The sequence below is a fragment of the Cydia splendana genome, chromosome 5 (assembly GCF_910591565.1).
Source record: "Cydia splendana chromosome 5, ilCydSple1.2, whole genome shotgun sequence".
In the NCBI taxonomy this organism is placed as follows: domain Eukaryota; kingdom Metazoa; phylum Arthropoda; class Insecta; order Lepidoptera; family Tortricidae; genus Cydia; species Cydia splendana.
Window position 1 is genome coordinate 3,209,657 of NC_085964.1, and position 70,202 is coordinate 3,279,858.

Consider the following 70,202-nt stretch of genomic DNA (forward strand, 5'->3'; position numbering starts at 1 on the left):
CCTAATTTACCAGAAGTTCTGGATAAAGGGCATTAATGATATGATTTATGATTTTGTCTCTTGATGACATGTAATGTTATCGATGTTTCAATCCGGAGGTCGCGGGTTTTAACCCCGAATCGTACCAATGGGAGGAACTTATGTACGAAATATCAGTTGATATTTACAAGTCGCTTTTCAGTGAAGGAAAACATCGTGAGGAAACCGGGCTAGTCCCAATAAGGCCTAGTTGGAAGGTCAGATGGCAGTCGCTTCCGTAAAAACTAGTGCCTACGTCAATTCTTGGGATTAGTTGTCAAGCGGACCCCAGGCTCAGGAGGCAGGCAGGAAGAAGAGATGACATGTTATCGACAACCAATAGACCTCTCCGCCTGTCACGCCTTAATACTCGGTGCTGTATTCGCGCTCTTTATACCGGGAATAAAATCTGCTGCGCAACCATCATAGACAGGGCATGGATAGACCATTTTCACACGGACCGGTGGCCTCTGGCGACTTTTCTCTGAAAAGAATTTCTTCATACGGTCAAGGAGTTTGATTTTGTGCCACTTTCTGGTTACTGTGGTTATGAAGTATATTTTTAAACTAGCGACCCGACCCTTGTTGGATTGTTGGTTCAAAAGTACAACTAAACTGTACGAGTGTACATTCTAGTCAAGATTTAGACCATCTATTGTCATATTTCCGAGCAATGGCTTGAAAAATATATTACTATCTGTCAGCATTCATATATTCAGGTAGACTATAGTCTGTTTCTTTAGGTATTTAAATAAAAGTAAACAAAATCTACCCTCAAATGGCTCCTTAAGCCAGTTGAGGATAGATGAAAACATTACATAATCAAATAATGTAGGTTAAAGTCACAAAGTCAGGTCGTTCAGTAACAGATCCAGGCGCTTTTGTATTTGGTTGGTTAACCAATAAATGTTATAACTACCCGAAAATGTACAAATTGTTTGTTTACTTTCATTTAAATACCTAAAGATACAGAGTATGGGTGAAACTAGTTCTAGCAAAACCATATGCTAAACCGACCCTTTACTCAGCCATATGCGTAGTCGGCAAAGTGCATAAGACGCCTGGAGTTTAAATTAAGTTGTCTAACCAAGTGCTCCACCAACCAAAGTCATAATTGAGTAAGCTGCAATTTCATCACTTCCGGTTACAGACAACTCCAGAGTATTTTGAAGATTTTTTAACCTTAACTTTGTCATGACAGATACTGAGTGGCTCTCATTTTGGTGTGTTATTATTAGCCAAACTGTAACATTTTTGTGTACAATTTGTAATATTCCAATTAATATTTTCTGTTTTATTTTTGCTTTTTTAATTTAAGCCTGATGTTGACAGGAAGACAGGATTTATTTTGATTAGGGAACACGTTTCGGAAGTCGCGTGGGAAAAATCTTAGGAAGGAAATCGAAAAATATGGTCAAGATCGTAGGAAACCGTTGGGTAAAATAGCTCACGGCTTTTCCTTCGAGAGCCTTCTTCAAGAAAAGCCAAGGAAGCTTTTTCTAGCAGTGGACTTCTTTATTTTAGTAGATACTGATTATTTTAAAAATGCTTGTCTCGGGTATCTTAAGTGTCATTCTATGGAACTTGCTAAGCATGTAAACAAAAGTCACTAGTAAATTCATCATTCAGAGACAATTTCAATATGGCGATTTGTTTACATAGTTAACAAGTTCCATAATATGAAACTTTACATTCTACAGCCAGAATCAATAGTAGCGGATTGAACAAAAAGGCCACAACTATTTGCCCGCTCCAAATAATTTTGCAAATATACCTACTTATTTAGTATATTTGCATAAAAAAAATTAAGCCTATATACGTCCCACTGCTGGGTTCAGGCCTCCTCTCATGCGCGAGAGGGCTTGGGCTATAGTCCCCACGCTAGCCCGATGCGGGACTTCACATACACCTTTGAATTTCTTCGCAGATGTATGCAGGTTTCCTGGACATGGGAGAGAACAATCTCACACCTGAGGATGCCGAAGACCGGGCAAAGTGGAGAAGACAGCAGGAAAGCGGACCCTGGCGATAGGCCGGGAAAACGCTAGGTTGAAGAAGATGTATGCAGGTTTCCTCACGATGTTTTCCTTCACCGAATATAATTGTATAGTTCCCGTAAATTATTTAGAATGATATGTTTTTTCGATTGTCTGCATTATTTGTACAAAACTATGATTACTAAAATAACCAATTTTTTACAAAGTAAGTGTTATTCTAGTCTATTCTATACTATCCTATTTATAAAACAACATGTACCAAAAATCTTCCAACCGTCTGAATTACCTTGTACAAAACTATCTAAGCGGGCGAGGTGTTCAAAATGATCTTGACGCGACTTTATTGTTAAGCGAATAAGATCGTGTCAAGGTAATTTTGAACACCTCGCCCGCTTAGCAACATATGCTGCTGACTGTACTCCAGTAGCGTATTTCTTACAAAGTCTCACTTTGCCCTCCTATTTATCCATGAACGGGCCGCTTTTTGTCCCTCATAAAACAATTCGGCATAAAACATGATGGGCCACAAATCCCGCTGACTATGGACTATAACCATTACTTTATTTTACTATCAGTCATCGTCACAAAGTGCTTCGGTAAGACGTAAATAGGCCGCCTTTTTTGTAAAGATGAGGAGCGGTGTAATATTTAAAGTAAAAGCTACTAGCGATTCTGTCGTAGTTTGTAGTGATTTTTTCCAATAAAAATGGTCAAATTATGCACTATACTTTTATTTAAACTATATAGAACAATACACAGTACATTTTAGGATAATTAGCGAAAAGAAAAATAAATGAGTAAATTAACGTCCGTTCGGTATGACTCGCATTCGGATCTCTCCTTGGTGGGGTCCCTGCCCCGCGCGCCCTCACCCCGAGCGCTCGGTACTTGTCGGCAACAGATTCATTAAATCATTTCTTCGTTGCAACCATGGTGTTTCAGATGTTTTTAAATTGAGGACGTTACCTTTTTTCATGGACTAGGAATCCTCTAGACGGAGTTTAGAGCAATTATTTCATGAAAACGATGCAGCCAAAAATACGGGGGTGCGGGGGACGAGGTGAGCGAGGTCCCCTGCCGTGATTGGTCCGTTCAAAGACACGGACGTCACACAAAGACACTTTCGACTCGAAAATGGAGTAAAACTACCGTTTGCGTGGCAGAGGGGGTAGAGCTACTATGCTCAGTCTGGAAGATGTCTTGTCTGTGCCTTTTTTATTCAGTATAATATTAGGTTACGAACAAAAAACAACGATTGTTGTCACGGGATTTAAAAACACCTAAAAATGAAACATGTACCTACTTCAAACAAAAGTAAATTATAAACAACGTGAAACTGAGCTAAACTGGAACCAAATGTAAATAAAATATGGTCTAAATCGGTGCTAGTCGGAAGGGCGGCAAGAAATAAAATCGCATTTAGATCTAATAAAGGTTACATTTACTTGCATTGCTGTAGACTGCACAGCTGCAGGAAATCTTAATTATCTAGGAGATATCACCAATGCAGTCAGCAGTTTACGATACAAGTATTTATGATCATTTAGGTACTTCATCATTATTTAATTAATTTAACACCTAGATTAATTCTGAGATTATTTAATTTTACGTCACAACGTTTATATTCATTACTAGCTTTTGCCCGCGGCTTCACACGCGCAGGAGAGTTTTTTAAATTTTGTTTTTTTTTTTTTACGGACTGAACAGTGACTGACCTTAGTCTCACCTGCTGGAAAGTGATGACAAGGCCGAAGGTGTAGCTCACTATTTCAGTAAAAGCTTATTCACAGTATTCACTCTTGACTTGAAGACACCTGAATTGTATTTATATTTAATATAATCTAATGTACGTTTTGTACCTAACACCTTTTAATTTATATTTATATAATCCTTGGTACAATGCCTCAAGGGCCTATTTTAGATTTAAGCTAGCTATTAATTTAGTTTAGTAGTACCACTGTATATATATTGTATGTAAATAAATAATTTATATTTTTTATTTATGTAGTTGTAGCCTTTTGTACCTATAGCACCTCCTTATACACTACATTAGTGGTTCTCCCTTGGATTGCTAGAGGACGATAAACATTGGGACTCAACTTTAGAGGAAGCTGCGTTGTGCGATTCTCCCTTCAAGCTGCGTGAACTTTTCATAATAATGTTAGTTTTTTGTCAACTTACTGACCCGTTAAGTCTCTGGGAAAAATATAAGGACAGTTTTTCGGACGACATTAAACGGCAACTTGAGAGAGAATTGCAAAATGGTGCGGAGTTTTTACATGGATGAAGTGTATCAGTGTGTGTGGTTTGCTGATACCTAGCGGAGGTGTCACGGTTTACCTCGGGGTGGGTTTGCTGATACCTAGCGGAGGTGTCACGGTTTACCTCGGGGTGGGCTTGCTGATACCTAGCTACTGCTTCTCTGTGTACATCAGGGTTCATTTTTTGGTAATTGCTTACGGCAGCTTTGTGATCTGATGATTTGTTTTGCATATATTTATTTGCGGCAGCTTTTAGTTGTTTGTTCCGTGTAGTATTCGTGAACCTGGCACGGCGTTTTTTAGTAACTGTTTTGGTAGCGGTAAGAGATAATGATGAGTCTGATTCTAAATGGGGTGGTGGGGTGGTAATCTCTTCATTCCTTCTCGTGGTAATCTTCTTGGCAACCACAGAGAGGAGTGAAGAAGGGTGCTCTGATATTGTGGGTCTTACGAGTAATTCACTGCGAATATATACGTCAAAATGACCGCTAGACAAATCACTTGAAAATCTTAGTCGGCCCACCGGATTACTCACAGTACCAACTCTCATATATAGCTCATTGTTGCGGTAAACTTCGAAAACCCACGGAAACAGTTGTCCTGCCGCTACCAACTCGCAGAGACTACCGTAAGTAAACGGGCGCGAGACATAATAACAAACTCCTCCCAGTTGGCCACCACGTGACTAACGATTTGCTCGCGCACCTCCCTGGCCATCTCCTGCGTATCATACAGAAGATAGGAGATGGCGCGAAACAGACAGGCTCCATCTCCAATTATAGGTACTACGGTGTGAGCCAACATGGTCCCATCAATATCCAACAATTCAACAGCCATTGTAGGTATTAGTGAAATTTTCCCTGAGCTAATAGCTAAAAAAATTTACTTTAAGGGATTGCATTTTTCAAAAGCCTGGATCACGTGTGGCTGTAAATCAGCGTGTATGTTACAACCGTCTATGCTATCTTTTTAATTAGCGTTCCCCACCAGGGGCCATAGTTCACGTCGGCTACGTTATATTTTAATTTTGATCCCATTTTTGTAATTAGCGTCCCACAAAACCATGGAAATGATACCCATATTGATATTTTGAAATTTCAACACCATTGCACCCCCACCAGGGGGATGATTGTTCACTTCGGCTACGTTAATTTTAATTTTGATGCCATTTTTGTTATTAGCGTCTCAAAATACTATGAAAACGATACCCATATTGATATTTTGAGATATCAACCCTATTGGGGACTTTTCCCCCTCTTAGGGGTTCAATTTTCAAAAAACCTGAAACACGTCTTTACTCATTTATCTTTAGGAATACTCCTGTGAAATTTGGAATAAAATAGTCTAACTAATCTTGTTTCCCCATACAAACTTTGAACCCCCATTTCACTCCTTTAGGGGATGAATTTTGGAAAATCCTTTCTTAGTGGACCCCTAGACCTTATAAGGAATCTAGTTGCCAAATTTGGACTTTCTAGTCCCAGCGGTTTGGGCTGTGCGTTGATTTAAGTCAGTCAGTCAGTCAGTCAGTCAGTCAGTCAGGTCTTTCACGTTTATATATTTAGATAGATTAATAATTTTTTATCCCAATGGACGACCGGTCTGGCCTAGCGGGTAGTGACCCTGCCTATGAAGCCGATGGTCCCGGGTTCGAATCCTGGTAAGGGCATTTATTTGTATGATGATACAGATATTTGTTCCTGAGTCATGGTTGTTTTCTATGTATTTAAGTATTTATATATTAATATATATCGTTGTCTGAGTACCCACAACACAAGCTTTCTTGAGCTTACCGTGGGGCTTAGTCAATTTGTGTAAAAAAAAATGTCCGTAATATTTATTTATTTATTTATTTATTTAATGGATACAATTGGCTACAATTAGCCGATATTTTTTACAACTTGCTTCCCGCTTATGACTTACACCTCCACAGTATCAATGGAAAACTAAACAAAAAAATGAAAAAATAAACGTAAGCGTAACGGCGCCGTTACGTGGCCTTTGACTGTGACATTCATCATGGAAAGTTCAGCTTTGTGCCTTTGTGCCGTAATTAGTATTTACCAGAACTATTTACTTTGTAGCTTGTTCAATGTCCAACGGACTGGGGATAGACAGAAGGGGACATAGGACAATATCGTTGTGAAGTTGAGACAAGACACGGAATAGAGGTAGGAAAAGCTTTGCTATACTTTTATCCCGTAAGAAGGAAGCGTTTTTTTGTAAAGTATTATGTTGTAGATACTACTCTTAGCTTCTGCTCGGGACTTCGTCTACGTGGGATAATGATGATGATGACTGATAAATAACTGACCTCCAACCTTCCTTGAGCCTCAATCTATCTCCTTCTTAGAGAATTTCATCTAAATCGATTCAGCAGTTTAATCATGAAGAGGTAACAGACAGACAGAGTTACTTTCGCATTTCTAATATTAGCAGGGATTACATGTATCTTGAGTTTTAAAAAAACCGGCCAAGTCCGAGTCGGACTCGCGCACGAAGGGGTACCATTACGCAAAAAAAGGCAAAAAAATCACGTTTGTTGTATGGGACCCACTTAAGTATTTATTTTATTTTGTTTTTAGTATTTGTTGTTACAGCGGCAACAGAAACTATCACGGTTCATGAGTTACAGCCTTGTGACAGACAGACGGACAGCGGAGTCTTAGCAATAGGGTCCCGTTTTTACCCTTTGGGTACGAAACCATTAAAATGCTAATTCTTTCAAACCAAAACAATTAATATGCAAATAGATACAAAAAAAAATATCCACATTTCTTCATCCGTTGATTCAAAAACATTGAATAATCACACCCATGACCCACACAGGCCCTCAATAAATATCAACGCGACATTACACTTTCCGCTTAATAATTCCAAATAACTTCATTAAATGATTACTTTCGGTCCAATTACTCACGTCAGCTGAAACAGGCTAATAATAAGCTGACGTTAGGCCGTTCGCTAGATAATATTATCATAGCCTTCATGCTAATATTAACCCTTAGCATGGGAGTGGCAGCAGGAAAAACAGGTAAATTAATTTGGAGTTGTGAACTTTGTTTTGCAGTTGCCCCCGGAACATTTTTGAAACATAATTGTACCTACCAGTCCAAAAGGACCTTTAAAAGGTGTGTATGTTGTATGTAGGTAATCATACCTAATCGAGTTTGTTTAAATGACATTTAAGTCATCCTTATATAGATCAAAAACAGTTTGATTTTAAGCCATCCAATCTTGGAGCATTTAATAACTGGAGTCGCCTTTAAGAGCTTACCCCTCTGCCGAAAAACTTGCACAACTGTGCAAACTTTTGTATGGACTGACATGGCTATTTGCACGTTACGCAGAAATCATGTAGAAATAGCAATACATTTGACGTCCCCTCCCCCGCAAAAATCGGCAGACTGTTTCGTACAGAAAATGACAGCGATGTCGTCTCCAGTTATTAAATGCTCTAAGCATCCAATGTAAAGTTTTTCCGCCGCCAAAAAGCTGCGGATATAAAATCAAAGGTATGCTCGTATTTTAAAACGAAAGACATAGATAATATCTAACTTAAATGCGTCTAATTTCGTGTTAGGTATTTCGGAAAGTTGTTTTAAGCTCTAGCCATCCACGCTCCACAGAGACCTATGAAAAGGTCTCCCGTTCCATTCTAATTTGAATCTTTATTTTGACCAATCAAAATACCATTTGTATTGGCATGTTTTGATGTCTGGGCAGCTAGAAGCTACAATCTGAGCGTAACTTAGATTGTACTCGTAATAGCGGCGGTAGGTTTGTTTAATTTTTCTGCTCCACTCGAGAACCTTTCCGCCCCAACGGCCATCGGTTCTACGGGCAATAGCCTATAGCTCTGCCTATATCTCTGGGTATAGCGCCTGGATAATGCTAATAGCAATCATTCAATTCGCACATTGCTTACTTCAATTATTAGGCAATTCATGAACTCTTTCAATTCTACCCCCCTTTGCACTCTGCAGGGGTGATTTCCGACATAAAAACTATCCTATGTCCTTCCCCGGGACTCAAACTATATCTATAAGTACCAAATTTCAACTAAATCGGTTCAGCGGCTTAAGCGTGAAGAGGTAACAGACAGACAGACACACTTTCGCCTTTATAATATTAGTATGGATTCGCATAGGAATCGACCCAATCCATTTATTTGTCATCGGTATACCATTGATGTTTTCAGCGACATTGCGGGCCTACTGCCAAACGAGCGACTTAGTTTTGACTCCCCAAGCCCTCGATTAGGCGAGGTACGTCACCACTCATTAATTAGTAGTGATTAGATGCAGGGTTAACTTGTATGCCAGACATTTGTAGGGATAAACGGGCTTTAGTTTCAAACTGCACGTCTATTTAGTTAATAAGTTAAGTCAATCCTAATTGGAAAGGTGCCTTTCAAGAAGTGAGTTGGTTAAAGTTCACGTCACTCGTATTTAACTAAACATATATCTTATTAAATTCCTTAAAATGTATTTGAGCAGGTACTTATTAATGCGATAGAGTTAGTTAACTTAGTGACGTATGTACATTCGATCCATCTATCTATTAAACCGATTCAGTGACTACAGTTGTCAAAACTAACCTTAAAAAAACTACGCAAAATGGATGGTATATTTAAGTAGTTTATGCTGGCTACAGAAATAATGTCAGTAACTTAATATAGCGTTTACTTAACTTTGTAGCTGACTAAAGACTTGCAAACAAGAATCTCCTTATTCATGAACCCACTACAAGCCTCAATTATTTAATTTATGTTTAATTTTTTTCTTACAAATACATAATTGAGTCAAAATGACAGATTAAATATGACAGACGGTTATTAGCTTTTAAAAGATTATTAGATAGACTATATACCAGAATAATTTATCATTTCTTATTGTATCTACCCAGCGTCCGATAAATGTCGCTATTTATGCGCTCCATAATTTAACCGCAGTTCTACATCGCGCTATCGAAATTTTTCAAGTCAGTTGCATAAATATAACATCCAACCAACGCCCTTTCGGCCTTCGGTCCCAGGCGGATGTTGCGTCTCGGGATAACCTCCCCATAAGTACTTTACGACATTGTTGTTCAAAAGGGATTACTTTGACAGGAAACCCATGTCAGCACGGGCCAAGGCCAGGGCACATGTCGCTCGGACATAACCGTAACATGGTTAATGGCGAGTGAGATGCAACGATGTAGAAAACGTTTGGCTAATCTGAGGGTATTGGCGGCAGGCGGAGGGTTGAGGGTGGACGAGAAAACTAAAGAAAGAAGATCTTACCTGATTACTAAGAATTAAAAAAAGGATTTCTAATTGATACTATGTACAAAATAAGCAAAATGTAAGCAAAATGTTTATTATGTAAAACATAAACGTAGCATAAACTACTAAAACCTAATACATTGCGTAGCGAATTAATTTACTATTTTAATTCAACAAAAATTTCGCTTAACGTAAGAAAACTATAAGATCGTTATTGTAAAAAAGGAAAGTACAGTCGCCATCAGATATATCAGAACGGCCAAGGCGCTCACAAATATATGAACACGCCTCTATTGTCAAGGCGTTAGGGCGCGTGTTCAGATATTATGAACACCTTGGCCGCTCCGATATATCTGATGGCGACTGTACGAAAGTATTTGTCTTACATGATAACAGTGATATCATTGCCTTAAATTTTAATAATAGAAAACCTTGTATGTTCAATTTTCGCTCTTTTTTTCAACTGTTTCATGTTTAAATAAATAATTATATACATGAAGAGGAGTATGTATAAAATCGACCTTAAGTATCAAAAACTAATAAAAATATTTAATCTACAAAAGCTGAAATAACATAATATCAACATTAAAATAGTTATTAACGATACAAGTGCGGAAAAGAGGAAATTCGAAACGAGTGGCGATAAATTAAAACACGACCGAAGGGAGTGTTTTAAATCGACACGAGTTGCGAATTACTTATTCGTACGTGTAACGTACAACGTTTTACATACATATGGCTCTTTAAACATTTGATATGCGCACGGAAAGTAGGACCATATGATATGTACAGTCGCCATCAGATATATCGGAGCGGCCAAGGTGTTCACAATATCTGAACACGCGCTCTAACGCCCTGACAATAGAGGCGTGTTCCGATATTTGTGAGCACCTTGGCCGCTCCGATACATCTGATGGCGACTGTACTGTAAACAATATTACTTATTACAGACTTCTTAAAGATCCTTAGCGTTGTTAGCAAAAAAAATCTTTAAAACCATTTTAATACTAAAACTAAGAGATATTAGAGGTGGGCACAAACACGTGTCCAAAACATATAAAAACACAAAACACAACATGTCCAACTTTTTTGCAAAAACAACAAACTTTTCAACAAGACGACCCACCCGTTCACTTAGACACGGAAGGCGTTAAATTTTCCGCTCTCAATCAATACCTTCCGGTATCGGTATTGAAAACACGCCTCCCTAAATAAGGGTTGGCCCTCGGGACGCACCATAAACTGGACCTACACGGTCTCTTAGGACGTAATACGTCATTCCTGGACGGCCGAAATTCTGGCAACGTCGGCGCGTGTAAGCCTCGCAAGATGTTGCTTTTTAGTGAAACGTGAAAGGGATTTTTAAGGCTTGTTTAGTTTAGGTAAGTAATTTTTAGGGTCCCATACCCAAAGGGTAAAAATGGGACCCTATAACTAAGACTCCACTGTCCGTCTGTCTGTCACCAGGCTGTATCGCATGAACCGTAATAAGTGCCATATAAACAGTTCATCACAGATGATGTGCTTCTATTGCCGCCATAACAACAAATATTACCTAACTACTTACTAAAAATAAAAAGCTAAATTTGTATGGAACTCTATCTATCCAAAAAATATGAAATAAATCACAAAGTCTTTATTTTCATTGAAAACTGTGCCAAGCGACCATAACTGTTTTTTTTAAGATTTATTGAGTAAGTATTAAGGAAATTGATTGTCTACATGAGTAAATATGTATGTACCTAAGTAGTAGCAGCCATTGTAATTGCTTTAGTTACAAACACAGAGTATAAATGAGCTTGTTTACCGCAAAAAGCAAACCGATGCATAACACTGTCATAACAAGCTACTAATTTAACTCGCAAACTAGTGTTTTAGTCCCTGAGGGCACAACTTTGTCATATGTGGCACAGAAGCCTGTAAAATACATATTGTTTTATATGTACAATAAAAACATGTTTCTACGTTATATTATTGTTTATAATGAACACCGTTGGTGATATCCAGAATTAGAAAGTGTCAATGAGTTTCGGGCGGGTGGCGGCTCGCAGTGGCAATCTTATCATCACTACATCTTATAAAACAACGTCCCCCGCCGCGTCTGTCTGTTTGTGTGTATGTATGTTCGCGATAAACTCAAAAAGTACTAAACGGTTTTCACCTATCAATAGTGTGATTCTTGAGGAAGGTTTAGGTGTATAATTTGTTAAGGTTTTGTGTAACCCGTGCGAAGCCGGGGCGGGTCACTTGTCAAATGATAAGATTGCCACTGCGATTTTGAATAATTATAATACTTTCTGAATCTAAATCATATTTTTATATAAATACATCCGAACCTATATTTTGTAATTCTGGAAACTCTTTTTAATTGTGGATACTAGTTACAGTCCTACATTACAGTGCGTCTCGTATATGTTCCTTTTAGTTTTTTTTTTTGGGTCTCCATTGAACAAAGTGTGAATTATGATGCTTTTGTATTTTGTGAAGTGCCATCTTGACTCAATTTTTACTTCTTTTGTTAATAATTACGGAAGGGTAAGACTACAATAGGTAATATTGTGAAGCTTTTTTTTTGTGAAGCTACCTGAGAATGGAGTACCTACATAGACATAATCTGGACGCATAGTTTGATACGTTATTATTGATGCTGATTGTACAATACAATCAATGCTGAGTTGATAATAAATATTTAGTACTTTTAATTTTATTCTTAAATAACCTAACAAATACAAAAAACATCATAACGTTAAAGGGCCCAGTCCGCCGGGCGGTATCGGTCTGTCAGTTGTTCGGCCTGTCAAAATTTTGTTCTAACTGACAGGCCGATACCGTCCGGCGGACTGTTAATCAGTGGGCCCCTTTAGTATCATTTGTTTAATTTGAAATAGGTAGTAAGTTCTAACGGTACCTAGCTGTATTAGTTTGAATCTCTATAGTCTTGCAAACAAACTTGAACGTGTGAGGTTGATTGTGTATTCATCGCCGTTATAAAAGCTACAATTTTAAAACGTTAGCATAATTTTTTAAAAACTAAAACGAACCAGCTATAAAAGCTTTTAATGTGCATTTTTAAAATGGCCGCATAAGTTATAACGCAGCATTGGGATTAGACTGCGACAGAATGTGTGTCAGCCTTTCTGCAAGATTACTTTCTGCAGTATATGGAGCTGGGAAGCCCTAGCGTGCTACATGGATAGAAAGTAGGTACAAGCCATTTTAATTTACAGCTAATCAGACCTGAATATAGCAGAGAATAGATAATTCATAGAGATTCATAGAAAATCCGTTGAATAAAAGCAATACAAAATCAGAAATTATAGTTAAGTCTGATATTCGAAAAGCTCTTTCTAAACGATTCCTAGATTTGACGTCATTTCTACGTTGTGTTGTCGCCTTCGTAATACATAATATATATTGATATTATTGATATGCAAGAAAATGACTGTGAAATTAAAATGTAGGTACCTATAGAATCAAATGATACTAATCATATTTATTATTTAGCAACTTAATAAGAGTTGTTACTTTGAAACTTTGTATTTTTTTATAGTCTATTTTTATAGTTTATTTTTATTTGCCTAGTTTAAATATAATGATAGATTGCTAATTTCGTTTCTAACGAGATTATGTTATTCCCTAGTTTCACTGAAAAAACCGGCGTTTGACAGTGAAAGTGACATATTATTGCGAGCTGAGATTATTTTATGACGTAAATATGAATAATATTATAGGTATTTAAATGAAAAAACACTTGACACAATTTCAATTCAATTAAACTAGGTACAATTCAAAATCTTCAGCCATTAGGTGACACTATTTGAATTTGTTTTGTTAGTGTTTGTAAAGAATACATTTCCTCAGCCCGGCTACTGTCGGCAGTTGTTTGTCTCGACTACGTAACTAATACTGAATGGCTTTGTTCAGAAGCTTTTAAACTAATACCTTCTATCTGCTTTATAATCAGATTATGTTGTAAAATTAAATGTAAAGTTTCTGAGCGGAAAACTACCTAAACAATTATCAAACTGCCTAACTATCTTCATAGCCTATGGGCGCTTGAGACAATTTTTTTTTATGATATAGGAGGCAGTGTTGTCACATCTACCAATTTTTAGGTAGATCTACCTATTTTACCTGCGTCCTACCTATCTACCACCTTCGACGTCAAATCTACCTATTTTTATCAAAATATTACGGTATAAGCAATTTTCCTCCATGCGTGTAACAAAACGTTACTTACGCGGCCAATTTGAAAAATGTAGGCGCGAATGGAATCGTCGCATAGAAAATTTGAATTTCGTGCCTTTCTACTGACAAGATTTGCTTGATTTGCTTGTTCATAAATATTTTTAATACATTTTTAATAATTGTACTCTGACAAGCTAGCGTTTCAGTAGAAAAATGGGGCAAATTTAAAAATATAAGCAAGAAGGATCGATATTTCATACAAATTTTGAATTTCGCGCCTTTTTTTCTGACTAAAGCTAAGTAGGTAGATCTACCTATTTTTCATTTTAAATTCTACCTATTTCTACCAATTTTTGCATCGTGTTCTACCACTTAGACAAAATTGTATGTGACAACACTGATAGGAGGCAAACTTGCAGATGAATAGCCATCATCATCATTGGCCTTTGAGTCTAATACAGACTATACAAGCAGTGTCAGGTAGGGTGACAACATTTTTCGTGGCTGTGTAAGCCAATACGGGAGCGGCAAACACGACCACAGGCCTGGCAGGTGTAATGTGCCCGTGGCGAACAGGTGTTGGGCTAATGACGCTAAACCAGGAGATTGAAGATCTGGTGTCCGAGCCGAACATCGTTGGAGAAACGAAAGCCGCCAGACTCCGATGGCTCGGGCACGTAGTCCGGATGGGGGAAGAAAAACAGCCATTTATTTACATACTAAATTAAAAACTTATATAGAGATACTACAATACATACAAAATACTTAACTAAATTAATAATAATAACTAGTTTAAATCTATAATAGGCCCTTGAGGCATTGTACCAAGAATGCTGGCGGCATTTCCTCGTTGTATCGCAATGCGTTACGTTACGTTACGTTACGTTATGCGAGGAAGACGCCAGCTCTTCGTTCAAATTTTAGTTAGGTACCTACCTAAGTATATTATTTATTTTATTGATAATGTAACTAAACCACTTTCACTCTACTTTGTCGATATAATTTAAGAGTAAAAGTGTAAAAAGGTGCCTTTAGAACGTTTTGTTGTCAGTCATTTTGCAATCGGTCTCTTCAAATGAATCCTTTTTTGGGACAATACAAGACCTTTTTAAAAGAATTTTGTTCAACAATACAGATTTACACTCGAATCGTACCTGTCCTTCACAAAGGCCCTGGTGACAAATTGACACAGGACGTAATTGGGATATAAAAAGTCCTTTTTAGGGTTCCGTACCCAAAGGGTAAAACGGGACCCTATTACTAAGACTTCGCTGTCCGTCCGTCCGTCTGTCTGTCACCAGGCTGTATCTCACGAACCGTGATAGCTAGACAGTTGAAATTTTCACAGATGATGTATTTCTGTTGCCGCTATAACAACAAATACTAAAAATAGAATAAAATAAAGATTTAAGTGGGGCTCCCATACAGCAAACGTGATTTTTGACCAAAGTTAAGCAACGTCGGGCGTGGTCAGTACTTGGATGGGTGACCGTTTTCTTTTTGCATTTTTTTTTTATGCGTTATGGTACGGAACCCTTCGTGCGCGAGTCCGACTCTCACTTGCCCGGTTTTTTTACGTACTTATTTCAATGTGATGTACAGTCAGGTGCAAAGATAGTTGATCCCTCCTGTATACAAATTTCTATGCAGGCAGGTCAGTTATCTCTGGGCTATAACCGCGAAAAACGAAGTTCGCAAATTGCGGGCATCTTTCTGTGTCACTCTATTACGCCTTCATTGGAGTAAAAGAGAAAGATCCCCGCAATTTGCGAATATCGGTTTTCGCGGTAGCCCCTCTGCAGCTTACTGTATATGTGACGTTCCACGGGAAAAGGTACCTTATGGCGGCTGGCGCTAACGTCGCATGGTACCGCAATAATATTGGAGCGGCGTTAAGAATAGCGTAAGCGCCAACCGCCATAAGGTACCTTTACCCGTGGGACGTCACATATAAGTACCGATTCTATTTTCTTACAAAGTATTAAGCCAATTTTCAGTAAATACCTATTCTATGCCGATTGACTAAATTGCATGTAGTTTTTTAATATCTAAGGAGCAATGAAATCACTAAACCTTAGTGCAAATTCGCTCAATCGTTTTTAAAACAGGTTATTAATGTAATTTGAATATTTCCAGTTAATAGAAACTCATTTATTGTATAATAAGTGTTATAAAATGAATATAGAACTAAAATTAACTACAACTAAAAACTAAAGCTAAAAATTTAAAAATACCTATCAAAATTTTGCACCCTTGGTAAGGTGCCCATCACGCAGGCAGCGCTCCCGCGCTGGATTGCTGTGGCCAATTTATGCGCGAGAAAGCTGCCTGCGCGAGGGTCACCTGTGGCCTGCCTTAGGCGTTTGCTGAGCAGTTGGTTTTATCTATTTAATTATAACCAAATTTAATGTCGTACCCAAAGTCAAATCTAAAATAAATTAGATTATAAAATCGACGTTACGAAACGGATATTCTTCACGATATGACATCACGTTCATTTCCAATAACCGACGCCATGGCCCGTTCTTAAGGTGCAATCACAAGTTTTACAACCCAACGGACGGAGCGATGGAACGAATTTCATCTAACGTTCTTCCTGGAGGCCAATTCGAACTTCCATTTTTATGTCTTTTTTGATGTGTCATGTCTTTTTGTGTCTCGCTCGCGTTAATACAGGTACGGACAAGTGCGAGCGAAATGTACGCGCAAGTGATACAGTTACATAATTTAGATACTTATTAAAATGTGCGTTTGAATTGGCCTTCAGGATGCCTTCTGGAGACACTTTCATTTATTTTTTTATTTTATTTTAAACTTTATTTCACATAAAAAAGTGTACAACAGGCGGATTTAATGCCACTATAGGCATTCTCTACCAGTCAACCATCGGGCAAAACAGAAAAGCGTCAAGTTGGGTTCATTCACGACGTAGAACTGCGTTTTTGCTACCATTACAAAGAAAACGGTTACAATGTTTCATGAGTATTAACTTACTAGGTACCCAGAGAGTACCAGCTAAAAGTCTAGGGCCACTTTCACCATTCACTAACCCGGGATCAACCGGTTAAACCTGGAGTTACCATGATTACCAGTACAATTTGACACTGGGTTAGCGGTTTAACGGGTTAACCCCGGGTTAGTAGGATGGTGCAAGTGGCTCTAAGCGATTCCAAGGGTTGGTAGCGCTGGACGATAAACTCGATAAAGCAGTCCCTCCGGCGACGAAAAATGACGTCATCAAACTTGTAAATCCCGCTTATGAGAGTAATCTGCGTTAATGTCACGGTTGGGTCGGAGTTTGATCGGTGCGTTCGATATTCAAAGTCACGGTTGACGGTTTTAAATTAGGCCATTTTTAACCTTTTTACCTAACGCAAAATCAAGATAAAGATAGTTTATTATTCAAGTAGGCATATTACAATGCGCTTATGAACGTCAAATAAAGCTACACCGGCTCCAACCGTACACCTCTGCCTCGAGAAGATTTAAGTTCCCCCTCAATTGGAGGAGGGTATCCCAATATGGGACCGGTAACAAACTCGGCGGGACACATCTTTTCAAATTACATCTTATAATTAACATGCTTATAAATAAATAAAAAAAAATACAAGGGCTTGAGTTGGTTCTTCAGGTGGAAAGTGTGATACTAATTATGGACTTTTGGTTACGTAATGAACGCTTTTTAAATATAGTTGAAAATTAAAGATGTTGGGACATCTTTTATGTCATGGCGATTACTTTAAGACCAGTATAGAAGGAGGATGAGTTTTTCGGAACGTATGTACGAAATATCATTTGATATTTACCACTAGCTTTTCGGTGAAGGAAAACATCGTGAGGGAACCTGCATACATCTGCGAAGAAATTCAAAGGTGTATGTGAAGTCCCCAATCCGCATTGGGCTAGCGTGGGGACTATGGCCCAAGCCCTCTCGCGCATGAGAGGAAGCCTGTGCCCAGCAGTGGGACGTATATAGGCTGATTATTATTATTATAGAAGGAAAAGTGGTTGACAGCGAACACAAAAAATAACTTCCAGCGACCAAAATAAAAGAAAAAGTAAACATCGTGCCGTCAAAAACAAGGCACAGGAGAGAGATTAATAACAAGAACGTAACTTTTAAATACGTGAAGATGATGAGTTAATAATTTTCGTTTGCAAAATTGTATTGGTTGAATAAGAATAATGAAATTAATCGGGACTTGGGACTACCGGTAGTACTACTATAGGGTATTCGCCTACTATCAGTTTATTTTTTAGAACTGTCAAACCGATTTGCTAATATGTGACTTTACACAGTGACGTCACAGTCAACTCAGCTACTTTTTATATTTCTATCTGATTTATTAAATAGATATTTTGTTTAAAAATATCTGCTATCTACGTTTTTCTAAAAATTATCTGCTGCTTTATTGCATGCATGGTGTGAAATAATTCATTTTAAATACAGTCAAATACCCTATTTAACTAACAGAACTCGTCTCGTAAGATAATGAAGACAATTCATCTAAGAACATCTCATATCTCATACTAAAAATCCGTCTAGAACCATTTCAGTTCCTTCAGTCGAGTAAAAAGATAGAAAGACGGACCGCTCCGCGTTGTAGAGATAGCCGGCAACTTAGGCACTTTATTACTTACAGATGGTATTCTGTGCACAGTTTCGGACTAAAGCATTTTAAGGAGTCGGGGAGGTATTCCGTGCATTCGCGCGGCGTACTCAAAGGGCTCTGCTTGAGGTAGTCTAAGCTAGGGGCACTATAGTTTTAAGTGATTACGGGATAAGTCTTTAAGAAAACTGTACGGTTTTGACGCTATGTAATGACTCATAATCTTACATGAATGTAGTGATTAGTTCCATTTCATAACTTTGACGATAAAGAGGAAAACCCACCTCACCCCGTAGTGCCTCGTATTTGGGGTGAGAGGGGTTTTCATACAAAGGTGATTTTGGAAGATTGTTGGATCGATTTTTTTTTTATTATGCGTATTACTATAGCTCCATTTTAAATTGGAATACATTATTTTTGTAGCAGTAGCCTTAAAATCCCTTCTCACCCCCCTCTCGAACCTTCTCTCCCCATTCATAACCCACGTCTCCCCGCGAAACCTACTCACCCCGTTTTACGGTATTTATTTGATACTTTATTTGGCAAGTTACTGCATGTATGTTAAACACCGTACGCCACTGGCGCCCTTAGTTCTGAACCCCTAGTGTGAATGTCATTCGTAGCATGACGTGACGTACAAGTTTATGTTGAGTCTCATTTTGTACGGGATTTTGAACAGCGCCCAAGCGGGATGTTTTGGAAACTCAAAATCCGCAACAAACAAACGTCACGTCACGCTGTCGAATGAAATTTACACTAGGGTTAGTTATTTACACTTTTACATACTAAATTTATGGTTACTACGAACATTAATTACACAAGGCTTATGCAAGATAATATCCTGCCGACCGCGTGGGCACTAAGGAATCCACGCTTAATGAGTGCCCGCGGAAACGCCTGGCTAAGCGGATAGACTCAGGCATTAAGTCAAATTGAATGCTGATTGAATATTGAGCGGGAAGGGTTAGGATTTAACGGGCTGTACAATTAAGAAGGTCTTAAAGGAAGGTACCGTGATTTTATAATAAATTTCTTCAGTTATGGTTATGAAATTAATTATTCTTCTCCTTTCTCGTTCCCTCATTGCTGAGGATAGCGACCAGATGTGATGTCTTCCTGTTGTGCGGCCATAAGCCATGTGGACTGCCGCCAGCAGACCTCTTCACCGCGTTTGACCAACTCACGTGCCCCACCCAGAGCACGTTTGCTATTCATTCGGCCTAAAATCATAATAGGTACGTTTCAATATTATTATATTAGGTAACTGTTCTAATTAAACTTTGTTTCCCTCCATTGAACTCCGAGACCTGAGTTATTCTGGGCGCCAATGAACTGAGTTTTTCGGACCTTCTATTTTTTTTAAATTCTATTTACATTTTCAATTATGCTTTTTTCCTCTCTTTGTGTACGCATGTGTGTGTGTGTGTGTGTGTGTGCGTAAGTGCTAGCATTATTTTAATTTAGAATAATTTGTAAATACCTGTGAGTTCTTGTAATTGGCTTAACGTGTTAATCTCAATTCAATTCAATTCAATTCTTTATTGATAAAAATATAATTTTACATGTCCAAAAAAAAAAAAAATGTGTAAAAATATAATCTCCATGTCCTATTGTAAGCTTAAAGCTGTTGTTTCAATAATACGACAATTGCAACATCTACGATTCACCAGGATTGGATAACATTTAGACATCCGTCATCAAATGATTAAACACAATACGAAGTGCTATATCGGATATACGAGTATATATTGGCTTTGATACAATGTTTAGTCCGAAATCTATGTTAGGCTAGTGTTCAGTGAATAAGATAATTTACTTAGGTAATTGTGTTATCAGCGTCCATTAAGTATATTTGATCTTGGTGCAAGCTTAGAGTAGACAAAAGTGACAAAACAATTAAATAGTAGCCCATTGCGGGTTTGTGGCATACAATCACAATTAAAATTTTTGAATTATGAAAAATTTTGTCTAAAACCTAAGTTTAATGTATTAACGCCGACTGTATTTTATCTTAGTTACCTACAGACAATTTTAAAGATCCCAAATTTCAAGAGATGTTTTTTAATACTTAGTCTTCTCTTCTATTTTCTGTTTCAAACATCAGACCGGCCCAAGAAACAGTACCTACGGTACAGTTGGGTAATGTTGTATTTTGACTCGAATGACAATGTTTTAAATATTGGTTGAAAATCCATAAAATGTAATGTCATGCGGACGGTTTCCACTCCACTACTCGACGATTAGCGTCTATTTTGCGCAGCGAAAAATAAAAGCTTCAGTTTAATCTCTGAAGTAAAATTATGTATGGGTACTAAAGTCTTCCAGTAAAAAATCGTACCATACCCAAATCGTCAAAACCAAAAAACTCAAAAAATTCAAAAGTTAGCTCCACATTAATCCATTACAATGTTGGCATTTTGCATTAACCCTTTGAACGTTAAATGCGTCAGTTGAGGCGCGCGGCTACAGACCAACGGCCCGATTCGAACTTTAAGATACGTCAATTAATAGATCTAGAAACGATATGGATTAGATATGTTAGTGTCAAATGTGACGTTTCTTCAAACAAAAACGTCCTTTTTTGACACTGACACATCTAATCCCATAACGTTTCTAGATCTATTAATCGACCTATCTTAAAGTTCGAATCGGGCAGCAATATTCGGTTCACGTTGACGCACCGCGCCCGAGCGGCGTGGCGTTGAAAGGGTTCAAACCAAACACTGACCTAAAACCATCTTAAAAGTCACAGATACTTTAAAATATTACGAAACCGATGAACTTTATAGCCAGCATTCCACAATAGATAGCATTCATAAGTTGACACATCGACTATTTGGTTAAGTCACAATAAAGTAGGGTCAGATAAGATAAGAAACGCCGTTACGTCCGTTTGGCACAGAATCATGATTCTAATGCGTTTCCTAATGTTTGATGAATAAGTTTTCGTGATGGCCTGGATGATAAAGTAGGCGATTTCAATTCAACGTTGAGGTTGTATAAGTCGTAAAAGTGGAGTTTAAAATGTAATTTTAGTCACATTGTTAGTAGATTTATTACTTTAAGCGAAATAGATGTTTATTTAAGCAATTTAATTAAATGTTTGTTAGGTAAGTGTGACTTTACATAGGTAATATGATAGATTTAATACGCAGATCAGGTTTATATGGATACTATGTGTAGAACGCGGGTCGTGAAGGGGTTAGTCCAGTACACTCCCAATATTGCCCCCCACCAAACAGCTACATAAATATTAATGTCATCAATCACAATACGTTGCCATAAAAACTTTTCTCTCCATCTTCCCAAAAATTCTTTCCTATTTCTTCCCAAACACTCTCAAAAGGATGTAAATTACAAACTTGCCCAACCAGGTGTATCAAACAACAGAGCTTTTCGCAAAAAGCTTTCATTAGGTCATGGAGCTACTAAGAGCGACCTTGGCCCTTATTTAACAAGCCCTGAGTTCCCATTGCATACACGTGTTCGGGCTAATAAGACTTTATAAATGGGTAAAAAACTTTCCACCTCAGCCGCTCGAACAAGAGTACAGTGAGCAAAATTATGTTGGTCACTGAGTGAGACAAAGCTTTTCAGAGTGCGGAGTGGAGACCAATTGGAATGGGTAAATCGGTATGGGCGTTTGGATGAATGTGTGTATAGGTGAATGGATGTTTGGGTCAAGCCAACCGAAAAAGGTTCGCCACAGGTGAATGGGTGTTCGGGTGGATGGGTATTTGTGTAATGTTTGTCACCTGCGGGCTCAGCACGGTACCATTTTTATCGACTATCACTATGCGCGTACCTTTCGCACTTACAGACTTGTTAGAACGTGACAGGCATGGTGACAAGGGATAAAAACGCGACCGTGCTAAGCCGCCTGGTCTAGTATTTGTCGTAGTCTAGTATCTATCTGAGCCTGGTAGAAAGGGAAAGCGCAGGCGGGGTGGTACACGTGCCAATGATCTCACAAAAGAGGATACCGGGAGAGAGAGTGAGTTTTAGAGCTAAAATTAACATGTAAGCTCTTAAGGTACCCACCGTTCGCATTTAGACTACATTTGTACACATATTAACTCACATTTATAGACGGGTCTATCGCGAATTTATTTTATTACCTTTATTTACCGACATTTCGACACAGATTAGGTTTTCGAGGGTGAGTTAATTCAAAACGCGAAAGTTTTAAATATTACATTAGTACAGTAATGCTACTTGCATATAATATTGCAGCGTGCCATTACTGCCGACTACATTGGTGCCGCAAATGTCAAAATCAATTATGCTTCCCGGATTTGTGCGCCAGTCGGCAGTAATATCGCGTATACAATACTACATTCGGAAATGGTGTAGTCAGAATCCGAAGAGTACCTTTATTTACACTGGTTTGCCTGAGTCGCCTCACTTGCATTTTGTAAGCATTGGGAGTGTAAACCCTGTAAATAGGATAGGGGTGAGTATTAACGGGGGTTACAGCCTGTAGTAAAAGTAGGTTATGCGTTTGACCTATTAATAAGAACGCCATCGTTGGTAATAGATACGGCCTTTGTGAAATGATTTTAAATTATGTTTACCTTTATAAGTTACAACTTTTGATATTTGAACTTAAACAATGAAGTCGATTTTTTTAAGGTTAGTTTTATTCATTCATTTAGAAAAAAAGATCTTTCTTTTCTCGAAGTCGGGTAAAAAGCATAACAGATTTCTCGTAAACATTTCCATATTAATGACTAAACAAACTCCGAGAGTAATACAAATGTACAAACAACTCATAAACACCAAGTCCCGAATTTTCGCAAAATGCACGACGGAACCCTTTCATAAAGAGCTCCCAATAAAGTTGCTAATTTATTACAACGCCTTGGGGAGAAAAATACAAGTTTGTTGCATAATTTGTGCCTTACAATGCATGAGTTAGGTTACGGTTTACGGAGGCTTTTTGCTTAGGTCGGGAGAAAGTTTTTTAAAAGACTTCAAAGAGACGGAAAAGAGTTCATCAAAAAACCGTATATATTTTAAAGGATCTGCCTTCAACACTGTAATCTATATAATTTATGGAACAAATCATTTTTTTTTATATTTAGATTTGTGTTTTTTTAAGTATTAACACTGCTATAATATAAATTTTATAATGAAACACACTGTCCGCTATATATAATGATAGAAATAACTATATTAGACGTGATTAACTGACCTAGATTTCATATACTATGGGCGGAGGCTGGGCCATAGTCTAATAAAACATGGTCTTCCATTCCCAGAGTGACACGGCGCTACGTCACTACAACATGGCCGCTATATATAGCGCTATCGCATATTATCATATAGCGCTGTCGCATGATGACGTAAGCCCGTGTCAGTTAGGTGACCTAGAAAAGACGGGAATGGAGTACCAGGCGGAGTATATTATTATACCATGGGCTGGGCCAACCGCCGTCTTCAGCTTACGCAGTTAAGGTTGACTCACGCTAGATCGGCCCGGAGTTTCCGGCGCTGCGTTTTCTATAGAAAGCATCACGTGATCACTAATTCATCATCATCTCAGCCATAAGACGTCCACTGCTGAACATAGGCCTCCCCCTTTGGGGGGTGTATGCCATAATCGCCACGCTTGGCAGGCGGGTTGGCGATCGCAGTCGAGTACACCGAATTTGAGGGACGCTGCTGCCCGTCCACCGGTGGTCTTGGACGTTGTTTAAGGACATACCCGGGTCCTGGACGTAGTTTCCGGGGATCACTAATTAGCCGCCATAGAAAATGACGTGTCGGACTCGGGCCATTCTAGCGTGAGACATCTTTTAACCTCAAGGGCCTTGAGTCAAGGCTACCCGTCATTGGACGGCTTTGTCACTTTGTTTTACCACAGAATAAATAATAGTACTAGGTACAGAAGACTCACTCTCTAACAAAACGCGTCTGTTACGATCAGCACAGATATGGCCGCTAGGTGGCGACAGCGCCACGCGCGGCTTATGGCAAACACCAAAATTGGGGCCGAACGGATGTACTTTTAGCTATCTGTAGCAAAGCGACGAAATCGCGGAGTGAGCCACGCCTGGTTTTACCCAAATCGAAATATTTAATAAAAAAACCGGCCAACTGCGAGTCGGACTCGCGTTTCTAGGGTTCCGTACATAAGTCCGACTCACGCATGACTGCACATTTCTGATAGGTTTTCCTGCCATCTATAGGTAAAGAACTATTATGTGTATTTTTTTCAAAATATTAGACCTAGTAGTTTCGGAGATAAAGGAGGGGAATGGTCATTTTTTGGCTATTTTCTTAAATAACTTCAAACCTATGTATTCTAAAATTATTAAAAAAAAAATGTCCATATTTGGGTCACTAATATAGATATGTGTACCAAATTTCAACTTAATTGGTCCAGTAGTTTCCGAGAAAATAGGCTGTGATAGACGGACAGACAGACAGACGTACGAGTGATCCTATAAGGGTTCCGTTTTTTCCTTTTGAGATACGGAACCCTAATAACTCGAGTTTCTTAAGTTGCAAAACATCTAACCTCGAATATTTCAATTTCGCTAACTGCAGCTACTATAAAACGTTTACAAGTGCCCCAGCGACTTGCACCGCTCTTTTATCGCTTTATACCATGCAGCTAGCTCGAAAACGCGACGCACATTCACCGTTGACGGTGCTTTTATTCAGAAACTTTCTTAATTAAGCATTATATGTATTTAAAATTCTGTTTTATAATGTTGAGTGTTGGCTGGAGTAAATGAAATCTTTACATTTCTGTGAAGTATTACGAGTCGCATTTTATATCTTGCCAAGGAGGCGTCTAAGAACTCCCTTGCTAGTTTGTACAGGCAGTATCAAAAGTAGTGTATCAGACTACCCGTCAAAAGGCTTAATAGCCTAATATCTAATTATATATATTATCTACCAATGTCTAATAACTTAACAAAAAGAAATATCAGCCATATTCGAACTTTAAGATACGGCAAATAATAGATATGGAAACGATATAGATTGGATATGTCAGTGTCAAACAAGTGTCAAAAGTGACGTTTTTGTTTGTAGAAACCTGACTTTTGACACTTGTTTGACACTGACATATCCAATGCATATCGTTTCCATATCTATTATTTGACGTATCTTAAAGTTCGAATATGGCTGTATGTCTCTATATGTAGAAGAATTAGACTGTGACATAAATAAAATATAGATAAAATAAAAAGCCTTTATTTCTAGTCATTGGAGAGAAATGTAAGAAGGTTCATCGATTACATAATCTTATCTAGTTTTTTATTTTTTAGTATTACATTGCATTATAAGTCAGAGTCGCTATGTCAAAATTATAATTAAGTACAAGGTGTATGTCAAGAAAAGCTTACATTTTATTTAGGTATTTACACTGATACAGTTAGTCGGACCAGAACCCCTCATCGGGTTCTGATGAGTTGGTAGTTGGAGGGTCGAATGGAGATTAAGTGAAACGAGACATTACCGAAGATGTGTTATATTCTCGGTATCCAAGTATAGAGAGAGAGCAAGTAAATCTAAACATAACATATTTATAGGCTATTATTGCTTACTTGCTATTTATACAATTACGTGCGTCGCATATTTATGTTGCAGACAGTAACGTATAGTTACTGTTAATATGTTAACTTAGGCATATAGTACACCTCCCTGGAAAGTTACTCTTCACCCCCACAAAGGAAGAAAAAAAATGTGACACACGCAGTTGCATTTACATTTTTTTTTCCTAATTATAATTGAATATAATAATTACTAGTTATTACTTAGTTTCAAAATACATCTTAGTGTTATTTTTATGAGTTATATAAACTTGTTTATTTTTTAATATGTTAACATTTGGTGACATATCTTCAATGACCTTGTAAGGTCCATTATAAATAGAGTCTAATTTATCGCCTACTTGGTTTTTTAAAAGTATTAAGTCTCCTGGTTTATATTGTACAGAATTCATTTTCTTATCATACATTAATTTTCTATTGACTTTACTAGACATTAAATTATTTCTAGCTTCTGACTGAGCTCTTTGTAACCTATACTTAAATTCTTTAGGATAACTATCATAATTATAGAGAGGGTCGACAGAAGAAATTAAATTATTCGGTAAACGACAGTGTTTGCCGAAAACTAATTCGAATGGCGTATATTGCGTCTCGGTATGTACGGTGGTATTATACGAAAAACACCAATAGCTTAACCAGGTACTCCAGTCTGTGCGGTTATTACTACATTGTATCCTAAGGTAAGCTCCTAGGTTCTTGTGCGTGTTCTCGAGTGCTCCTATAGTTTCGTGGTGATAAGCAGTCGAGTGTAGCTTATTTATACCTAATAATCTACAAATATCGCTAAAAACACTGGACATAAATTCGGTACCTTGATCCGTTATAACGTCGCTTGGTACGCCATATCTTAAAATAAAATTATTTACAAATGCTTTACTTACAGACTCAGAGTCTTTCCTCTCTAAAGGATATGCTTCGACGAACTTAGTCAGTTCACACTGAATTGTTAATACGTACTTATAGTTAAAATTGTCTATTTCTAAAGGTCCTAGAATGTCTAAAGAAACTCTTTCGAAGGATGAACTTGGCGTTGTAGTTATCACCATTGGCTCCTTAGTGTATTTATTAGTGTGTTTGTTGTGTTGACAATGTGCACATTTCTTTACGTATTCGTATACATCGTGGCTCATTCTTGGCCAGAAGTAATGACGTTTAATATTATTGAGCATTCTATTAACCCCCGCGTGGCCACTGGTGGGTAATAGATGGAAATCGTTTAAAATAACTCTTATTTCCTCTTTATCGTATACTTTCGTGACACCTTTCGTTACTAGGATCCTAGGAATATCACATTTGTAGCTAGCTAAAAATTCGTTTATTTCTTGCGCATTTTGTTTATTTTTTATTATTATAACTTCATTTATGCGTTGCTTCTTGCAAAATTCTTCTAATTCCCTCGCTAACACGCCTACGGTAGATAACGATCGGGATGTTAGATATATGCATGATTCGCTTGGTACGTACTCAAAATTTCCTTTACTACTCATTATTTTATTTTGACATGTCTTACTTGATTTGTAATCGGAACTTAATATGAGTTCAATACAATTTTTTGGTGCTTTGATGATTTCCACAACTCTAGGTTGATCAAGCCTATCGTTTGCGGGTACATCTGTCGCTAAGTCACCTTTATCGCAAGTTTGTTGCGCGCGCAGTTTCCGTGTTTGAGCTCTGGTCATGACTGATACAACGTGTGTTCTAATATTTTTTAAATCTTCACTATTCATCGGTAAACGACTCAATGCGTCTGCAGCTGCATTGTTTCGCCCCGGAATGTACTCAATATCAAAATTGAATTCTTCTAAATACAACCTAAATTTGGTTAATCTACTCGAGGGATCAGTCATTCCAAAAAGATAAATCAATGGTTTATGGTCGGTGACAATTTTAAACCTTTTCCCAAAGAGATAGGGTCTAAAATGTCTTGTCGACCAAACTATGGCAAGTAATTCCAAATCTATGATTGGGTATCGCGTCTCGGCTGGCTTAAGATTTCGACTTGCGTACGCGACTACTTTTCCGTTGGAATTTGATAGTACTGCACCTAATCCTATTTTTGATGCATCTGTATGTAACGTAAAAATGTTATTTTCTGAAAAATCTGGATAGTCTAAAACTTGTGGACTCGTAAGAATATTTTTTAATTTTAAAAATGCTGCTTCACACTCTGTAGACCAGTTAAAAACTGCGTTTTTCTTGGAAAGCTGGTTTAAAGGATAAGCTATGTTCGCGAAATTTGGAATAAACCGTCTATAGTAATTGGCAAATGCTACGAATCTTTTGACCTCGTCTGTATTCGTTGGTCTTGGGTATTTGGTTAATGCATCTACTTTCGCTGGGTCGGGCTCTACTCCCTTTGAAGTTATTTTGTGCCCTAAATACATGTGACGTTCCACGGGAAAAGGTACCTTATGAGGGTTTCTAGTTTCGGAGATATTAAATGTTTTGTAAAGAGGTGAAAAAATGCTCAATTTTTTTTTATTGTGTGATCTGAAACCTTAATGCCTAACGTTTGTTTACCTGTTTTTATTTTTGTTATAAGTTAGTTATAAGCCTAGTAATGTCGTCTCAGAGTTTAGTAGAAAAGGTACCTTATGGAAAAAAGATTGAAAATTCCCAAAAAAACTAGTCAATACGGGAAAAGAAGTTTGGTAGGGAACTGTATTAGCATTCTGCAAAACTAATTTGATAATTTCAGTTCTGGTTGGGGCGCCTCGCAAATATTATAACCGTACATAGACCGACATCACAAATCCAAGTAGACTGCTATTATACCAAAGTTACTCTCGTCAAGTCTTTCTTAACTAGAATAATCTTCATTTGGTTTGGTCGCATGCAGTAAATCAGCCATTGGTTTGCTGAAAAATGCCAATACCCGACGCATTACCTTATGGAATATCTGAGGTCATTGAACCTCAATGCCGCTTATCTTCAATAGCAACCGAAATATATTATTGATAAGAAATAGACGATTTATACCATCTTAACCCCAAAATATTATTAGTTTATCCTAACTGTTCCATCATCATCATGCCTCATCATGTAACTTGACCACAAGGTACCTTTTCATTACATACAAATTATTGGTCTTTTTTAAGATTATTATGACGAAGAACTAATTAAATTGGGGGCAGTTTAATGTAAATTAATATTTTCTATTCATAAAAGATAAACTATAATATGATTGATATTTTGTAGTGATGTATTATTATTAGATTTATTTCCATAAGGTACCTTTTCGTAAATGTATGGAGCAAATACTGTTATTATTATGTAAGTTTAAAGTGGCATAAGGGGTTAAATATAGTATTTAGTTGGGGTTTTAGGATTTATTTCATTTGAATGACAGAATTTCTTTCATATGTGCTCAGAAAAATTGATTGTGTGTCACATTAAAAGTAAAAATATTCAATTTTGTGATTTTATATGAAAAAGTCAGAAAATACATTTTCACCTCTAAATCGGTATTGTTTTTTGCTTAAACTGTCTGTCAGTGTCGTTTTCTAATAGATAAAATTTAAATCTTGAGAGCTCATTGCAATCAATCGTGAAAATGAAATAAAACTTTATTTTCAAGAGATTGGTTAGTATACACATAAATCAGTCGATATCAAAAGTTTCTATTTGCATTACAGAACAAGTCGCAATATTTTTTTAATCTCAGATATATAAGGCATTATTATTTGTAGTCAACTATGTAACTTACTTCAGGAACATAGTTTTTTAGGCGGCTAAACTTAAAACTTCTCTATCGTAAAGTTGCTCATTTCACAACATTATTTTCAAAAAATCATATCTCTGTAACTACGCAACCTAGAAGGTTGATCTTTTGTGTTATCGATAGCTTATTTATTGTAGATTACTGGGGTATGCATAACTCCATACCCGCCATAAGGTACCTTTGACCGTGGGACGTCACACATTATCTCTTTACGTAAAAATTCGCATTTTAATGGATTTAGTTTAAGATTCGCGCTCCTCAAACGTTCTAAAACTTGAGTGAGGTTATGGTTATGTGACGTTATGGATTTACCTATGACAATGCAATCGTCTAAGTATATGAAACATTGTTTGTAATTTAATCCGGACATGGCTATGGTCATAAGTCTTGAGAAAACACTACCGCTTGTTCGGAGTCCCATGGGACATCTCTTCATTGAATACATCTTATCGGTAGTAAACGCGGTGTATTTCCGGGATTCCTTGTCTAAAGCTAGTTGGTAATAACCTTGGGAAAGATCGAGCTTTGAAAAATATATGCTACCTGCTAGGGAATCTAATATTTCTGTTATGTTGGGCAATGGGAATTTATCATCCTGTATTCTATTATTTAGTTGCCTGTAGTCGACAACCAATCTCCATTTCTTTTCTCCTAACTTATCACTCTTTTTAGGAACAAGCAAAACTGGGCTGGACCACTCGGAAGTAGTCTCTTCTATTATGTCGTTATCTAGCATATCTTGGATCTGCGTTTGAAGTTCTTTGCGTAAGGCATGTGGTATCCTGTAAGGTTTTACGTATACTGGGCTTGTATTTTCTTTTAAGTTAATTTTGTGCTCCAGCAAGTTTGTTGTGGTAAGCTTGTCGCCTGGCAGATGAAAAACATCTGCGTATTTTGCACAAATTTGTTCTATACTTAATTGTTCCTCTTTGTTTAAATAAGTGTGTAAATTTAAGAGATCTAATAAGGTTTTTACTCTATTGACGCTAATTTTCCCTGTGTCAAAATTGCAAATATCAAAATTACATAATCGGTTTACCTTTAACTTTGATAAATCTAAAGTAACTGGCTTATCAGTCGTATTCAATATCCGTACGGGTATTTGACCTTTGTCTGGTCTTGAAATGACACCTGCTACAAAAACGCCTGCTTGCATTTCCTGGGCTAGTACTACACAGTCGTCTACCAGTTGTGACGTAATGTGAGTCATAACTTCGCATCGCGGAGGTATATTATGGACATACGTATTATTTAAATGTACTTGCATAGGTATCAGAACGGACTGACCTCGGTCCTCTAAAATTAATGCATTGCGTTTATAACTTATATCTGCATCGTAACGTTTGAAAAATTCTTCCCCTAAAATTGCTTGGGCTGCGCATTGCATATTCTTAAAAACATGAAACTTTTCTTCGCAAATGAAACCGTTAAAGTCTAAGTCTAAATATATATATCCTTCTGAAGTTAAATCTCCGCATACTCCCTTAATAGTAATGCTATGTCCTTGTATTTGTCTAAAAAGATCGGGTTTGTTTTGTAAATATTCGTACCTAATAGCACACAGGCCTGCTCCGCTGTCGGCCAAGAGTTTTAATTTATATGTTTTACCTATACTACAAGTTACTGTGCTATAATTATCTTTATTATAACTAAATATTGCGCTATTCATATTAGTCACGAAAAAACTGCCTGTTAGGTTTTACATTATCGTGTGACGGTTGCATGTGCTGCGCACGCGTATTCGGGCGAGTGGGCGCGCGCGCAGGTCGGTGGACTGTAGCTGCACGGTCAGCGAAATTGTCCGGTCGTTTAATAGAAGACATCAAACAATTTTGGGAGGTAGAGGAAATTACAGAAGAAGGAGACTTATCTCAAGAGGATCAGGAATGCATCAAACATTATCAAGAAAACACGAAGAGGAGACCCGACGGAAGGTATGAAGTACGCATTCCAATGAAACCTCAATTTCAAGAAGAACTTGGAGAGTCAAGATCCAGAGCAATCGCCCAGTTCAAAAACATGGAAAGGAAGTTACAAAAACAAGAAAAGTTAACAGAAGCTTATAAACAATTTATGGATGAATATAGTGACCTAGGGCACATGAAACCAGCAAACACAAGTTCGGAATTAGAGTCATACTTGCCACATCATATTGTGGAACGTGCTGAGTCAGCAACTACAAAATACAGGGTCGTGTTCAATGCATCAGTCAAAACATCTACAGGGCGATCTTTAAATGACTTGATGTATACAGGCCCCAATTTACAGCAAGACTTGCAAGTACTTTTGTTAAAGTGGAGACAATACAGATACGTATTTACGGCGGATATTGAGAAAATGTACCGTCAGATACTCGTGAATGAGATTGACCAACATTTACAGAAAATAATTTGGCGAGATAGTCCTGAAAAACCATTACAAACATTTCAACTAACAACACTAACATACGGAACAAAATCAGCACCATTTATAGCGATGATGACGTTAAAAAGACTAGCAGCCGACGAACGAGAACATTTTCCGGAAGCAGCGAAAGTAGTCGAGGAAGCATTTTACATGGATGACCTGTTACATGGCGCACATTCATTAGAACAAGGGAAAAAGTTAGTCTCTGATTTAAACAATCTTTTAAAAACCGGAGGTTTCAATTTACGAAAGTGGTCGTCAAACAACAAGGAAATCTTAGAGTACATAAACAGAGAACAGGGTAGAGAAGAAATGGTATTCAACTTCAAGGCAGACAACATTACAAATACATTGGGTTTATGCTGGAGCCCGACCGAAGATAACTTCACATTCAAATGTAAAATGCCCGAACTTAAAGAGACACTAACAAAAAGAACACTTTTATCCGAAATTTCCAAACTGTACGATCCACTCGGTTGGATCGCCCCATTCATAGTAAAACTCAAAATATTATTTCAAAAGGCATGGAAAGAACAGACTCAATGGGATGACTTGGTTTCTGACGAACTCCTCTCAGAATGGTCAAGGACGATAAGGGATATCGAACAACTCAACGAATGCAAAATAACACGGTGGTTAGGGTGTAAAGAGAACGACGTCATTGAACTCCATGGATTCTGTGACTCATCCATAGAAGCATACGCTTGCGTAGTATATGCGAGAATACCGCAACAATCCAGAGTAATACTGGTGGCAGCAAAAACAAAACTTGTGCCCCATAAGAAAACATTAACATTAGCCCGGCTCGAGCTTAGTGGTGCACATTTGCTAACAAGACTGATGAAAAAGATTAAACATTCCTTGAACAAACATGAAATGATAACATTTGGCTGGACTGACTCAAAAATAGTCCTTGGGTGGTTACAAGGCGACTCGAACCGCTGGAAGCCATTTGTGGCTAACAGAGTAACACAAATAAAAGAAGTAATGCCTGCAGACCAGTGGAGGTATGTTAAGTCATCAGATAATCCAGCAGATGCAGCTAGCAGGGGTCTCACAGCATCGCAATTAAAAAACCATACTTTGTGGTGGCAAGCTCCATCCTGGCTCTTAACATTTCAACCTACTTTCGATAACTTAGAACATCCACAGTACACAACTAACGAAGAAGAGAAAAAAACCCGCTCAAACAACATAACCCAAACAAACATTAACAACAGTACCCTCCTCTGTCTGACGCAATCGGATAACCAAGACAACATTATAAACAACTTATTACATAAATATAGCTCAATTGCAAAAGTAATAAGAATCGTCGCATGGATTTTCAGGGTATTGACACCGACTCGTGCCACTTTACCTACATATCTCACGTTACCGGAGTTGCAGAAAGCTAAATTGACAATAATAAAACATGTGCAAACAGAAGAAATGGGAACGGACATAGAGTACTTACGTAAACATGACAGAGTGGAAACAAAAAGTAATCTTTTGAAACTAAACCCTTATATTGATGAAAACAACATTCTACGGGCAAAAGGAAGACTTAACGAAGCTAACATTCCCTACGAGATGAAATTTCCGAAAATCATCCCAAAACATGCACGATTGACAACATTGCTAATAGAACAAGCACATCTCCTAACATTCCATGGTGGTGCCCGACTCACTATGGCTAAGCTTAAAGAACAATATTGGGTGATGGGAGGAATGAACACGGTGAAGAAACAACTTGGAAAATGTGTCAGGTGCAAGAAAATTGAAGGAAAGAAACAGCAACAAATAATGAGTGCGTTACCTGCCGCTAGAGTGAATGAAGCCAAGCCATTTTATCACACAGGTGTAGACTACACAGGATATGTGGATATCAAGGCGAGCAAAGGTCGTGGCATAAAAACATTAAAGGGATACATTGCGATTTTCGTGTGTATGGTTACAAAGGCTGTTCATCTGGAACTGGTGACTGAGTTAACGAGCTCAGCATTCTTAGCTGCTTTACGAAGAATGGCGGCCAGAAAAGGAACTCCTCGTCACATGTATTCTGACAACGGAACCAATTTTGTGGGCTCGAACAACATTCTACAAGAACAATGGCAAGACTTACGGAACATTTTTAACAACAGCTTTCTTTCGGAAATTACGGAAATGGAGATTGAATGGCATTTCAATGCCCCGTCGTGGCCCAGCGCAGGTGGCCTCTGGGAGAGGGCAGTGCGAAGTCTTAAACACCACTTAAAGAGAGTAATAGGAGAACAGAAACTTACGTACGAAGAATATTCTACGATTTTAGCGCAACTGGAGGCCTGTTTGAATTCAAGGCCGTTATGCCCACTAACTGAAGATATCGAGGACCTTGACTTTCTCACTCCAGCACACTTTTTAACAGGCCGAGCAGGGCTCACGGTAATAGAAACAGAAGAGGACGCTAGAACGAGATGGCACCTAACACAAAAAATTGTTAAAGACATTTGGAAAAAATGGAAATTCGAATATTTAAGTCAACTGTCCGCCAGACCGAAGTGGAACACACCTCAGAAGAATCTTGAAATAGATGACATGGTAGTAATACACGACGACAACCTACCCGCGGGAAAGTGGGCCCTCGGAAGAGTTGTAAACACTCACGCCGGACCAGACGGGTACGTTAGAGTTGTTACTCTGAAAACAAAGAATGGACTCCTAAAGCGCCCAGTAATAAAACTATCTCTCTTACCAATACCAAAGGACACCGAACAGCAAGATAAACAAGAATCCCAGCCTAAACAACAAACGAACAAACAGAAACCTAACAAAAAGCTCGGATGTGCAACTACAATATTTATGACATTAATGTACCTCATGTCATTATTAACATTGGGAAGCTGCGTTCAAGTAACTCACGTAAATAAAACTCAAGGTCTATACTTCGATAACATTGGAAACATGCTACTCGTGAAAGATGAATGGAAGCTAGTAGCGTACCAGGACCTCAATCCATATTGGGAAGGAATCACGGCCTATAAAAAGTATAACACTCAACTAGAAAACATTTGTAAACAAGTTAAAACATTAACACACTGTGATATCGTTATATTGCAACTACGTCACTCTTATGACGAATTACAGCACTACAACCGCATTTTATCGAGTCAACAGTTGAAACCAGAGACCCGGAGACGGCGTGGCCTAGTTAACGGAGTTGGAAATCTCGCAAATACCCTGTTTGGAGTTCTGGATGATAGATTTGCAGAGCAATATCAAAAAGACATTGGACTAATTAAAAACAACGAGAAGCACCTCGTCAACCTTTGGAAAAACCAGACATCAGTAATGGAGGCCGAATACAACATGTTATTAAGAAACAAAGATACCATACAAAAACAACCTAAATTGATACACGCTCATTTAATTAGCTTAGATCAAGGGACTTCCGCATTGCAAAAAGAAGTAAGCGCCGCAGAGTGCATGGCGCAATTCAACATGATAGCGATGGCCGCTAATAACCTACTAAATCACTTAACAGTTATTCAGGATGATTTACTAGACACTCTTACAAACATATATAACGGAAAAATGAACATTCACATCATCGACCCTAAACAATTTCAACGAGAACTGAACATAATATCCGGACAACTAGTAAGCGACTTATCGTTACCTATTGATAACATTCAAACCAATTTGCAAGACATCTATCACCTATTAAACATTAAAGCCAAGATGACTGACCAATACATGATTATAGAGATCCGTATTCCACTTGTGAGCCGAGTTAGTTATGACTTATACAACATTATACCCATACAACACAGTACAGGAAGAAACATGATATCGATTATCCCTATAGAAAAATACATAGCTATCAATTTACGAAAGGATGCCTATTTGCCTCTAACGGAGAAGGAAATAGAGCAATGCATTACTCGAGACGTGACAACAACTATGTGCTACCTAAAAACCCCAGTTTTCAAAATGAATTCCGACAAAGACCTCTGCATTAAAAATGAAAATTATCAATGCAAAATAAACACAGCTGCTTGTCAAAACAAATGGATAAGCCTATCGAAAGTGAATCAGTACCTATACTTCTGTTGTGACGCGTGTCATTTGCGCACGCTATGCAAGAGTCAAGTTACGTCTCAGACGGTATCCCAGACGAACATTATTAACGTAGACGAGGATTGCGTTGTGAAAACTGATAACTTTACTATTCACACGCATCAAAATATGCAAAGCCAAGTTAATGTGAAACTAAACATACTAACACCGGAAATAGACCCTATAAACCACATTATAAATATAACATTATCTGACTACGAAAATAGCACTAGCGATAGCTCATACAATGAGGAAGAATTAAAGGACTTAGGAAACAAAATAAACACTATGAAACAGAATCAACCCCTTCTGGACAACTACTCCTCGAATGACATACATCACTATACCGCTATATACTGCCTATGGGGTGTAGTGATCATCGGGATAATTATTTATGCGAGTCGAAAGATGCGCTGCCAGTGGAAGGTCAAAGTAGCACCACCATCGATAATTACGGAACCACAAGGAGCAGCTGATCCAGTACGTGTCGCCGGGCAGGGCCAGGCGCAGGAGCCGTCCCCCGCTCCGCGCACGCGCAGCCCTCGCGGACGCCGCGGGCTGACGCGTCATTGCAGCGTCAGTGATAGTGATAAGTGCAGTGCAAATGTGAAAAAAGTGGAAAAGTGCGATAAACTAGAAAACATTGAATTAAAACAAGTGGACAGAAGTTGCTCGCCAGTGTTCCGACAAACATCGTTTAGAAATTAACTACATAGATTTAGAAACATTGTTGATCATCCTTGTACCACTTAAATATCTAACAATTCTATTAATATTATTATTTATTGTTTAGTATTGTTTGGTCGTAGGCGTGTTAGCGAAATACCTGTGTTATGGTTATTATTGGAATAATACCGTGTCCCGAATGTATTTTTATTTCCTGTGTTAAAATCTCTGCCCTTATTCCTATTGTAACACGCAGAGTGGGTATTCCGGTTCCCGTAATTATTACGAGAATGTCCCCGTCCATAATGTAGGACCTGATCCTGTTGTGGTGATGAGCTGTGCTCGTCAATGGCCGTCCTGATTGCTTCGGGCAATGACGCAAATTGCCTAGATGATATTATTGTGCTTAATTTTGGGTCTGCTAGACCGTCTGCAAACCGTTTAATGGCTGATTTCTCGTTCAGCGGACGAAGTATATCGTACCTGCTATCGTTACCGTCGGCCTGAGATATGGTCAGGTTGACGAAAAGATCCTCGATCTCGGCTCCGAATGCCTCTATAGTTCTCCTACCTTGCCTAGCTCTGTATAGTTGAGCCTGAATCGATTCGGACGATTTTTTAGGTAGTAAAAATGTGCGCATATCCGTGACAAGTAATTCTACGCTACTATATGACGTCTTTAATCTGAGCTTAGCGCTAGATGAAAGTCTTGTTTTTAGGACGAAGTCTATTAAAACCTGTTGAGTTTCGCTATTAATAATGGAACTGTACATTAGAATACCGTCTATTAATTGTTTAGTGGTATCCTCCTGCCCCGTCATGACGGGCAACAAGGCGATGGCCGTCTTGACATCAAAACTGGGCTTAGCCATTTTTCCGTCTGTTTGAGATTCTGTATCAAAATAATTTAATGCTATCTTTATCCTACTGTAAGTGTCGGCAATGTCGTTTATATGCTTATTAGCTAACTCTAATTCTGAAATTTTATATTTTTCCGTTTGCTTCTGTAACTGAGACACAATATCCGCCGCGCGATTATATAATTCGTTTGATTCGTCTAGTTTCTTTCTACCTATTTCTTTCCGTCGCCTCTCTGGACCTAACTTTACAATATCTTCTCTTAATTTATTTAACCTTTCACGAATGGACACTAACTCAGATAGCATAATAAATTTGCGGCTACGGTTAATAACATACAACGGCTAAAATTAGGATACCTAACATTTCCTATATATCGCGACGAAACAATTAAAACATAATGATAAAGTTATATCTAACTTACATTAGTAGCGGGCAATGTACCCCCGTAAGTAGGTTATGTCGACGCTGCATTCCGCGCTGGCTGGGCGGTCGCGTGACGCTGCTGGCGAGCTGGCACCTCCATGTGGCACTCGCTGACGCTGCATGTGGCTGCCTCTGCTCCGACGACGATGACGGGCCGGGCTAACCCTGGACTCCCTCGAGCATGGGCCGGGATAACCCTGGACACCTCTTGATATGGGCCGGGATAACCCTGGACACCTCTTGAATTGCGAGCCGGGATAACCCTGGACAACGCTCTTCTTTCTTCTTTCTTCGTTTTTTCTTAATTTGAGTGTTTCCCCTTGGTCATCTTTTTCTTTCTTCTCTTTCGTTTTCAAAATGTGTGGGAGGGTTCTGTTTTAATAGGAAGGTTCTTTCTTGAAAATGCGCAGGAAGTTTCTTTCTTGAAAAATAGGTTCTTCAACTTGAATCTTCATTAGGGTGATCTTCTTGTCTTGACTTCTATCCTCATTTTTCTATGCGATGCGCTGTGGTGGACTTCGCTTTCCTGGTCCTCTTCTGGTATGGGTCGCCATCTGATGAGTTGGTAGTTGGAGGGTCGAATGGAGATTAAGTGAAACGAGACATTACCGAAGATGTGTTATATTCTCGGTATCCAAGTATAGAGAGAGAGCAAGTAAATCTAAACATAACATATTTATAGGCTATTATTGCTTACTTGCTATTTATACAATTACGTGCGTCGCATATTTATGTTGCAGACAGTAACGTATAGTTACTGTTAATATGTTAACTTAGGCATATAGTACAGGGTGAAGGCCTCCTTCAAGGACTTCCAGGTTTCCCTATTTAATGCAGTATGTTTCCAATTTATACCGGCTATTTTCTTAATGTCATCCGCCCAGCGGCTATTTGGTTTGCCTTTACGGCGTTTTCCTGTGGGCCGTTCCAGGTAGTAGCTGTTAAGGTCCATCGAGAGTCTGAAAGCCTGGCAACGTGTCCGGCCCATCTCCATTTTTGAGTTTTGGCATGCTTTAGACTGTGACATATAACTTTCAAAATCGTTCACACGGCTTTCTCGCATAGACGCCGTATGAATAATTTTGAACGTTGCCATAGAAATTTTGCTGTTGCCGTACCTATACGGTATTCGATAAAACCCCGTATACGGTATACTATACGGGAAAAATGTACGTCGCGTGAACCTGGCCTTATTGGCCTTGGATTGGCCTTGGCCTTGGATTAAGTTTTAGTATAAATTTGAAAAATTGAAATGTGAAGTTGGGGACGAATGTCGAAGATGGTCATATTTAGCTCTTTTTATTGTGAATTCAATAGATATCTCTTTCTTGGTAATATTATCATTTAAAAATTTTACTTGACCGTATGGCGTATTTTGGCACCAACGGCCAAAGTAGATACTTTTGCCAACTCTTCAATTGGTTATTTCATAGAATGTCCAGTTGCACCCTAAATTACAAATATATACCAAGTATCTGAATTGAAGTTACTAATATCAACTAAAACACGTTTTTCTACTACAAATAACCGGGAAACTACTCTGTTTTTCTTTCCCACACGTAATGCAATCCCTTCCCTATGTTAATACAATAAACTAATTTGCTGAGTAGCTGTCTTCTTATTCATTTATACCTATTTAGGGTCGCAGGTGCTGCGTTCTCAGTCATAAACACTCTAGTTTCCCTTCACAATGTTTTTTCTTGGTTACCCAGTTTATATAGAACCCTATAAAGTATAGAAGTACGTATAAATGAAGGATCATTTTAGATGTTATTGTATAGAAAATAAGACCAGTAAAGTTAGAGCTTAGTTTGAATATGGTATGACGAATATTGGGGGTTAAGTTATGGTGGTCGTTTTTAAGAAAAATAACCTTTTTAGGTGGCTTCACTCAGGTTCATTTTAGGAATTTTTTGGGGTTCCATTATTTTTATATTGGATTCATAATGAAATATGAAGTATAGACGGGTTGGATTAGGTTTGGCTATAATTATATTTTACTCAAATAATGTTATACATGACAGTCATAGGTATGTATTTTAAATTATACACACAGTCCAATAACTCTTATGTATACCTACATTATATATTTTTTGGAATAATGATGGATATTTTGTCATAATATTATGCTGTGTTCCTAAGAAGAAGTAAATGTAACTGATTTTCATACATTTCTTTATGGTTTTACTCTAAATATTCTTCTTTTCAGGTACCTAACTTAGTTTAAACTACAGGAAAACAGCAAACCACACTATGGCATAAGGTATAATGTTAATAGTAACTACATACCTATGTACTTGTATTCTCGCCCAAGGCAGTCAGTTTTTCCACTTTTTCTTTATTTATATGCATACTTAAAGACTTGTTAAACATAATTTTCGTTCAAAGTATTTATTTTATTTTATTTCCTTATTTTTTATATTTTTTATCTATCCTGGTTAGAAATAAGGGAAGGGGGCGTATTTTAGTACAACACCTAATTAAAGCCCCGCATGCCACTTGTAAAATTTTTAAGGTAAGTACTTAATTAATAGCAACCCCAAATTTATTTCTTTATGTGACGTACTTTACGAGGTAATTATACCTTAACTGCTTCGCACTGAAATAACAAAGTAGTCATTTTTAAATTCTCTTTATCCCATATTCAATAATTAACCCCTTTCCGCATTCCATTGAATTGATGTACAATTCTTAATGATACCTTCCAGCCCAACGCTTTAATTCCACACTGACCAAAAATGAACCTCAAAAAGAAAAAAAAACGAACTAAAATATATATTTTCTGCACCTTATCCCAAGGTAATACGAGTAAGACTCAAAAGATGTTGATTTCGTTGGTCCTACAAAATCACAGCAGTTAAGACCTTACGTAAGTAGAGTGGAGTTACCAAGCCCTATAATTACTTGGCAGTGGCAGTCGCAAAGAGGCAATGGGTATAAAAAGGCAGTAAGTATTCGCTATCGGCAGCGACGAGTAAATAAGTAAGACTGTTAACAAAACTTCCGTGAGACACAGACTTAAAATACGTGAGTGGCCCGTTCTTAATATATATTTCGTAAGACTGTTAGTCGGTAAACAAATTTTTATTTATTTATTACCTCGTCATTGTCGTAAATGGGGTACACCGTACACGGTTCTATAGAGTCTCGAACTTTCAGGCGAATTCGAACGTACACCGACATCAAAATGACATCCAAGTGATGTTATTTAGTTATCGTGCATTTCGCTCGTAGTTTTCCGTACATGAATAGGCGCGAGCGAGAGGCACTATAATTAATAAGTTTTTGGCAAAAATTTCATTTTTGGTACAAGCTTTTATCGCTGACTGTACTTTTCTTACGACAGACAACTAATACTCATCGAGACAATTCTAAAAACCCCTAACACAATTAGGTTTCGTTGTTTCATCCCAGAGTTCCTATGGCCACCTCCTGTCTCCATCATCAGATCAGGTCGGCAGTACCATATTATTGTATTGTCATCAGAACTACATACAGCTGCCAATTTTCATGATGCTACGATCCTTGGAAGATGGTTAAATTAGTTACCTTAGATTCCTTTACATCGACCTAATAAAAGCTTGTTAAGGCCACCTCCTGTCTCCATCATCAGATCAGCTCGATGGTACCATAATATTGCATTGTCATCCGATTTATACATGCATGCAAAATTTACATACATAAATAAAATTACATACAGGTCGACCTAATAAAAGCTTGTTAAAAATATCATTCTGATGCCTCTTTGGAAGGTGCCTACGAAGCCGAGCCAAAACGTAGACGCAGAAACAACTCCGACAGTTTAATTAAATGTAACGGACAGTACACTAAACGGATGCTGCCCCATGCTTGTGTCAGTCATGACACGCGTGTAGAGGCAGCGTTCGCCGTTTACCTATCTTTATGTTTAACTTGTCTGTTGTTGGGCACCAAGTACTATTTATCGACTAATAAAATGTAGCACTGCGTGAAATTTATAATTCGTGATGTATGTTAGTACTCAAAATAGGCAATGAAATTTTCCAATTAGTATTATCGTTGGGAGATTTAATTTGGCGAATAATTGGAATTGTTGAACAGTTTGTTTGTTGTAAACAGGATTTTGATTGATAAAAAAATTGTTTTTTTTTTCCATGTTGAAATATTAATTTTCGTAAATTAATTAAAACTATGTTTGATAACATATTTGTCGCGGACGATTTTTTTTGCGTTAAAACTATTTTTAAGAAAGCCAATGTATTGTACCTACCTAAACAAAATATTCTGAATGCGGGTACCTACCTACATAAAGATACATATATGAATAATAATACATATTCAAGTAAAGCCTTATAAGGATAAACCTAATTGCATGCCAAAAACGTTAAACATAATATGCTCAAGCATTTTCCTTCCACTTTGAGAATAATTAATATGTCAAATTTTAATATCAACTTGATAAAGTGAACTCATGCGGCCCATAATTCAATTAGAATTCTTTTGATGCTTTTTCTCCTTACGTGGAACGAATTCAAAATAGCCTCGACGAATTGGACGCTTCCAAAACAGAGCAGGAATAAACTGTTGTTCTTATTGCTTAAAGAAGTTAGCGAATTTGATCTTTTGATACAGTTCGCTGTCATCAGATTATTAGAAAAGGGGAAGACCGCTCCATACAAACGTAGTCCTAATTTTTCTCTCATATTAATATGTTTTTAGAAATAATGAAGAAACGAAGGGGCAACAGCTCTGGCTATTGTACAATAAATTGTGTAAAAATCATCATCATCTTCCTCGTGTTTGTCCCAGCTTTCCGCCACGGCTCATTGGGGCCTTGGGTCCGCTTGGACTAATCCCAGGAATTGGGCTATGCCTGCCTACGCACAAGATTTTTACGAAAGCGACCGTCATCTGCTTTTCCAATTCAGACAGGAAACTAGGCCTTATTGGGATCGTTCCGGTTTCCTCACGATGTTTTCCATAAACGAAAAATAAATTAATAAAATATAGGTAATATAAGTAAGGTAAACGTACTAATAGTGCTCGACATGCTAATGCCCAATAGATGACACCTTGCTATCACCTCTATTGACAATGACTTAAATTTCAAGATGGCATGTACTGGGACCGCGCCGAGCACCAGTACGTTTAACGTTTACCTTATATACCTATTGAACAAATAAATTGCTTTAAAGCTTATTTATTTTTAGATGTCCAAACGTTTTACTATGCGTCTTTTGATCTCTTCGCATAAACAAATCATACTAAAAAAAATATTGACCCAAAGATATATCCGAGGATCGTGCCTGCTAACGCTTGATCGCATTGAATCAGTGGATGGGTAGGTACCTCTCCTTCCTTTTGAACAACGATTTCCATCTCTGTCACTTATCTACAGAAAGAATGAAAGATACAACAAGGCCCTTCGCTCGAACTCGCATAATCAAAGAGAATACACCACAAAAACAACCGAACATCAACTTATTACACGGCTCGTTGAAACGTAGCCGACGGACGAGAGAGGAAATACGTGTAAAATTAGCTTTAGTGTTCTAGGATGAAATGTTTTTCGTGACATGATACGTGTCAATACAGAGTGATGGAGGTTTGGACTTGCCAATAGATTTTTCCATTGGCGATAGTTGGTTAAGTGAACGCAGTAAGTAGGTAAATGATCTGATAAAATAATTTAAAATACTTACATCTCCAAAATCACCAAAAATGTATGGTATGAATATTAAAATTAACACTAGTTTACAAGCTACGTCTACTTCAATTATTAATTCAAATTTAGCTTTGAATTTAACAGATTTCATAATCATATTTTATTAAGATTAAACACTATAGTCCGTATCTTTAGGTATTTCAATAAAAGTATACAATATCTACCCTCAAATGACTCCTTAAGCCAGTTGAGGGTAGATGTAAACATTACATGATCAAATAACGTAGGTTAAAGTCAGGTCGTTCAATGACAGATCCAGGCGGTTTTGTATTTGGTTGCTTAACCAATAAATATTGTACTTAGGTAACTACCCGATAATGTAGAAATAATTACGAAATAGAAAATGTTTACTTTATTTAAATACCTAACGGCGCGGTTCTGGAAATGAATTAGAGATTAACTAGATACGATGTAGTAAAGATATGTGACGTCCCACGGGTAAGCGCCAGCCGCCATAAGGTATTTCATATCTAGTGAATCTCTAATTCATTTCCCGAATCGCGGCGCCAGCCAACATAAGGTACCTTTTGCAGTGGAACGTCACATATCTTTACTATTTCGTATCTAGTGAGTCTCTAATACATTTCCCGAATCGAGCCGTATAGTACTATTATTTATTCTCTACTGCAGGGGCATTACTATGGCGGTGATGGCATTACGGTGGCCGCACTTTGGTAATATTTGTGATTTAGCAAACATTGTCGTTTGTCAATATTACATAGGTACAAAATAGCCAGGGAGGCTCGCGGGCCGCAAGCAAGAGGTTCGCGGGCCGCCTGCTTCCGACCGCTGGTCTAAGCAAACGACATCGTCTGGAACAGACCGAAGGGTGTCATTATTTATGTCATATTTTCGTAAAAATAGACATCGCCCTCTATCTCTTTGCTTTACTACGTAATGTGTGTTAAAGTAGCACATCTCATTTTGTCTAACACTATGGGCCCGATTCGGATTTTGAAATAGACATCTACTAGATATCTTTTAGACGTCACCAAGATACGATAACGATATGTTTAAGATCTAACCTGTCAAATTTGACATTTATGCGATTCTGGAGATACTCTTGAACGATTTCCACAAGATATGACTTAGAGATCCAATTCACATCTAATATCTGACGTAAAAGTGACACTGGTTGCCCGAATTGCGCTGCAAAAGAGAACTAGTTGATATCTAAACTATAACGTATCTAGAATGGATCTAGTACGTGTCGTCTCTTGTGAATATCTTGAATTTCGAATACGGCAGTTTGACATTTATGCGATTCTGGAGATACTCTTGAACGATTTCCACAAGATATGACTTAGAGATCCAATTCACATCTAATAGATATCTAACACTATCTGACGTAAAAGTGACACTGGTTGCCCGAATTGCGCTGCAAAAGAGAACTAGTTGATATCTAAACTATAACGTATCTAGAATGGATCTAGTACGTGTCGTCTCTTGTGAATATCTTGAATTTCGAATACGGCAGTTTGACATTTATGCGATTCTGGAGATACTCTTGAACGATTTCCACAAGATATGACTTAGAGATCCAATTCACATCTAATAGATATCTAACACTATCTGACGTAAAAGTGACACTGGTTGCCCAAATTGAGCTGCAAAAGAGAACTAGTTGAAATCTAAACTATAACGTATCTAGAATGGATCTAGTTCGTGTCGTCTCTTGTGAATATCTTGAAGTTCGAATACGGCGGTATGTGGCAGTAGAACAAGAGGGAAGGATGGCTTTGCGATCCTGGTACTTTTTTTTATGAAATTTCCATTTCGGGGGAAAACTGTTTCCACTAACTAAATCTTAACAAGTCACTGTCATTTTGATGTCCATCGCTTCACCATAATATAATCTAGGTTATAATATAATATTATATATATTCTAGGTCGCTTTTAAAAAGATTTTTTTTTATTGCAAATTTGAAAAAAGGTAAACCTAGTCTTTCATTCTGTCCATACCTAACGTACAAAAAATCATAGACAATAGAAGTGGAAAAACATTTGCTCTCTTTGCATGGACAAGTACAGTCACCTGCAATAATATGTTACACAACGAAGGCCGCAAAAATATCTGAGACGACCTTATTTGTAGAGCCATAAGAGCGTGTCACATATATTATTTTTGCGGCCTTCGAATAGTAACATATTATTGCAGGTTGTACGTAGTCTTGTTCCCTCTTAAAACTCCGCATTATTCCCCCGGCGCTGAAACACGCGGTTTTCCAACTTCTCAAGTTTCCTCTGGAACATTTTTACTCATACGTGGCTTCTGGTTGACTTGAAAAAATTAACTGGAATTTAAAATATTGCTGGTTTATGCTAAAAAAGCGAGAATGATGTCTTATTATTTATTCTCGAAGTAAGATTCAAAGAAATAGATGATATTAATAATGATTCGGTCGGATTCATATTATGTTTAAAAAAAAAAAAAAGTATATCCAAATTGAAACTAAGAAGTATAGTCGGCGCGATTCGGGAAATGAATTAGAGATTCACGAGATATGAAATAGTAAAGATATGTGACGTTCCACGGCAAAAGGTACCATTGCCCCGGCTGAATATTGGAGAGGCGTTAATAATAGCGTAAGCGCCAGCCGCCATAAGGTACCTTTTGCAGTGGAACGTCACATATCTTTACTATTTCATATCTAGTGAATCTCTAATTCCTTTCCCGAATCGCGCAGAGTGTGATAACTTTAGGTATGATGCTTTACGCACACTAGCGTCTCCTCCCCTCCCCCTGACGCAACCCTCCCTTTTAGCATGAAATATGTCCCGGTTGGCAGTTTTTTTTTTGGGAAATGTATACTTGTTAGGAATAAAGTTACAATGAAAGAAGTAATCCTTATTGAATTCCTATATATTCCATTTTTTGATATGACTATTTCTTTCAGTACCGTTGTTATCATGTTACGTACGCGACGGGGTCAACGTCGTCCTCGAAACGTCAGAGGTAATTTAAAACTTAATTATATGCGATTTAGTCCCGTTTTGGTAAATAATAATGTTTATTAATCGTGAAAGTTTAAATCAGTGTGTTTAAAATTTTGTTCTTCACGAATCACTTCAGTGTATCGTTTCACATTCATTGTCTTACTCTAAAATAATAATAATAATCATCATCATCATATCATCCAGAGCCTAAAATAATTAATTTCTTAAAATTAAGATTTCATATTCACCGCACTTTAACTAGTTACAAGCCTCGTACTACCCATTACGTACCGCAGCCAAAAATACGGTACCAAGTTGTAAAATCCGAAGTTCCCCGACGGGCCCCCAGGGGCCGCCACTATCAAACCGGTACAACCGGTACCGGTACGTGCCACAACTTTTGTTACGGCACGGCATGCGACTGTAGCGTACCTAATGAGTTATAACACCGGTGTCACAGTGTTATACTTGCTCAGGGTACGTGTGAAATATTAATTTCAGTGTGAGTTGAATTGCAGTTTTTTTGGAAGAATAAAAGTTACAATTTCGAGGGTCGTTTTCTATGGAAAGCACCACGAGATCACCGATCAGCCGTCATAGGAAATAACATCTCGGACACCTCGACCCGGTCTAGCGTGAGTCATCCTTAAAAGTTAAAATTTTGACGACCTGTCTGGCTTAGTGGGTAATGACCTAATAACTGCCAATGAATCTTATGGTCCTGGGTTTGAATCCCAGTAAGGGCATTTACTCACACATTTGTTCCTGAGTAGAGATGTGCGCCGATGGCAAAATCATCGGCGGCGGCGTCCGATGATTTTTTGACCGGCGGCGGCGGCGTGATCGGCGTGAAATCGGCGTGGCATAATTTTTGATACTGCATGGGAACGTGGCTGTACAAGCTCTACATTAAAGCCTTCTGAGTATTTACTAGGCTATCCAAAACATATTATGTGTGTTTTCTAAATTATTGCCGAAAATTATATCCCATCATGACACTTGGCAACTATTTATTACCAACCTAACGGTTACCAACGGTATGTTTAAATATTAAAATAAAAATGATAATTTAAAACGCTACATTTTAGGCAGTATTTTTACTTAATTTGTAAGTGGAATACAAATAAATCACAAACAAATCTTTATAAGTTAAGTCTTAAATCTATATCGTCAGGTGACAAGCAAAACTCACTAACACCATTTCATAGCCATAGTGAACCATATTAGTACTAAAAGAAGGTCGATTTTTGTTTAATTTTTTTAAAGTAATTAGTGACTTTTGCTTGTCACCTGACGATATTGACTTTTCCCAGCCGCTGTTGCCTCACCTAGGATTTGTTACGAAATAATGATGAACTACATACTTTACATTTGTCTGAACTGAAGTTTATCAGAAATCTATGTTAGAATAAAGATGTCATCGTTTTGTTTGAAATATATATTGTTAAGTAAAAGAAGCTGATAATCACCATCAAATGACTAAGAATTGATCGTGTGTAATTTTAAATGAAATTGTATATTATGTGATAAATAAATAAATGATATCTATCATATGATGACCCTTATGCGTGTCACCAGCATCATACGAGAAATCATAAAATACGCATTTATAATCGTGGTGGCAGCTTGCTGGAGATTCTAAGAAGAAAATAGCATGTTTATGTCCTAGGATATGAACCTGCTATTTTCTTGACTTTAGTTCACTGATTAAATTGACAATCAAGAGACTATTGATGTAAAACAAAATGCGTTCTACAAAAAAGATGTGCGAAAAAATATCAAATAATAACCTGAGATCCAGAAACTAGATCTTGATTAAATTAACGCTAAATCGTTATCACACCGCAACGATAAAAATGATGCTAATTTGGTTCACCGGTAAATAATAAGCGAAAAAGCATAAGGATCTTTAAATTATACCTCTGGCACTATCTACTCACTACGCAACATGGAATAAGACATGATAGGTATCAAAATTTCCCACGCCGATTATACGCCGGTCAAATTTATCGGCGGCGGCGGCGTGGAAAAATCGTCGGCGGCGGCGGCGCGGCGGCGCGGCGCACATGTCTATTCCTGAGTAATGGGTGTTTTTAGTGTTCCGTACCCAAAGGGTAAAACGGGACCCTATTACTAAGACTCCGCTGTCCGTCCGTCCGTCCGTCCGTACGTCCGTCCGTCCGTCTGTCACCAGGCTGTATCTCACGAACCGTGATAGCTAGACAGTTGAAATTTTCACAGATGATGTATTTCTGTTGCCGCTATAACAAAAAATAGTAAAAACAGAATAAAATAAAGATTTAAGTGGGGCTCCCATACAAAAAACGTGATTTTTGACCGAAGTTAAGCAACGTCGGGCGGGGTCAGTACTTGGATGGGTGACTGTTTTCTTTGCCGTTTTTTGCATTATGGTACGGAACCCTTCGTGCGCGAGTCCGACTCGCACTTGCCCGGTTTTATTTTTAGGCTACAGAATATGCCTCCAAAAGATTTCAAGTAACTTTAATCAATACTTGTAGATGTCACCAGTCTTAAATAGACTTTTTATATTCAACAATAAATCACCCGTCGACCGAGGTTTAGTCTCCACTTTAAAATTCAGACAACTTTTCAACTAAAACAGTAGGTATGTATTTTCTTTGTTTGATTAATTGAGTGTACACCTGACCTTGATGACCTTGAGAACGATTCTCATTTAAAAATTTGTTATGGTTTTGATTAGGCCGAATATCCGGTATCCGGCCGCCGTATATTCGCCCAGCGGAACTAAACCTACATTTCGGTTTTTCAGGTGCGCATTCTGCAGGTTTGACCTGTTTCCTAGTGAACGTTCGCGCGGACTCATTTCTAGGTTCGAAATGAGTGCGCGTGCAAGTCAGTGGAATGATTAAATTGTTTTAAAATAATAAACAAGTACGATTATGACCGTGGCTGTTTCTTAAATCCAGTTTGTTTATACTCCGAAATCAAGCAATATTACTATTCGGTATCCGGCCGGATAACAGGTCACTATACGGTATCCGGCCGGAAAGTAAAATAATGGCCGGATAGGCCGGATACCGGATAGTAACCGAATATCCGGTGCATCTCTAGTTTTGATACGACTATGGTTTTTTATTCCACCCAGGATGACAATCGAACATAAATTCGTCACAACTTTATCTACCGTAAACTTTATCGTGTTGCATATTAACGCATACTGTTCATAAACCACACACAATTTAGACCCGCCTCGACATATGGGTTACATGCCCCAAACTAATTTCCCGAGTTGAGGCTCTCGCTAAGAAACATCGACTTGTATGGCAACCTAATTTCTTGGCCGGATAGGTAATTTTGGTGGGATAAACGAATTATTTTCGCTTATTCGGCGCATCGGATCCGGATTTCGGACGGGTCGGGTCACGTTCCGGATTCGTTGGTGTGTGCGGATCATCATCATCATCATCATCTCAGCCATAAGACGTCCACTGCTGAACATAGGCCTCCCCCTTGGACCTCCATACGTGCCGGTTGGAAGCGACCCGCATCCAGCGTCTTCCGGCGACCTTAACAAGATCGTCTGTCCATCTTGTGGGTGGACGTCCTACGCTGCGCTTGCTAGTCCGTGGTCTCCACTCGAGCACTTTTCGACCCCATCGGCCATCTTCTCTGCGTGCAATGTGGCCTGCCCATTGCCACTTCAGCTTGCTAATCCGGTGGGCTATGTCGGTGACTTTAGTTCGTCTACGGATCTCCTCATTTCTGATTCGATCACGTAGAGAAACTCCGAGCATAGCCCTCTCCATAGCTCGTTGAGCGACTTTAAGTTTTGAGATGAGGCCGATAGTGAAAGACCACGTTTCGGAGCCGTAAGTCATCACTGGTAACACACATTGATTAAAGACTTTCGTCTTGAGGCACTGAGGTATGTCGGACGAAAAGACATTACGTAGTTTCCCGAACGCTGCCCAACCGAGTTGGATTCGGCGGTTGACCTCTTTCTCGAAGTTGGACCTACCTAATTGGACTACTTGTCCTAGGTAGATGTACGAGTCAACAACTTCGAGTACCGAGTTCCCAACAGAGACTGGGATGGGCACAACATTGGCATTTGACATAAGTTTCGTCTTGTCCATGTTCATTTTCAAGCCCACCCGTTGTGAAACTCGGTTGAGGTCATCGAGCATCATGCTGAGTTCCTCCATCGACTTTGCCATGACTACGATATCGTCGGCAAACCGAAGGTGAGTGATGTATTCGCCGTTGATGTTGATGCCAAGTCCTTCCCATTCCAGGAGCTTGAAGGCGTCTTCCATTACGGCAGTAAACAGTTTCGGAGAGATAACGTCTCCCTGCCTTACGCCTCTTCGCAATGGAATCGCCCTCGTGCTCTGCTCCTGTACTCGGACCGACATGGTGGCGTTACTATACAAACACTTCAACACTTCGATGTACCGATAGTCAATATGGCATCGCTGAAGAGACTCAAGCACCGCCCATGTTTCCACCGAATCGAAGGCTTTCTCATAGTCCACAAACGCTAAGCATAATGGCAAGTTATACTCTTCGGTCTTCTGTATAACTTGCCGCAGCGTATGGATGTGGTCTATGGTACTATAGCCTTTTCGGAAACCGGCTTGTTCGGGAGGCTGGAAGTCATCAAGTCTGTGTTCGAGACGGTTCGTGATGACCCTTGAAAACAGCTTATAGACATGGCTCAGAAGCGTGATGGGTCTGTAGTTCTTCAATAGGTTGTTATCACCTTTTTTGAAGAACAGCACCACCTCGCCTCTATTCCATGTTTCAGGCGTTATGCCCTCGGACAAGACGGAATTAAAGAGCTTCTGGAGGACTTTAAGTACCGGTGTTCCACCCGCTCTCAGAAGCTCTGAAGTGATTCCGTCTTTGCCCGGCGCCTTGTTGTTCTTAAGCTGCTTCAGGGCCATCCTAATCTCGTACAGACTGATGTCCGGGATATCTTCGGTATAATGTCGGGACAGCTTGGCTCTTGGATCTCCTACCAAGCTGTCAACGGGCTTTGCGATCGAAGTGTATAACTGTCCATAGAACCTCTCGATCTCACCTAAAACCTCCGCTTTGCTCGACGCTATGCTGCCATCTTCCCGTTTCAGCTTTGTCAGCTGGCTTTGCCCAATAGACTTGTCCTTTGCGAACACTTTGGAGCCTTGGTTTCGCTCAATAGTCTCTTTAATACGGTTAGTATTAAAGAGACGCAGATCATGTCGCAAGGACTTAGATATACGTCTATTGAGCTGCCTATATGACTCCGCGTCATCGGGAGACTGCAACTGTAGCGAGCGTCGTTCAGCCATGAGGTTTAAGGTTTGCTCGGTCAATTTCTGAGGTCTATCTTTACGGCGGGATCTAAAAAACTTAGACCCTACTGTGTGGACAGTTTCCACTAGCCCGTCGTTGATTTCGTCCACTGAAGCCAAGTTCTCTAGGCAAGCAAAGCGGTTAGAGAGCTCGAGTTGAAAGCTTTCGGGGTTTTGAACATAGGCTCGAGTAGGTCGGAGCGTAGACTTCATCAGGCTGGACCTTTCAAGTTTAATATTGATATTCAGTGTGCCTCTTACGATTCGGTGATCACTACCGGTCTTTACCCTGTTGATCACAGAGACATCACTGAATATCCGTTTCTTGTCGGTCATGATGAAGTCTATCTCGTTTCTCGTGGAACCGTCAGGACTCATCCAGGTCCATTTCCTGTGAGGCGGCTTCTGGAAGAAAGAGTTCATCATGAAGAGTTCCTCTCTCTCCAGAAAGTCGGCCAGCCTCTGACCCCTAGGGTTCCGTTGCCCATACCCAAATTGCCCCACTCTCAACTCATCCCCGCTTCTCTTGCCCAACTTTGCGTTGAAGTCCCCCATAACAACAGTAAAGTAGGTTTTAGAAGTATGTATGGCCCTACTTACGTCCTCATACATAGCTTCTACTTCATCATCGGAGTGTGACGAGGTCGGTGCGTATACCTGAATGACCTTCAGCGAATATCTTTTGGATATTCTGAGTATTAGGTATACCACCCTGCTCGACACACTGTCGATGGTTATTATGTTGTTTACGAGGGACTTGTGAACGAGAAACCCGACACCACCTTGGGACTGTTGGTCGCCCTCCCGGTGGTAGAGCAAGTTACCAGACTTCAGGGTTGTCGTGTCCTCCCCCTCTCTACGGACTTCGCATAACCCTACAATGTCCCAGTGTAACCTGCTCAGTTCCTCTTCCAGCTCGCAGATCTTTTCGTCAGTCCTCATAGTGCGTATGTTGTGTGTTACCAGGGCCAGTCGTCGTCGGGGCGGGTAGCCGGATCTTTGCCGGAGATTCTTAGCACCCCTGACCCCGCTAATGCCCTGACCGCTACCATAGCCAGAGCACCGGGGGTCGCCGGAACCTCGGGGCCGTGGTTCTATTGTGCTCATCATGATGGGGGGTGAATGCCATAATCGCCACGCTTGGCAGGCGGGTTGGCGATCGCAGTCGAGTACACCGAATTTGAGGGACGCTGCTGCCCGTCCACCGGTGGTCTTGGACGTAGTTTAAGGACATACCCGGGTCCGGGTGTGCGGATGTTTAGTTTAAATTATGTCATAGATGTAAGCATATATTTAATTACACAAACGGGTCTACCGCGATATAATTTCATTGTTTTTACCTTTAATTCCGACGTTTCAGCTGAGTTGCACCAGCGCGAAAACACAAGACGCGAGAGTTTAAAGTGTTATAGATGTAAGCATGTTTTAAAATAGTACCCGCTTATTCATAAACTTAGCAAACTTTTGTTAAATTTTGTCTATCTCCAGCCAACACAAATGTCAAAATGACAATGAATGAGTGAGTTGATGGTGTTCAACTGTATGTGAATATAACTCAAAAACCCCGAGCATTTTTAATATTCCAATCATTTGAATGTAATGTCTGCTCATACTTACATGAACAAAAATGCATTTTTTTTATATTCCACATAAAAATAATGAAAAATCTCCTAGATTTCCCAAAAGCCTTTCTCTCCGTCGTTACAATATTATCCGATTCCGAGTCACTTGCCCTGGTAATAAAAGCGAAATTCGCGTGAGCGATAGGGGTTTAGCAACTGATTAAATTCCGAAACATATGACTTTCAATCAACGTCTCAGCCTCATCCATCGTAACAAGGCTGAACTTTAAAAATTGGAAATATCGGTAAGCTCAGCGCATTGGGTCTTGGTGCAAGCTATAAACAGAAAGCGAGCGATCCAAACTGTGGAATGAACTAGCGCCATCTACCTTAAGAATGTAAAACTTCTTAAACAGGTAGTAGTAAATTAGTTTCGTGGTAAGTATCATTTGCAGTGTACTCCCATCAAGTGTACTCCCACCATAATGTCGGCAACGCACTTGAAACCCCTCTGGAGTCCATAAGCGACGGAAATCGTTTACCATCAGGCGATTCGTCTACTCGTTTGCCTCCTATGTCATAGAAAGAAAAAGATGTGAGGGCCAGTTGCACCAAACCGTCTGTCAACATAACGGTGTAGTTTGTAGTTTGTTGCAATTTGCTTGTACTTGTTAAAAGTTTGCTCTGTGGGGTGAAAGTGGCTAACACCATAAAATTATATACTTAATATTGATTGTGCGAGGTGGTGGCATCTATGAAAGGGTCATAGATGATGTAGGTAACGCAACATATCGAACAAAAGCGTCAAAATAAAAGTCATACAACAAAGGCAAGGGCTGTGATAAAGCTCCATTAATAAAGATAAAAAATAGAATTCTTGGCAGAACTAAAATTAAGTAGTAATATGGTAATATGCAGGCTGGCAAAATACTTAAAAAAACACATCCGAAAAGCTACGCATAGTATATTAATTGATTATCATTATCAATGACTTTCACAATCACTCCGCGTTTCCAAAAATGTTATATGTAGCCATAGATCGTCTATACAGGACAATACAGCTTCTTTCTTTACTAGATTAGCCAGGACTTAAGCCGAAATGATCTGTTTCTCCAGCAACAACATAGGTATAATACATACGCTGATTGTGATTGTGGGATTGAAAAGTCGTACTTGCTTTCAACCTCTATTTCGTTACCTTAAAAACTAGACATCGCTGTCACAAAAACAGGACGCTCTTTCATAGGTATTCGCCATTTCATCCGCTCCCTCCTATCCCTTACATTCCATTGAAAAGCTAACGGCGGAATCTCTCATATCGCCGTGAAGCATCGATGGCCGGGGATCATCCCGGTTTTTACGAGCGTCCGAAGCGTATAGAACGAAAAAACCCGAAAATATTCCCGAATAATATCGGGAAATACGGCCAATAACCGATGAATTACACTCCGCGCCCGGCATTACGGATATAGTAAGGATGAGTGTATATTTTTAGTATTGTTTCTGCAGTTAAAGTATTTCAAGGGCGCGGGTGTTGGGGTATTTTCGTATGCGTAGACGGTTAGGGTAGCTTTGGATACAGTGAAGGGAGTACGACATTTTCAAAGGAAATATTGTTACCTACTTACTAGAATGTTCGGTTGGCTTAAACATTTACTTTTCACTGATATTTAACTCGGTAGACGCAATTTTCACGTTAACAGCTTTTGTGCAAAAATAGTAACAAATTTTTAGTGGTGCGTTTTAGACCTGCGTTCATGATTCTATCGAGCGAAAAGTTGTTTAATCCAGTTTCAAATCCATAAAGTTACGAGTACTAGAGAAAGGCCTCAAGATTGCTAGTCATATTTTTTGGCAGCCGTATATGATCTAAAAAGCGCTACCTTTTTCAAAAAAGTCTGCTAGAGTTATACCAAGAAAAGTCTGCAGCGATTTTGATACCCCACGCAGTGCAAGTGTTATTTTAAACGTCAAACTTCTATAAAATTTAGACGTATAAATAACATTTGCACTGCGTGGGCTATCAAAATCGCTGCAGACTTTTCTAGGTCTGACTCTAGCTGAACCCGTGTACACCTGTGCACCTATGTTTGAAGTCACCTTACTGATTCTACTATGTTTTCTACATGAGCGTTAAAATGATGACGACAGCAAAACGGCGATATATAGCCAAATCGCCCGGCAACGTTTCCTTTTTTGCCATCGATCTTACTTTGCATGTATTCTTCGATTTATAGCAAGATTCGGATTGTGTGTGTGATTCATTGCCGTATTTACTAGATGCTGGACATACTCTTAAGGACTATGGTTGTTTGGTACCTGAATCAAACATGGATTTAAAAAACTTTGTCACTCTTGTTTAGAGACGTACAAGTTGCAGAATTTTCCAAAAAGTTGGAAAAGCTGTCAACAGTTTCTCAGACAACAAAGAAAACTTTAATTTATTAAATGGAACATTATAATTCCCATACAAATATATGAGTAGTTTCCAAAATGTTACAGCGGCAGATTAGCGACTTTAAAATTTGATAAAAAATCTAAAACAGATAAACCAAAACTATGTATTTTTATGAAATACGCCGTCCCAAACTTACAGAGTATTAGGTACGATCTTAGAGCATTTAGTAACTGGAGACGCCTTGGCTGTCATTTTCAATACAAAACAGCCTGCCTATTTTTGCGGGTTATTTGTACATAACGTACAAATAGCCATGTCAGATAAACGTCAGGCCATACAAAAGTTTGCACAACTGTGCCCTTGCACAGTTTTCGGCAGAGGGGTAAGCTCTTAAAGGCGAATCCGGTTAATTAAATGCTCTGTACGGTGAGTAGGCACATGACGTGGTTAGTATTAGGGTCAACACGTCATGTGACATTTAAGGTGACATTTAAGAAATAGAAAATATATTTATTAAAATGAACAATAATTTTAATTACATTTTCATAAAGGTCACCTAAATGCCACTCACGTAGGCCACTAGTATATAAGCACCAATTTACTCAATAAAGATGTTTAGTATTCAGCAGACTTTCATAGTATTCATTATCTACCCGAACGCCCCACATTACATGGCGACCCTGCCAGTGGAACTGCTCAGCAGTTCTGGTATCACCACCTTCGGAATCGTCTAAGTTGCGCCGCCCAGCCAGCCAGCCACCCAGACACCCAGCAAGCCAGCAGAGCTAGCCAGCACCACTAAGCACAGCACAAGACCTATATATAACTTTTTTCTCAAAATTCTACAAAGTAAAAGCATCGATTTATTTCAACAAGGCCAAGTAAAGCATTCCATTGAAATCTCCTGAATCATTCTTCAAGATTGAATCACGCACGCTCTCATGACTTCAGCTTAAACTGTCCCTCCGTCCCTATTTCCAAACAGCTTATAAGTCACACCCTGTGTTTCCATTGCTTAGCGCAAAATCCAGAATAATTTTAGACTCGGCTGCCTTATAAACTGTACGTGACTAGAGATTCTATTTATACTGGTTACTTCTGCAGGCGATGAGTATAACAAATCAACTATACTTAAGTCTTTTTTACGAAATGCCCGTCGTTTTTACAGACCCCTAAAAGAGGTTCGGATAAACAATTCGTAGCGACAGCGATTTCATTGCGATTTCGTTTTTATTTGACGCCTGCTATATTTTCAGTTAGGGTTCCGTTCATTTAAATTGGAAAAATAATGGGCAAGAGAAAATGGATACATGTATAAAAATATAGAAATCGTATTATTATTAAGTATTTTTCGCTAACTTCTATTTAACTTGCATTGCAATTGCTTGTTATGTTGCAATGCTTGTAATGTGTGTTACATATGTATACAAAATTAGGTAGGTACTAGATATGAGCGCCGATAGGCATTTTGCCGGCGGCGGCGCGCCGGTCAAAATCGGTCGGCGGCGGCGGCGAATCGGCGGCGTGGCCTTGAAACACTTTTGATTTATACAAAAGCAATTCAAACCAAAATTTTACCGAAAAAACATGTTTTTTGCCATAATCACGCTACAAAGTAAGTGCATTTTTGAATTTCAAGTTAAATTTATCGAAAACTTGCATGAAAAAAGTTTTATATCGCATAATAAAATGTAGGTATGTAGATAAGCAGCAATGCCGCGGTATCAGAGACGGTCTTAATCTTGGTGCGGCCTTTTGTCCAGTATTTTGTGCTAAGTAAAAAATAGCGGGTGTCTATATCAGGGAAACGTTTTGTCTACAGTCGAAAAAAGAGCCGGAGCCAGGAAAATCGAGCTCCGTCATTATGTCATTAACCAACATCGGCTCAATAAAACCTATGTCAAAACACAATGCCCAAAGTCGAGCTCCACCTAACACTGAAGACCCGATTCCGACGCCTCCTCATGCGAGGCCATAAGCCGAGCTGCAGGCAAGCAGACAGCTTAGAATAGAACGCGAATAAAGTGTGAGCTAGGCTGACGGCTGAACTCTGCAGAGATGGGGTCGGCGGCCAGGAGCGAAAATTTAGCAGACAGTTTGCATTTACCATCGATATTTTTGAGTTATATGAAGCTAAAATACCTTTTGAATGCCTATAAACTATTCAGAGTGGCGCAGTTAAAGATCTAAACTGGACAAAATATATATGATCTGATTCTGAAAGTAGTAGTATCTAACAAGGTCACGCCGATGCCACGCCGATAGCGCAGCGTCGGCGGCGGCGGCGCGAAAATTTTGTCGGCGGCGGCGGCGCGCCGGCGCGGCGCTCATATCTAGTAGGTACCTAGTTTGATACAAAGTTAGGTAGGTACCTAGTTTGTATTCATATTCCATATAACTACATAGTTGTATACGTATGTCAGTTGTCTTCAAAACTTACAAACTATTTTTGACCACTGATTACTTACTAATCCGATTAATAATGATAATTATTGTTATTTTTTTTAATAAGCGATATAAGCCTTAGTCTTTCTAACAAAAAAAACTTGTTATAAATTAATTAAATTAAGTATACTGCATGTATCGCAAACGCGACACAATGATTTCGGTACATTGCCAACTAAGTAAGTATACGTTTGCAATATATTTAGTATGAACCAAGTACCTACTAGATGTCATACACGAAAGAAAAAGTGACCAAGCCTCCAGTGGCCAGGCCTGGAAATGAACCAGCAGTGTCCTTTGCATTCGCGGCAGATGCCTAGGTAAACCTCTTGATGATAATGGCTAGATGTGATAATTCTCATGCAATAAATTAATAGCCAATAATAAAATGGCGGAATCCTCCAGTTTCATTCCACTTCACGCGTCCCACTTTTCTCTTTATTTCGTACAAGTGTTTCCGACCGGATTCAATCTCCGCTGAATAAAAACTTATTAACGATTAACTGGCACCGGTTCGTTCCAGTGTTTGTGCTTTTTGCAGTAAAAAGTTTTTATAAAAGAAACTGAAATTTTGAAGGAAAATGCTTTTTAAGGAAAATGTAAGTCTAATAATAGATTTTTTAAGCATGATCAGGAAAAAAATACTATATTTTACATCAGCGAACCCTGAATTGGTGCGAGCGAGCCGCATGGGCGAATGATAAAGATCACACATCATTTTGACGTCAAAATCAGGGCTCTTTTAGAATGCAATTGGAAAAGCCCTAAGACAATATAATAATAAATTAGATTTAACGTCGGTATCTACTGTTTTCAGACATTCGTTTTTTTTGGCATTTGTTTTTTTATTGAGCAATAAGCCAATAAAAATAAAATGAATGAATGTAAAATAAAAACGCTTCGGTTGAGTTTCAAAATTTTACCTTTTTTTTTTAATTTAATCGGATTGAAACAAACTGACTGGAATTAGTAAAGGTAGTATTTAAATAAAACGAAAAAAGATATTATTCATACGAATCCTATAATTGTTAATTTTATATACTTTATGAATCAAACTATAATGATCACAACTTTAACAAATATTCTGGCTTTTCAATATTCTGCTTTTGCTTTATTTTATTATTACTACCCAGCTAGTTGACAATTCATTATTTCATTAACCGCATTGATAATTCGTTCATTCCAATCTCAACCATATTATTAACCACAAAAGTTTGCTTTTACGATAAAGCTCACTACTGATACGAGTTTTCAAAAGTAATTCACTCTGCGGTTGGCGACGCGGAGACATTTAAATCGTTATAATTGCAAAAGTACCACTGATTCTATTACTGGCCGCATACAATTGATTAATTATGCAATCGGCCGCAAAAAGGTTAAATGTCAGTCAGCGGTAAAGTTTTCAGTTGGGTAAATTTACCTGAAGCACTACCACCAGTTTTAACATTGACATATTCACTCACGTTTAAGTAACTTACTTTCTATGCATCTCGCTCGTACTCGCATATTAGTGCAAGCGAGATGTATAGAAAGTAATTTACGTAAACGCGAGTTAATCTGTCAATGTCAAAACTGGTGGTAGCCGTACTGAATAAATTTGTGAAAGCTGGGCGAGTAAATGTATGTGTAAATAACGTAGGTACACATAGGTTTTATAAATAATGTACAAAATGGGAATGTCATTTTAGTCTTAACATACGGCTGGGCAAATATAGAGATTACTGTTTCCGCAAAATGTTTGCAGCGTTTTCGTCTCTCGTTATGCAACCAGAATTCTCGTGGGGGTTTTCGGCATCTAATGTCAATATTTTAAAGTTCTCCAGTTTCATACGGTTACTAAGTATGTAGTTACAATTTTTGCAGTCTTTACCGGTGACTGCAAACCTTTTGACCAATGCCGTTTTAAATTTGTCAAATATCTTATAGTTTGTAGGTTTCGAATAGAGCCCGACGGCTAATCCTATTGTCTATTGTTAAGTAAAACCGCTCCTGCCACGTGCCACAACCACCTGCATAAAAATACAGTTCTTCGGTTACTGAGTGCCGGCGAGTCGAACGCTACAGAACCAGTCTAAAATGTGTCATCGAGATGCGTAACAAAGGCGCGTTATCGGAGAGCGCACCTACACTGGTTTTTTGAGCGTTGGACTACCTAGCCCGAGCTCAGGTTCCAAATAGAATAATTAAGACCCTTTTTTGCAGGTAAGTAGCAAGTGCGGTTTTACTTAACAATAGACAATAGGATAAGCCGTCGGGCTCTATTAGAAACCTACGAACTATACCTAACCTGTAACGTAATGGTACTGTTTGGATTTGGCTACGTCAGCATCGCTGCCGCAGTAATAATTAAATAAATAAATATTATAAGGACATTCTTACACACATTGACTAAGTCCCACGGTAAGCTCAAGAAGGCTTGTGTTGTGGGTACTCAGACAACGATAAATATAATATACAAATACTTAAATTCATATAAAACATCCATGACTCAGGAACAAATATCTATTCTGTGCTCATCACACAAATAAATGCCCTTACCGGGATTCGAACCCGGGACCATCGGCTTCGCAGGCAGGGTCACTACCCACTAGGCCAGACCGGTCGTCAAAAAGCGTCAGTAATGCGGCGCGACATTCGCACTGAATTTAAATGACCAATTGCTCAAAAACCAATTTTTCAAAAGCAATAGAGCACAGGACGAAAATGGAACAGCAATCCCTAAGCTACAAACATATTGTTTTAAAACCTACATTGAATGGAAAACAATTAGGCAAGTACCTAGTCTTTGTTTGTTTAAAAATGTTGTTTCGAACGTCAATCCAGTTGGTTGCACTCTAGTTTGTTTGGCGAATTCGTTTTCAAATTTATTTAGCATAGTATCAGATAACACGCGAATATACATACCGGGATTTTTTTCGTATAAAACCTCCTCCATTTTTAGAGTCAGTCAAGATGTAGCTCATTTCAGCCAGACAGGGAAATCTAATCGTTAATTAATCATCAATATCTCTTACTTTTCTTCTTGCACCATTTTTATTACATCTCTGTTTAGCCCTATGGTTGACTGGTAGAGAATGCCTTTAGGTATTAAGTCCGCCATCTGTATTTTTTGTATCTTGTGCAATAAATTTTAAATAAATAAATAAAATCGACTTTGTAGTTTTGACATTACACTACAGAAGACACGACTGAAATAAACCTATACCTACATAACTAATTTAATCTACATAGGTAGAATGATGAAATCTTTTCTTTTTGGCTTATCCGTAGCTGGCTAAATATGACAAAATCCTTCTCAACTTCGACTGCGTTCACAGAAACCTTTAACAATCGTGCCGGAACGCGGTCTCAAACGCAACGGAGACCAACTTCGCAAAGAAAAACTTAAATTGCCTGTTACCTTTATCTTTGTGAAGCTAAAACTACTGTGTCCTAAGACGAAAATTGTTAGATCAGCTCTGGATGCAGTTGCGAAGTTTATAATGTATCGGTTCGAGGAATTTAGTTAAGCCTGCTTTGGAGTTGCGGGGCGGAGTTCGAAGCGCGCTCGGATAATTCGGCCATCTTGGTTTATTTCACTTTTCCGTTTCTTGTTTTGTTACACTTTTTTTATTAGCACCGTGCGAAGTGCATGGTGGGGGTAAGTAAAGCAATCGCAGCGCATGCGGTGGTAAAAATTGGCACTAACGGAAGTTAGCGTCTTTAACATTTCATACAAGTTAAATAGGGCTCGAAATGGAACTTTAATTTACCTACTCCTGAGATATTTTCTTAAATTGCATGGTGTCAGGAACCATTGTAATGTGTATGTTGGTTAGTATAACTAACGTATTAATTTGACAATTATTAATACTTTATCAGGGTAAGTGGTGGCATTCAAGCTTATGCCTGCTGCTAAGCAAACACCATAGATTTATTTATTCTTTGAGCTAACTGCTGAAGTTGAGGTAACTGTGGCTGTCAATTTAGAAGATTTATAATCAAATCTCTGCCTAGAAACGTATTGATGTTCAAAAGAAATATTTATTTTTACATATTATAAGTCTTATACCTAAGTGTCGGTTGCACCAAACCGTCTGTCACCGTTAAAGCGTTCGCTAAATTCATTGTATAAAAAGTTTAGGCATGACCAGTATACTGATACTGTACCAAAGGCATACACAGAAAGCACTACTACGTATAACTAGTCGACAGTTACTACACTAGTTAGTAAAATATATATTATTAACAGTTAAACACCTAGGTAATACGAGTATTAATGCAAAAGTTGAAAACAATGCTTTATCACCTTTAACCATTCAAACTTCCACACCGAAGTTGCATTCCAACAGTCATTAATTCATATTTAAACTAACACGAACATATCGAAATGTTAATTTAAAGTTGGGAACAACTGCGAACATTCTTAGGCGAGTTCTTACGGTTTGAGCCTATCAATAGGGAATTTGGAAGGAAAACTTCAGGCTGTATGTGATATTCCTACTACTAGTAGTATAAAAGAGGTTAAAGCTCAGGCGGACCAGTGTAATGGTAGTTTATGTGACTGCTACATAATGAAAGGCATTAAAATACGAGTGTGGGTTTATGACACGAGAAAAGCGAGTTTTATGAAAACATCACACGAGTACGTGTTTTAATGCCTAATCATGTATAAAGCTACATTCACTGAATTATCTACACGCATATTATAAGTTCTCTATGATGTATTCAGGAACCGCATGTTACGACCGCCATTGCGATTGATCACACTCGGCTGATAATAGAAATGAGGTCAAATCAAATTGCTTTGTTTTTCAGAGATGTTCGAAATTTTTATGTCAGTATTAAATCGATATCGACGTTGTTGCACAATACTAATATGATATGTGTGTAGATAAGGATATATTTCTATGTGTCTACTGTTTGCTACTTTAGATTTATATGTTTAAAATTCATTTTCGACACCCAAAGCTCGTGAAGCGTTTGCAACGTACCGGTTCCGGATATGACAGCCAGATTTATACTCCAGGGAAGTTTGCCTACTTTATAAAATAGTCGGTTAACATCGGGACTCGGGACCGTCCGCGGATGGGGTATGGGAATATGAAATATTCGTTCGGAATCTAAACTAACTCTTTGACTATAGGTAACTATATGTGGTTTCTTTATCGAGTACGAAGTGAGTTATGATTTTAGTAGATCTTGTACCTACAGACTTCAAAAGACTTAGGTTTGACTTTTTTATGATGGTGGCCAACCGATCATTTCATGAAATGATTGTCACATTATGAAATTTTAAGATCTGGTCATGACACCTGTAGGTACCAGGTGTTTTTTTTTTGCGAAACAAAATAACATTTTCCAATAAAACTTCCTAAAGGTAGAGGCGGATTTGCCCTAAAAGCCCATGCCCTGGCTTAAAGGCCTGGGCCTAGAGCGGCAAGATATAAGCGGCAAATTGTGACAAAAAAAATCGCTAGATGATAACAAGAAATAACTCAAAATGTAGACAATTTAATGGGTGCTGAGTAAGGGGCGACCACGGGGCCTGGGGCCCAGGGCGGCAAACACTGCAAATCCGCCACTGCCGAAAGGTGATATTCGGATGGCAACTGCAGCTACATTACTGCTGCAGCCTTGACGTGGGCACTGTATCTGTTAATTTTCTTGATAAAATAAGTGACGCTTTAAACGTCATTTGTACCTACGTCATAATCGCGGCAGTAATGCGGCGGCGAAAGTCACTCATTTTATCAAGGTAATTGACAGACAGACACAGCGGCGGCTGCAGACGCGGCAACAGTAAGGGTAACATTCCATTTCTGACCGCAGATGCACTATATACTAGTACGAACGCGTCGGTGTTGTTGTCAATTTCCATAGTAAAATGAATGGTAGTGCTGCTGTCGTTGGAAATGGACTGTCACCTTAATGCAGCTGCAATCGACATACGAATGTCACTTTATCAATACCGATATACAGCCTGTGGCCTGTAATACGAGCAAAAAATTAAACTGTAGGCTGTACTCCTCGTACTGACCAACATTTGTTCAGCAACTTTTAAAAATAACTTGTGGTTTGATTTTTAATACACTTTAAAGTTTATTCTAAGACGCAATGTATTGCGAATTTGTTATGTTTAAGGCGTGACAAGCAACGTCAATCACAATGATATGGCGTGGCGATGGCGTCCATTGAAGATAATATTTATTTTGTATGAAAAATAGGGACTCTAAATACTTCATAATTTTTTAAAGTTGTTGAACAAAAGTGTCACCGTTTGAGGAGTACAATCTATGTTTTAATTATTTGCTCGTGTTACAGGCCACACCCGGTATAAATACCGATAATTTCTAACCGACACTCTTGTTTTCAAAAGTCAAGTTAGCTAAAGTAAAGTTTAAACTGCAGCTAAATAAACTGGAAATTACCACGAGCCGTCACCTGCAGAACTTAGTTCCGACACACCTTTGCATGGAAAACTCGCAAAATGCGCCGGATCCATTCCCAACTTGCTCAATCTTGAGCCTCGCACGTGGGATTAGGGTTGTCACGTACTGATTATTTTAAGTGGTGATAAAAACACACTGCCCGATTCTAACTTTAAAATACGACAAATATTACGACTAGATACGATATGGATTAGAATGTCAGTGTCAAAAGTGGCGTTCTTTCAAACATAAACGTCAGTATTGACACTGACATATCTAATCTATATCGTATCTAGTCGTAATATTTGACGTATCTTAAAGTTCGAATCGGGCCGTTAATTTCTAACGAAATATCTGAAACATAACCTTTGAAGGACGAAATATTATATTGTATTTTTTTTACATGCGGTATCTAAAACTGTTTTTTATCTGAAAACACTTGATACATATTTTGAGATTTTCATCGAGTCATTGGAAATTTATGAAATACAGCCATAGTCCATTCAAATAATAACTAAAATTCTCGACATGTAGACAAAATTCCAAACGTCTGATAACCCTATCCCTGCGCATAACTAATATGCATGGATCTATATCCCATAATCTGCGCATACTATGCATGCATGCCCTTGGAATGAAAAGTAAACCCTTATTATCTCCTAATCTATGCGGTAGGTGAAATTGAATCTATGGAAGAAGGATAATCTTACTGCAGGGATTAAAGTTTTTTGCAGTTCATCATGTTAATAAATAATATATTTTTTCGTGATGTAGGAGGCAAACGAGCAGACGAATCGCATAAAGGTAAGCAATTACTGTTGCCTATGGACATTTGCAACACCAAGTGCGTTGCCGGCTTTTGAGATGGGAGTATGCTATGGGAGTATTTCTTGAAGGTTTGAAGGTCGTATACTAATTCTGTTTTAAGTAATCATACATTTCTGCAAATGATACCTACCACAAAACTAATTTAATATCTTTAATGTAGAAGCTATTTAAGAATTGTTACACTCTTTTGGTAGATGTCGCTAGGCGTCTAATATTTCTACCATATTTCTTCACATGTACCTTAAGGAGGCCCCTAAGGTACTATGTGAAGAAATATGGTAGAAATATTAGACGTTAACGGGTCTCAGTAGCTCAGTTGGTAACGCGGCGGGCTGGTATCCCTTAGTCGCGAGTTCCAGTCTCGACAAAAACAGTAAATTTTTCCACTTTTCCTGTACTTCTAAGCATTCATAATATTTATTATGATTCAGACGCAGATGAGCTTGACAGTAATATAATTGAGATAGGATTATCGGTATTTTATGACTGGTATAGGTTTGATTGACGTCACTGATTCTTTTGGTAGCTCATACTGAATTGAGTTGTGGAGAAAGGGAAATACAGTAAAATGGGGTGAGCAGGTGCCAAACTGACATTCAAACCTCGATAACATTTTATTTTTGCATATCCCTTCAAGTGGCGGTCAACCCGTGAATGGTCGATGCGAAAACCAGTAAACTGTCATCCAGCAGTGAGTGGTTAATGAGGTGTTGACGTATTTAGAGGTGAAATTGAACGCATTTAAGTATAGGTACGTTCTTCTAGCGCCCAAAATTAGGTAGCGAGTTAGAGAAGGATAGCATACCATAAGAAACACGAAATCACTTGGTATAAAATTTGTAGGAGAGGACCATTGATTCAGGAGCGACCGCCTAGTCCGAGGTCAGTCTCGTTTTTAAGAGGTTGTTTTGTAAAAGAAATTGTATCTTAGGTCACTTTTATTGATTTAATCTTAAAGATAAAAGTCTTCCTTTGATAATTAAATAGCCGGCGGATAATTAAATTTACCTCCAATAACCAATTAGTTTTATGGTGGTAGTCATTTTTAACAAGGAAGCTGGAAAACTGTCATTCTTCCGGAGTTTGATTAGGTCTGGCCAAATGTATAAACATTAGAATAATTTAAATGCTATATTCAAATAGCCTATATAACGCTGATTAAAAAATATGTGATTTAATATACTTTCAAACATAGAAAAGCTTAAATCGACGATTTTGTAAAATTTTCTTAATCTGCGCTGACCACCCACCGGGGCCCCTCCACTTGACTACTTTTCGCGTTTTCGCTGGCGCCACTTGAAGGGATATGCAAACTGAATGGTGTATATAATAAGTGTTCCGGACGTTTGTATCTTAGTTTTTATTTTATTTTGGGTAGTTCCATTTCATAACTTTGACGATAAACAGGAAATCCCACCTCACCCCGTAGTCCCTCGTATTTGGGGTGAGTTGGGTTTTCATACAAAAGGTGATTTTGGAAGATTGTTGGATCGTTTTTTTTTATTATGAGTACTACAATACCTTCTTTTTAAATTGGAATCTCCCTCCCCCCCTTTCATCCCTTCTCTCCCCATTGATAACCCAACTCTCCCCGCGAACCCTACTCACCCCATTTTAGGGTAATCGGTTAAATTGCAGGTTGGAAAGTCCAACGGGAGCACGATTCAGATTTAACCATTTGTTACGGTTTTGATTTTATTTTGATATGACCTTTAACCAGGCGTGGCTCACTCCGCGATTTAGTCACTTTGCTACGGGTAGCTAAAAGGGTATTTTAATTTATCCGTCATCGGGTATTTGAAGTAGATCTTAACAGTTTAAAATATACACTGCATGTTGTAATAAAATCCAAGCACCTCGCGGATATGAGGTCGTATCCACGCCACGTCGCCAAGTACAGTCAGCTGGGTTTATGCACGGTGTCTAAAAAATAACTGCATTCCCGTTGCTAGGGAGGTTTAGGGGTTATACCTACTGAGCAATTTTTACTATGAGACCAACCCCTAAATCGAGAAAAAAAATTATACCTTCCCATAGAAAATGGACCAGCCAAAAAGTATGAAACAGCCAAATTTTTTTCGCGATTTCGGGGTTGGTCCCATAGTAAAAGTTGCTCAGTAAAATCCCAAAACCTCCCTGGCAACGGGATTGCAGTTATTTTTTAGCCACCGTGTATAAAAGAAGGTCGTAAAGATCAGAACTGGATTTCACTATGAAATAGTGAACAATTTAACAGCGATGCATTCTCTTCTGCTCTTGTCCTGTGTTTATTGTGAGGTAAACGTACTAGTGCTCGACATGCTAATGCCCAATAGATGACACCTTGCTGTCACCTCTTTTGACAATGACTTCAGTTTGAAGTTTGTGGGTCATATACATTTTTCTGTAAGCTCAACAACATCGGACACATTAGAGGTATCTGCCCAGCTCAGTTAGCGCCACTTGCACCATTCCACTAACCCGGGGTTAACTGGTTAAAACTGGAGTTACCAAGGTTACCAGTAGGTACAACTCGACACTAGGTTAACGGTTTAACCGCTTACTTAACCCCGGGTCAGTGGGATGTTGCATGTTTACTTGTTTGAATAAAGAATAAAGTAGCGCTTAGCTAATAATCAGCCGAGAATATATTAAAGAGATTAATTGGATGCATAAATGACCTCTTCAAAAACTGATGAGAAAGTTGTATTTTATTCACAAGCGTGGTGTTACCTCCATTCCTATCTTGCATTGGTGTGTTGACATTTTATTTTACACTCGGTAGCAATGTTTGTTTAACCTCAACCCTCGCAACGCTCAGAATTAAATTTTTCGTAAAACCCCAATAATCGACATGTTAAGACCTCTTCGACACCTTGCTGTGACATTGTGCCTCTTCGACAACTTTATTGCTATGACATTGTGATTGAAAATGTCGATTATTGGAGCTGTGTCGGGCACTGGAGCCTCTACCAGTGGGGAGACACTCCTCACTTGGGTCGAACTCGGCTCCGTTCGGCTCAGCATTGCTCCGAGCAATTAGTAGGGTTGGCACCACTTTACGTCCTTTTGCGTGCACAACCACAGATAAGATAATCACTTTAATTTTGACAACCCTAAATCCGTTGCCGATAGCCGAAACTATATATTAGAAAGGGATAGCATGATTCGACCCTGAACCGCTGTCAAACTTCGGGTTTGTAGGAAGTGTTCTTTCTGTACGCGGTAGTACTATTATTTATTCTGTGCGTCTACGTTAACTGTTACTTTCTTCCACATATCATCCTTAGCCGACTGTACTCTAAAGTAACGCGTCTCGGAGCACGCTCCTCTCATCTAAATCGGAAATTTTCACCCGCTCTGATTGCATTGGTAATGAAGCTCAACGGTTTGCACAAATTGAAAACGGAATCCTTATAACTTAATGAAATTGGTTTAAGGTACCAGTAGTTGACATTAGGGTAATGAGTTAGGTCATCTTTGGTAGGATTTCGCGTTTGGATTCATCAAACTTAGAGATAATATGCTAAAATATTAAACTTAGTTATTGAAAATTTCGCTCGCCCTTTTAGAGTTGGCCAAAAGCGTCATAGATTGCATATAATATAAGTACATCTGTTGTTTTCGAATATGTTTATTTAACAGATTTGAGAAATACCCAAAATCAGTCTAACGAAAAAGAAGAAATCCAAACCTTTGACCGTCAAAGATGTTAACTAACGCGCGTCTTACTAAGTACATATGTATGCTTACCTCCTGCTTGTAGGCAGGGTCACTGCCGTTTAAAAGTAACGTATTACCTAACAGCCAGTCTTTTCTATTAGAAGTATTCTTCTTCTTCTTTATATTTAAGAGCTGCGCTCTTGTCGGTGGAGCAATCTCCAACTCGTCCGGTCCTCTGCCAACTCCTTAACCTTCTGGTATGACACGACCTGAACCTTTTCTTTTATTTGGTTGAAATAATTTATTATCGGTCTTCCTCTTCCTCTCTTTCCCTCTATTTTTCCTACTATGATGTTCTTTAGGAACATGTCGTGTATTAGAAGTATTAAAGCAAATTAAATTATTTTCAGAAAATATTTTAATTTGTTTGTTGTTGTTTGTTGTGTTGTTTGTGTTTTGTGTGGTAGTTAAGGGGGCGCCATAAGCCTTCAGTAAGAAGTGCATATATATGGAAAAGTTCGACCTATGCCGCTGTGGCCCGGTGGCCGAATGGCACAGGCACCTGCCGCGATAGCAGAGGACACTGGTTCGATTCCAGCCTGGGGCCACTTGGTCACTTTTTCTTAGTACATATATGATTTATTTCAGTTTATAGCCAGTCTGTTGTCGAGAATTACACACACAAATGTAACCAGTGTCCCAAGTTTTCTGAATCAACAAGTAACAAACGCCAAGCTCACAATTCAAGCCAGGAACATTTACCTTATCGCCGCGACTGTTTGGTTATGGAATCGAATGTCAATTCGGACGTTGGTTTCAGTAAAGTGAATTCTGTTTTCACGATTTGATACGGTTTCATCTCATTTTGATACGACCTTCATTCGTGTCATAATGCA

The 70,202-nt window shown here is 38.6% G+C and overlaps 1 protein-coding gene across 1 annotated transcript; it reads right to left on the reverse strand.

Moving 5' to 3' along the window:
• Positions 1-19,423: 19,423 nt before the first annotated feature.
• Positions 19,424-37,650, reverse strand: LOC134790337 (uncharacterized). Its single transcript, XM_063761105.1, has 3 exons — positions 37,065-37,650; positions 30,173-30,496; positions 19,424-19,563 (listed from the first exon to the last, which is right to left on the reverse strand). Exons 1-3 carry the CDS (start codon positions 37,648-37,650, stop codon positions 19,424-19,426), a joined length of 1,050 nt encoding a protein of 349 aa, XP_063617175.1.
• Positions 37,651-70,202: the final 32,552 nt, after the last annotated feature.

What these genes read in the sequence shown, in the direction of transcription:
- LOC134790337 (XM_063761105.1), bottom strand. Translation starts at nt 37,650, where the DNA reads ATGGCTAAGCCCAGTTTTGATGTCAAGACGGCCATCGCCTTGTTGCCC. An exon ending in TTATGGACGGGGACATTCTC is followed by an intron (nt 30,497 to 37,064) that starts GTAATAATTACG and finishes TTCATCTGCCAG; the next exon opens with GCGACAAGCTTACCACAACA. An exon ending in AATATTAGATTCCCTAGCAG is followed by an intron (nt 19,564 to 30,172) that starts GTAGCATATATT and finishes TTATGATTTTAG; the next exon opens with GCCGAATGAATAGCAAACGT.